We start from the raw sequence: 60948 nt of genomic DNA, 5'->3' as shown, positions 1-60948 counted from the left end.
GGTTTAAACATTGGCACCACTACATGTCATCTACTCTATGTGCTGTGTTCATCTCTCTCTCTCTTTCTCTCTCTCTCTCTCTCTCTCATAGAAACTAAATGAGTAAAAGTTTGGTTTTTTTTTTTTTGTATCCAGGGTGATCACTAGGGATCAATGCCTACACTACACATCCACTGCTCCTGGAGGTCATTATTTCCCAATTATTGTTGCCCTTCTTGTTGTGATTATTGTTATTGTTGTTATTGCAGTTGCTGTTGTTGGACAGGTCAGAGAGAAATCAGGAGAGGAGGGTAAGACATAGAAGGGGAGACAAACTCAAAGTTTTTCAAAACACAAACTGAATCTTTTTCATATATAGGCTGTGTATTTGATATGTGGACTCTCTCAAAAGCCTAGACCAAGTAGATCAGAAGCATCCAATAGCACAACAAGATACTGGGTACTGTACAGCAAACCCTAACAAAAGACTTTTCAAAGTTAACCCAATTACCAAATAATGTGATGATAACATTAACTTTCCATTGTCTTTTTGAACCCTAAGACAGCAGGAACCTCACATCTCCACTATAGAGTCCCTACTTCCCCCAGTCCTGGAACCCTTGGATAGGGCCCACTTTCCCGTATGCATCTCCCAATCCAAACCAAATAATATTGCATCCGCCGATCACAACCTAACCAACGCAACAATTGCCACCTCAACATGCTTCACTTCAGACTGTGTCCAGAGACTTCACGTGTGGAATGACAACCCTTCAGCTTCATTACTCGGGTGAGACCTTTCCTTTCATAGTATACTCTAATTTCATCTCAGGTGGTTCACTTTCTAACAAAGTCCCAAAACCTAGATATACACCAGTTTCTGTGAGAGAGAGAATATGTTTACACGTATCCATAAACTACTGCATAATATATACCTGAAAGCAGAAGTACACTAGAGTTTGCAGTGAGTACCTCCCTAACACTTCCTCTCCACTATTCCAAGCTTTGGGTCCATGATAGCTCAACAATTTGTTTGGCTTTGTATGTTAACTCTCTTTTCAGCCACCAGGTTCCAGATGCCATCAGGATGTTAGCCAGGCTTCCCTGGATTGAAGACCCCACCAATGTGTCCTGGAGCTCCGCTTCCCCAGAGACCCATCCTACTAGGGAAAGAGAGAGGCAGACTAGGAGTATGGACCGACCAGTCAATGCCCATGTTCAGCAGGAAAGCAATTACAGAAGCCAGACCTTCTACCTTCTGCAACCCACAATGACCCTGGGTCTATGCTCCCAGAGGGATAGAGAATGGGAAAGCTATCAGGGGAGGGGGTGGGATATGGAGATTAGGTGGTGGGAATTATGTGGAGTTGTACCCCTCCTACCCTATGGTTTGTTAATTAATCCTTTCTTAAATAAAATTTAAAAAAAAAGGAGAGACAAAGACAGACACTTGCAGACCTGATCACTGCAGGTAGGGAGCCGGGGGCTCGAACCAGGATCCTTATGCTGGTCCTTGTTCTTTGTGCCATGTGCACTTAACCCACTGAGATACTGCCCAGCACCCATAAATGACTTTTTTAAAGAAACTTGGAAGCTGAAGTTGTGACACAGAGAGATACAAGAAAACACAGAAGAATCAGATCTGGTGACACAAAAACATCTAAAGCCAACTTACAATAAATGATTTCTTTGAATGTTACAAAAAACATGTAGAAAGAACTTGAAAAAAAAAGTACCCAGACTGTCTCTAAGGTTTATCAGAGAATTGTGTTGGCTGTGGGGAAGCATGGGGGTAGTGGGGAGGAGACAGAGGGAGCAGAGAATTCTGGTGGTGGGTGTGGACCGGAGCTCTACACCTCATATCTACCTGTCTTGTATATCACTGAAAATATTTATTGTCAAATAGGACTAAAATTTTAATTTCTAAGGAAAAGAAAAACTCACAGTAAATTAACTCTCATTTATCTTAATATGATATATTAGAAGTCTTTCTAAAAATAGTTCCTGCCAAACCAATGATTGTGTAGTCTAAAGTATATAGTCACTGGCTCTCCAAACTTTTTTCCAGAAGTCCACCTATTGTGCAGAGTGATATGAGATACCTTTCTATAAATAGAAATTTAATGACTTGCTCAACATAACTCTCAGGACAGAAGTTTACTAATAAAATGCTTGGGAGATCATAATCCATTGTCAGGACTCAGGAATGGAGAAGGGCTGGGGGTAGAAAATGACCCATGAGAACCAGAGACACTGAGTCTACAGAGCTGGCATTTATTCAGTCACCTCACTTGTGTCCCACAACATCAACCCTCTCAGAAAACTAAAAGGACACTCAGAAGCCCATGGTAGCTGTCACAGGGACCATCTTCATTTCTGGGTTCTGTTCAAGGAGTCAAATCACCTCTCAGGCATTCTGGATACAGCTCCTACAAAACATGGTGGAATCCTCCTCCCAAATCAGGCTCCACACACAGTCCCCTCTCTTGGTTCGGCCTTAAGAAAAATGGGGTTTTTTGGTTGAATAAGTGCTTCATTTCCCAACTTGACAGGAATCTGTAACAGCACAAGAAGCACATGAGGACTGATTAATGAAGCATGGGCAAATAAGATCTGCTGAGCTGGGCACGGGAGATAGCAAAATGGTTATGCAAAAGATTCATACCTGATGCACCCTCATACTATACTATAAGCCAGAGCTGAGCAGTGCTCTGCAGCCAACCTCTCTCTGTGTGTGTGTGTGTGTGTGTGTGTGTGTGTGTGTGTATGAAAGAGAGAAACAGAAACAGAGAGAGATAAAATAAATAAAACATATAAAAGAGAGAGATTTCTGTACTTGACTGTAGGATAGAGAGAAAATCATATAGGCTACTGCCTCTTTATTACTTTGCTTTCAGGAAAAAGGATGAGCTTTCATTTGAAAACCAAATTTGTACTCATTAATACAAAATCCTGTGTAAAAGCAACAGAGTCTTAAATCTGTGTGTGCTAAAACTTGCTATGAGACCCTAAGTAGGTATCATTAACAGCTCAATTCTATGGACCATCCTGCATTTCTCTTCTACTTTTTAAAGATGATTTAATATATGTAAAATATGTAAATATGTATGTAATATTTACATTCATTATACTTTATTTACTTATTTATAAAGCTGCAGACTTAGCACCCCAGAGCTAAGGGATCTTTAAAGCTCATAGATATTTCCAAACAGATTTGCTGACCAACAGAATGAATTAATAAGGGATGGATGGACAGCCTATTATAGACTCTCCTCAGCAAAACACTCCCTAGGTGAATATTACTTCTGCAGGAAGTCAGCTGTCTGACCTGTGTCTCTCTGCAGGGCTTGAAGGTAAAGTTCTGCAGGACTCGCACCAGAGCAACCTTCATGTTCATGAGAGCAAACCTCATGCCAATGCAGTTCCGGGGGCCATTTCCAAAGGGCATGTAGACATAAGGGTTTATGCTCTCCTTGTTCTTCTTACTGAACCTGGGGGAAAGAGAGGTGATGAAATGGGTGAATGAAACAGAAGAAACACAAGCACTCCAAGGTGGAGGTTCTCGTGTAGACTCCACCAACAGGACACAGGACACTGCTGAGGGCTCCTCCTGAAATCTTGCTGTGTGATTCTGCTGTGAGGACAGCGAGTCACAGATCATGTCTCCACCATCCTAGACTCCACAGCAGTTTCTGCTCATATACAGGACATGAGCTGAGCACTGTTTGAAGAGAAATGCAGCTGGCAATGTTCCAGACACGGAGGGAGCTGATGGCTCTCACACTTGGGAGAGTCCGCAGGATGGACATGGGAGGGAGGTGGCAGGGCCTGCAGTTGTGATGTCACCAGGAGCCATGTTCTCTCTCTCCTACTGAGGAGACTCACACCTCAGTGATGAGGGGCATGCCGGGGCTCTTGCACAATCACAGGAGAGGACACAGCACCACTCTTAGGTAGAAATGTGGGCTGTTGATGATCAAATCAGAAAGATGAAGAGAACAGCACAGAAAAACAGACAGGGGAAAAGTCCACATTTCTATTGGAGCAAATCATGACTTTTGCACATAGTCACACAGCAAGCCCAGACATGTGTTTATACTCAGGTGTATAAAAGAGGGTTCTAATAGTAATAAATGCTGTGTTAAAGGATCAGTGGGGGAGTCGGGCTGTAGCACAGCGGGTTAAGCGCAGGTGGCACAGAGCACAAGGACCAGCATAAGGATCCCGGTTCGAACCCCGGCTCCCCACCTGCAGGGGAGTCACTTCACAAGCGGTGAAGCAGGTCTGCAGGTGTCTATCTTTCTCTCCTCCTCTCTGTCTTCCCCTCCTCTCTCCATTTCTCTCTGTCCTATCCAACAATGACAACAACAATAATAATAACTACAATAAAACAACAAGGGCAACAAAAGGGAATAAATAAAATAAAATAAAAAATAATAAATAAATAAACAAAAGGATCAATGGATCTAAATACATAAAACCTACACAGAGAATGGCAACAGCAGGAGCACAGGCTCGCCCCCAGAACACACTCCAGGCAGCCTGGAGCAGGGCAGCCCCTTCCCCACTGGCCTCTACCTTTCCGGACGGAACTCCTCAGGCTCTGTCCACAGTGACGGGTCTTTGTGGAGGACAAAGAGAGGCATCATCACCACCGTGCCCTTGGGAATAAGCACCCCACTGATCTCCACATCTTTCTTGCACACCCTCTCCAGTCTGCCAGCAATAGGGTAGAGTCTGAGGGTTTCATTCACCACCATGTCAAGATACTCCATCTGCATCACGGCGTCATAGGTGGGAGCAGCCTGGGGAGAGAGAAGCAGACTTTGACCCACTGGCACTCGGGCTCAACAGCTGGGACTGGTCACTAGGTGCTTATTCTTCTTCTAGCGTTTGCCCTTCTTCCGTAGCCAGTTAACAGCGTCAGGTTGAGCCTGATGTAAAGTTTCCAGACCTCCTTTGAATCTGGAGAGGTGGCAGTCGTTGACTATGTGGGTCATAGTCTGTCTGGGTGCTAATCATCCAGGACCCCATCACATGGCCACAGGGAGGTGTTTTCTACTCCTGTGAACAAGTGTTATTTAACGTCTCTGACCATTAGTCTATAGTGAAGTATGAAAGAACCCTGAGTTCATTTAGAGAAGATTTCCACCCCAACAATATGTCCTAGAGCCCTGCCCTGCTAGGGAAAGATAGAGACAGCCTGGGAGTATGGATTGACCTGTCAATGCCTTTGTTCAGTGGGGAAGCAATTACAGAAGCCAGAACGTCCATCTTCTGCATCCCATAGTGACCCTGGGTCCATACTCCCAGATGGCTAAACAATAGGTGCTATCAGGGGATGTGATGGGATACGGAGTTCTGGTGGTGGGAATTGTATGCAGTTATACCCCTCTTATCCCAAGGTTTTTGTCAGTGTTTCCTTTTTTATAAATAAAAATTTTAAAAATACATTTCACATGTCTATATCATGGAAGGAAGACACATAAAAGAGAAAAATCCTCTTTCCATACAAGACATTTTATTCTATAGGTAACATTTGGAGACAAACACTATAGTAACAAAAGTTCTATTAAGTAATTCAGGGACAAACTAGTTTACCTCTAAGCAAACAGTGATGTCACACTACAGCAATTCAAGGAAAGAGGATAAACACTAGAATCCCACACACAGCCCCATCCTCTATGTCTGGAACTAATTCTCAGTGTAGCATCAGGGCAGGACTGCAGGAGTCTCGATGCATCTAACTGGGCATTTACATCTTTGAGCTCTTGTGAATAAAGCAGTTATAATAAGCCCATGGGTTCATATATCTCCTTGATTTTGCTTCCACATGCTTTAGTAGCATATGCTACTAAAACAAAGGCATAAGAAATGAAAAAAACAAGAAGAAAGGAAGAGAGGGAGTATATGAAGAAAGGAGACAAAGAAGAAAAGAAAAAATAAATGTGGGAAAGAAAGGAAAAAGGAAGGGAAGAAAGGGAAAGGAAAGGAGGGAGGGAGAAGAAAGAGAGAGGTGAAGGAATTAAAGAGAAAGGAGGAAAGATAAAGAGACAGGAAATAAAGAGGGGAAGTAGGAGAGAGAGAGAGAGAGGGAGAGAGAACACCAGACCTTCTCTTGTAAAATGTGAGAATTAAGATGTTAATGGGGGCAGATGGTGGGGAGGAGGTGGTTGATTGAACGCAGAAAGTTGGCAGAGGATGTGGTGCCTTGCATGCACGAAGAGTGGGTATGAAAATACTCCAAAATGGGATGGTCTCACTATCAGGCAGAAGCTGAAAAACAAGATCAGAAGAAAAAAAACAAGTAGAACTAGAACTGGAATTGGCGTACTGCATCAAAGTAAAAGAATCTGGGGTGGGTGGGGAGGGGAGAACACAGGTCCAAAAAGGATGACAGAGGACCTAGTGGCGGTTGTATTGTTATATGGAAATGTGGGGAATGTTATGCATGTACAAACTATTGTATTTACTGTGGAATGTAAAACATTAACTCCCCAATAAAGAAATTTTTAAAAAATTATGATGTAGGGAACACAGCAGGTTAAGCACACATGGTACGAAGCACAAGGACTGGCATAAGGATCCCGGTTCGAGCCCCCGGCTCCCCACCTGCAGGGGAGTCGCTTCACAAGCAGTGAAGCAGGTCTGCAGGTGTCTATCTTTCTCTTCCCCTCTCTGTCTTCCCTTCCTTTCTCCATTTCTCTCTGTCCTATCCAAAAATAATGACATCAACAACAATAAAAACTACAACAATAGGGGGTAGGGCGGTGGCGCAGTGGGTTAAGCGCACATGGCACTAAGCACAGGGCCCAGAGTAAGGATCCTGGTTCGAGCCCCCGGCTCCCCACCTGCAGGGGAGTCGCTTCACAGGCGGTGAAGCAGGTCTGCAGGTGTCTATCTTTCTCTCCCCCTCTCTGTCTTCCCCTCCTCTCTCCATTTCTCTCTGTCCTATCCAACAACAAAGCAACGTCAACAATGGCAATAATAACTGCAACGAGGCTGCAACAACTAGGGCAACAAAAAAGGGGGGAAAATGGCCTCCAGGAGCGGTGGATTCCTGGTGCAGGCACCGAGCCCAGCAATAACCCTGGAGGAAAAAAAAAAAAAAACTACAACAATAAAAACTGCAACAATAAAACAAGGGCAAAAAAAAGAGAATCAGTAAATAAATATATTTTTTTTAATTTTAAAAAATTATGAAGTAATAATCACTAAAACCTCCATGGAGTCAGTTTCCTAACCCCACAAAGAATTCACGTGTGTTGCATGTGGTGCAAAGCACAAGAACCTGCATAAAGATCCTGGGTCAAGCCCTCAGCTCCCCATCTGCAGGGGAGTCGCTTCACAGGCAGTGAAGCAGGTCCGCAAGTGTCTATCTTTCTCTCCCCATCTCTGTCCTACCCTCCTCTCTCCATTTCTCTCTGTCTTATCTAACAACGACAATATCAATAACAACAATAATAACTACAATAATAAAAAACAAGGGCAACAAAAGGGAAAATAAATATTTAAAAATTTTTTAAAAAATGAATTCATGTGTGTTGGGGTCGAGTGAGAACAGTGTGCAGGAACATGGTAAGTTCTATTTCAGGACAGTACACAGAGATGAAGACATTGAGTCAGGGCCAGACACAGGCTGGTTTCACTCATGCTCGTCCTGTCATGTGTGCAGAGCAGCCACTGATCACCAGTCCCCAGGAGCCTAGCATAGCACAGTCATTGCTATTGATGACTGAACGGAAGGCCGATGGGTGAATAAATACAGAGGTCTGTTACACAGCCCTGTGGATAGCAGCAAATGGTCTCAAAATCACAAATCATAGCAGGATCAAGCTAGACAGTGAGCCTCTCCTTGGCTGGTATTGACTAGTAAGCAGCCAGAAAATGTGAAACAACGGAGCAATGAGGTCAGTGATGAAGAAACATGACCTAACAGTAAATCTGTTAGGCAACTTATTGAGTTAAAGGGGAGGGGGAAGGAAGGCAGTTTGCTGTAGAAAACAACATAGTTGCCCAAGTAAAATAAATTTACCGCCTCTGTGGTTTGAGTCTCCTGAGGTCTCTGTTATGTGGCTCTCCAGAGCCCCTGACTCCCAGCAGGATATGGGCTGAGGAGGCACAGGACCCTGGCTCTCACCCAGTCCCATGGACTTCAAGCCTGCCCACATCCTGCAGACATGTTCCCAACTCATAAGATGCTTCAGAAACCAGGAGTCTTTTTCTGAAATGCTGATTTTTTTTTACATCTATCATAGCAAATAGGGCATAGATTGGTAATCAAAATGGCACTATGATATAGAATTTGGAACATAAAATTACACCCACAGTGTCATAGGTCGATCATGAAAAGGGAAAAAGCTATAACTGACCAATTCTGAGTTGTTCAGGAGATAGTCACTTGGACCATTCCTTTGACAATGTAAGGACATCTTGGCAGGCAACTACTAGCCCATCCTGGAAAATATTTTTAACATTTGGGATTGACTAACAACAAGAAAATTGCTGTTAGGAATTTTTTACTAGGAATTGTGAAAACTTTAGTTGGGTGCATAGATGTTAATAACCATTAAGTCCTCGATTGACTGATCCTCTGAGCATTAAGTAATATTCATTCCTATTTTTTTTATTTTAAGATCTATTTTGTCAGGTATAAGAATAGCTTTTCCTGCCCATTTCTGTGGTCCTTTGGCTTGTATGATAGTTTTCCATCTTTTCACTTTAAGTCCATGGTTGTCTTGTTGAGTTAGGTGGGATCCCTGCAGACAACATATGGTTGGGTTGCCTTTTCTGATCCATCTTCCTATTCTGTGCCTTTTAATAGGTGAATTCAGGCCACTGACATTTAATAACATTATAGACTGAAGAAATTTTAATGCTGTTATTCTAAATTTTAGAGTGTTCTGATATACGGCATGTTTATGGTGATGTTGTGATTATTTATAGAAGACCTTTCAGAACTTCTTGCATGATAACAGTTCCTTCCTTCAACTGTTGCTTCTCAGAGAAGGTTTTTATACCATCACATAGTCTGAATGACAGTCTAGCAGTATACAGTGAGCTTGGTGAAAGGCTTTCTCACTGAGTGCTCAATATATATCTTGCCATTCTCTTCTGGACTTTAGTGCTTGTGTGGAGAAATCTGCTGCTAATCTCCTGGGTTTTCCTCTGTAAGTGACTCTTTGTTTTTTCTTACAGCCTTCAGGATCCTTTCTTCATCCTTATTCCTTTTGATTCTAAATATGTTGTGTCTTGGTGTTTACGTCTGGGTTAATTCTGTTTGGGACCCTCTGGGTTTCTTGAACCTTTATGTCTTTTATGTTGTCTAGAGTATGGAAGTCCTCAGCTATTATGTCCTGTAGAATGCTTTCTTCCCCTCCCTCCAACAATGCATCATCCCAAGTCATCCCATATGTCTACTATTGGTCTCAGTATCTCTTAATCTTTTTGAGATCTCTTACTTCTTAGTTTTCTCTAATTCATCCTCAGTCTTGCTAATTCTGTTCCCTGCCTTATTTATTCTGTTCCTCTCCCCTCTGTTGTTTTCTGTATCTCAGCTATTTTGTAGCCTATTCTGATACTGTATTAGCCTGTTCAACTAGTTGTGCTCTTAGCTCAGCTATTTCAGCTTTCAGCTCTCTAATTACCTCAAGATAATTAGTGTTTCCTTTCAGAATCTCATTTGTTATTTCCCTATTTCTGATATTACTTTTAAAAGCTTTCCTTGCACCTGCATCAGTGTTTGGATGCTGTCCTTGCTCTTATGTGCTTCTATCTTTTGAGGTCTTTTATTTTAGATTTTATCCTGGTTCAGTTCTCCAATGTTTCTTCTTGGTTTAACCATTGTATTTGGTATGTTATGAGGTCCCTCTCTCTGTATTTTTCAATCTACTAATCACACTTACCTGGATTAACTCGTGTCTAAGTAAGATACTAAAGAGTTCACAGTTGTGGAAATTAAGTTGTTTCAATGTTATCTCAATCCCTGAGGTGAAGCACAGTGGCTCTTAAACCCTCTTATTTTCTTTATCTTCTTTGCAGGCTATGGGATCCTGAGGACTTTTTAACTATAAGTAGATTTCTTTTTTTATTTCTTTATTGGGGGATTAATGTTTTACATTTGGCAGTAAATACAATAGTTTGTACATGTATAACATTTCTCAGTTTTCCACATAACAGTACAACCCCCACTAGATCCTCTGTCATCCTTTTTGAACCTGTACTCCCCCACCCACCCACCCCAGAGTCTTTTACTTTGGTGCAATACACCAACTCCAGTTCAGGTTATAAGTAGATTTATTTAGCTTAATCATTCACCCATGACCAAGTGATAAAACATGGTGGAGGATAGAGAGCACAGTGGTTATGCAAAGAGACTCCCATGCCCTGAGGGTCCAAAGTCCCAGGCCCAATCCCTGCTCCACCCCCAGCTAGAGCTGAGTCAAGCAGTGCTCTATGGCCCTGTGTTTCTGAATAAATCCTGATTTCTGAGGGAATTATCCACCCTTCTTCCTAATTTATCAGTAGAACAATGTGAAAGGGCTCCTACTATATAGCCACACCAGGAGTATAGATTTTCTCTTGAGTCACCTGGCCAGCTCTCTGACCCCCAATGTCAGTATAAGGCTTCCTTGCTGGTGTTTCAGCCCCTGATGGGCAATAGCAATGGAGACCCACAGTTGTAAACTTGTGATGCTTAAGTTCTTCTTCCTTCAGCAGTCTTTTTGTTGATAGAACTCAGACAGGAGATGGTACTTCAACTGGCAGACTGCCAGACTGGTACCAGCCACTCCCAAGTAGGTATGGACTTTTTAGCCCCAAGAATTTCTCCTTAAGCCATCTCTGTCCATGAGCCACACGTGTTCGCACTCACCCATGGCTTGGTGGGTTTCTGTAGTAATTTTGGTCTTATCTTGTGGTGTTCTCAGGTGATCCTCTTTGCTAATCTAGTTGATTGTGGAGAGCAAAATACAGCTGCAGCTACTCCTTAGTCATGCCTCTGGAAGTCCTGATACTGCCTCTGCTGACCTCAAATAAATCAATGCAGCCAGTGCCACCACTCCACATTTCACTAGGGACTGCATCCAGAGACACCAAGCCTGAGACATCAACCCTCCAACTCCAATAATCTAGTGAGACTTTTCCTAACACATTGGACTAACTAGTTTCATTTCAAATGCTACATTCCTTAACAAAGTTACAGATTCTAGATATAGACCATGGTCTAAGATACAGGATACATTTGCACATGTATCTATAATTTAGGTGAAAATATATACCTCAAAGTAAAACAATAGCTGCTGTGAGTAGACTTAGACTCAGTAAGTGCAGTAAGCAAGTAGAAAGGCCTAAAGAACTGGTCTTTCTAAAGAACTGTGGTTGGGCTTCACCAATCTGAATTGTCTTGTTCAGACAGACAGAGATAGAAGGATAGAGGAAGAAAGGGAAAAATATCACTGCACTGAAGCTTTAAGCAATGCAGTGGGGAATCTGCATCACTTATATGACAAAGCAGGCAAACTGTAGAAATTTTACTCAGTATCAGTTTTGTGGTTCTACCTCAGACCAATAACACCACATATTTGAATCATATTCCCGAGGATCAGATGGTCTAGTTGAGGAATGTTGATAATTAAGCATTGTTTAGATATGAGCCAGAATTTAGACCCTTTAATAGTGTATCATCCCAGTAGTCACAGTAGAGATTAAATTGACTTCGTTGTACTCCTATATACAGTAAGCAGTCATATATTCCATTGTGTCTAAAAGAAGAATACTGTAAATTTTTTTTTAATTCAACTTAGAATGGCAGAGACTATGAGACTAGAATTCTTAATGTCATGTTCCCTCATTTTATATGCTATTTACTTTATATAACAAAGTTGTTTTCTTTACTTTTCAATTGTTTATGATCTCCTAATTTTATTTACAATATGTGATTGTAGGTTTTCTTGAATTTTCTATTTAATGTACTAAGACTAAAAAGTATAATACTTAATGATTTTTATTACTTTGATACCGGCTAGATTTATTTTGCCCTCTATGCCCTAAGTTGTCTCTTTTTAAAAAATTTTTTAAGTATTTATTTATTCCCTTTTTGTTGCCCTTGTTTTATTGTTGTAGTTATTATTGTTTTCTGTCTTTGTTGTTGGACAGGACAGAGAGCAATGGAGAGAGGAGAGGAAGACAGACAAGGGGAGAAAAAGAGACAACTGCAGATCTGCCTCACCGCTTGTGAAGTGACTCCCCTGCAGGTGGGGGAGCCAAGGGCTCAAACCGGGATCCTTATGCCGGTCCTTGTGCTTTGCACCATGTGAGTTTAACCCACTGTGCCACTGCCTGACTCCCCGTAAGTTGTCTCTTATGCGCATTTTAAGTCTATTTATTTACTCTGAACTGTGTATTGTGGAAGAAATAAAGTGCTACAGGTGAAATCTAATCACAAATAATACAACAACTGCTGCTAATAAAAATAGGCAAATAAGCTTCAAGCAAAATAAGATCTACACCCAGCAAAAACAGGAGTTTAAAAAAATGCTAACATTAATAGGAAAAAACTGGTGTAATGTTATACAAAGAGAATAGCAAAGAATATTTCAAATATTTACCAAAGAATTACAAAGATGTAGAAACAAATTCTTCATTCAAGATTTATATTGAGCTTCTTTAAAAATTATTCAATAGAACCTGCTAAATAAATATTGCAATGTAGTTTACAAAATTCTTGCTCTGTTTGTACTTTTTCCAAGTTCACTAATATACACATAAATATATTTTTTAAAAACACCTAGAGAAGGCACCATAAAGTATTTAATCAAATAGAACTACTTAAACTGAGACACCCTCCTCTCCTACCTCCTACTTCACTTCTTTCAACCACTTTAAATCTAACACTGTCAAACGAAGTAAGGAATACAAAAGATGGATAAGGGCAGTGACTGGCAAACTTTATGATGGCCTTTTTGGTCACTACCAGGCCACCCCATCATCTAGGGCTCTAGTCAGGGAATCCTTGAATTTCCACATAGATATGATGGACCTAAACCTCTAATAGATCCCTATCTCCATGATCACTGGTCACTTCCATCAGGAACATCCTCATAGGCCCTTTTGTGGGCCTCTCCAGGACCTTGCCCTCACTGTAGAGCAGCTAAGGTAGGGACCGCCTCATTCTTTAAAGGGAGGTTGGGTCAACCTACTCTGCTACTCGAGAAAGACTAGTCCTGAAATGAGTGCAGCCTAGAACTTCCTAGCTGCAACCATGGACTGCCAGATCAGACTGACAGGGAATCAGAGGTTACACAGGCTCCTCAGCTGCCCTTGATCAGATCAATGAAGTTAATAGTTAATGACATTTATATACTTTCCTCATATTTGGGATCTACTCTCAGCCCTAATCCAGTTTTCTAGTCCTTTTCTCAGCTCTGACACCATCTTCCCAGACAATATTTTTAATACACCTGCATGTTAGCTATCAGATTCAGGAAAAAACTACTAAAGACATGGACCCCATGGAACACACCCAAAATAGACTTCCTAGCTTCTTCCCACATGAAGACCCTTAGTTCCATCTGTACTAGTCGGTTTTGTTGTTGTTGTTGCTGTTTTAGTGATTGAATAGTGGTTAAAAAGATTGTGGAATAAGAGAAGTACAATTCCCACCACCAGAGTTCCATATAACCTCCCCTCCATTGGAAGGTTCCCTAGTATTTATCCCCCTGGGAGTATCGGCCAAAGATTTTTATGAGATGCAGGAGGTGAGAGGTCTGGCTTCTGTAACTGCTTTTCCACTGGACATGGTGTTGACAGGTTGATCTATACCCCCAGCCTGTTTCTATCTTCCCCAAGTGGGGTAGGGCTCTGGGGAGGTGGGGTTCAGGACACACTGGTGAGGTCATCAGCCCAGGGAAGTCAGGTTGGTGTCATGGTAGCATCTGCAACTTGATGGCTGAAGCATCTGCTCTACTTTTTTTATCCGCCCCCCCCCCCAGGTTATTGCTGGGGCTTGGTGCCTGCACCGTGAATCCACTGCTCTTGGAGGACATCTTTTTCCATTTTTATTGCTATTGTTTTGTTGTTGTTATTATTGGATAGGACAGAGAGAAATTGATAAATGAGGGGAAAAGAGAGAGGAGAGAGAAAGATAAATACCTACAGATCTGCTTCACCACTTATGAAGCAACCCCCCCCACTATAGGCAGGGAGCTGGGGGGTTCGTACCAGGATCCTTGTGCCAGTATTATGCACACTTAGCCCAGTGTGCTACAGCATGGCCCCCACCTGCTCTATTCCTAATTTTAGGTTACTGGTTATTAAACAATTTATCCTGCTTTATATCTTACTGCTTTTCAACCATCAGGTTGCAGTTGGTACTATGACACTATCCTGACTTCACTGGGCAGACAACCTCACCTCTACAGAGCCCTACCCAATGAGGGAAAGACAAAAATGGGCTGGGGGTATGGAGTGACCTGCCAATGTCCACGTCCAGCACAGAAGCAATTGCAGAAGCTAGACCTTTTACCTTCTGCACCCCATAAAGAATTTTGGCTCATACTCCCAGAGGGATAAAGAATAGGGAAGCTTCCAAAGGTGGGGATGGGACACAGAACTCTAGTGGTAGAAACTTTATGGAATGTACCCCTGTTATATTATAGTATTTTTAATAACTAATAAATCACTAATAAAAAATAAGTAAATAATTAAATATACTAAAGGACTCTTGGGTGGGAAGAGTATTCAGGTCCTAGAACATGATGGCAGAGGAAGACCTGCTAAGAGTGCTATGTAGAAAACTGAGAAATGTTATACATGTACAAACTACTGTATATTTACTGTTGACTATAAATCATTAATTCCCCCAAAAAGAAATAATAATAATAAATTAAGTTTAAAAAATGCTGGAGAGTATGGTCTGGGAGGTGGCGCAGTGGATAAAGCATTGTATTCTCAACCATGAGGTCCTGAGTTTGATCCTTGGCAGCACATGTACCAGAGTGATGTCTGGTTCTTTCTTTCCTCCTATCTTTCTCACAAATAAATAAATTCTTTTTTAAAATAATGCTGGAGAGGTTGTGGGGGTTAAGAAACCCTCCTGCACTATTGGTGGGAATGTAACTTGGTCCAACTGCTGTGGAGAGCGGTTCTGGAGAACTCTCAGAAGGCTAGGAATGGACCATCCTTATGACCCAGCAATTCCTCTCCTGGGGATATATCCTAAGGAACCAAATGCACCCATCCAAAGAGATCTGTGTATTCCTATGATCATAGCAGGTCATGTTATAATAGTCAAAGCCTGGAAGCAACGTAGGTGTCCAACAACAGATGAATGGCTGAGAAACTGTGGTATATATAGGCAACCAAATACTACTCAGCTACTAAGAATGTTGAATTCACTTTCTTTGTTTATTTTATTTTTTATTTTATTTATAAAAAGGAAACACTGACAAAAACCATAGGATAAGAGGGGTACAACTCCACATAATTCCTACCACCAGAACTCCGTATCTCATCCCCTCCTTTGATAGCTTTCCTATTCTTTAACCCTCTGGGAGTATGGACCCAAGGTCATTGTGGGATGCAGAAGGTGGAAAGTCTGGCTTCTGTAATTGCTTCCCCGCTAAACATGGGCAATCTATACTTCCAGCCTGCCTCTCTCTTTGAATTCACTTTCTTCACCTCATCTTGGAAGAAGCCTAATGTAATCATATTAAGTGAGATAAGCCAGAAAGAGAAGAGTGAATATGAGATGATCTCACTCATAGACAGAAGTTGAGAAAGAAGAACAGAAAGGGAAACACAAAGCAGAACTTGGACTGAGTTTGGTGTAATACATCAAAGTAAAGGATACTGGGGCAGAGTGATAGATTTCAGGTTCCAGTGAAAGATGGTGTAGGAGGACCTAGGAGGGGCTAGAGTGTTTTGCAGACAGCTAAGAACTTTTAAACAAGTACCAAGAATTGTGTTTACTCTTGACTATAAACCATTCATCACCAAAGGAAGAAAGAGAGGAGCCAGGCAGTGGCACACCTGTTAAGAACACACACTATATTGCACAAGGACCCATATTCAAGCCCCTGGTCCCCACCTGCAAGGGGAAAGCTTCACAAGTAGTAAAGCAGAGCTGCTGCAGGTTTTTCTGTCTCTCTTCCTTTCTACCTCCTCCTCTCCTCTCAATTTCTCTCTGTCTATATCCAATAATAAAGAATTAAAAAGGAGAAAGGAAGGAAGGAAGAAAGAGAGAAAGAAAGAAAGGGAGAAAGAAAGAGAGAAAGAAAGAGAAAGAGGAAAAAAGAAGGTGAAGTCCTGGGAGATAGTTGAACAGATGGTAAAAACAGCAGTCCTGGTACCCAGGTTCAATCCCTGGTACAGCCATATACATCTGCTCTGCTCACTCTCTCTTCTAAGGTAGCTAAATAAATAAATATTTTTTAAAAAGAGTTAGGGGGTGATAAAAGGACACAGAAAAGTATGAGAAAACGTCTCCTGAACTCTGGAAACATCAAATCAGATGACATGAAAAAAAATTAAACCTTATAATAAGAGCCTGTCTGAGGTCTCATCAAAATCATGTGGAAACAGGAATTTCACAGTAACAGAAAAAAGTCACAGGATTAACAAATATTTTTGTTGTTGTTGTTATTTCATCATGAGTCAGACAAAGAGAAAGATAAATAGGGAGAGTGGGGCCGGGTGGTGGCGCAGTGGGTTAAGCACACATAGTGATAAAGAGGAAGAGCAAGAGGGGAGAGGGAGAAAGGGAGAGAGAGCAGAGCATTGCTCAGCTCTGGATATGATGCTGCTGGAGATTGGACCTGAGACCCATAGGCATGAGAGGACAGTCCTTTAACAAAACAACAAGGGCAACAAATGGGAAAATTAGCCTCCAGTAGCAGTGGCTTTGTAGTGCAGGCACTGGAGGCAAAAAAAGAAAAATAAAAGAAAAGAAAGAAAAAAAGAAAGAAAGAAAAAGAAAGTCCTTCACATAAGCATTTTGCTTTCTCCCCAGCTTGACACTCACTCATCATAATATGTCACATCACAGTTCTAAAATTGGCTCGACCTAAGAGTGCTTGTGGTGTCAAAGGGTTTAGTCATTGGCTCTATTGACTGAATTCCATAGGTTCCCCATGGCACGGAGACATGACATAACACTCTATAAAGAGCTTGTTTATTGACTTGCTAGACATAACTCTCAGGACAGAAGTTTGCTAATAAAGTGCTTGGGAGATCATAACCCATCATCAGGACTCAGGACTGGGGAAGAGCTGGGATTGGAGATGACCCATGAGAACCAGAGACACTGAGTCTACAGAGCTGGCATTTATTCAGTCACCTCACTTGTGTCCCACAACATCAACCCTCTCAGAAAACTAAAAGGACACTCAGAAGCCCATGGTAGCCGTCACGGGGACCATCTTCATTTCTGGGTTCTATTCAAGGAGTTAAATCACCTCTCAGGCATTCTGGATACAGCTCCTACAAAACATGGTGGAATCCTCCTCCCAAATCAGGCTCCATTCACAGTCCCCTCTCTTGGCTCAGCCTTTAGGACAATGGGTTTTTCTGGTTGAATAAGTCCTTGATTTCCCAGCTTCATAGGAATCTGTAACAGCACAGAAGCATGTGAGAACTGATTCATGAAGCATGAGCAACACCAAAGCACACCAGACAAGATACCTGAGGGACAAGAATGCTTTAGAAAAACATTTTAAACTATTTTTAGCATGATCCAGCTTTGATACATTAAGTATTGTCAAACCCTGAGAGAGAAAGCATTTATCCATCCATCCATCCATTCAGCAAAATGTTTAGTGAGCACCATTCCTGTACTTGATGGTAGGTGGACACAGAATTATATTGGTTACTATTTCTTTATTATTTTGTTTTTCAGAAAAAAATATAGTGCTTTGTTGGAAATCCAGATTTGTAGGCATTAATGCAAACTATTTCAAGAAAACATCAGTGTTTCATTTGTGAAACTTGCCATGAAACCCTAAGTGGATTCGCATCTAAGTTGTATGAGCCACCTTGGATTTCTTTTCTTTCTTTTTTTATATATTTTATTTATTTTTTTTCCCTTTTGTTGCCCTTGTCGTTTAACATTGTTGTGGTTATTATTGTTTTTATTGATGTCATTGTTGTTGGATAGGTCAAAGAGAAATGGAAAGAGGAGGAGAAGATAGAGAGGGGGAGAGAAAGACAGACACCTGCAGTCCTGCTTCACCGCCTGTGAAGCAGGTGAGGAGCTGGGGAGTTGAACTGAGATCCTTAAGCCACGTGTGCTTAACCTGCTGAGCCCAACTCCCTTTTACTTTCTTTTTTTTATCATTATTACCACTAGGGTCACAGCTGGGCCTTGGTGACAGCACTGAAACCACTATGAAACCCAGCAGCCATCTTTTCCCTTTTTTTTTCTAATTTTTTTAAAGATAGGACAGAAATAAATTGATAGAGGATAGAGAAAGAGAGAGAGAGAGAGAGATGGGCCTGGGAGGTAGAATAATGGCAAAAAGAGTTGCATACCAGAGGCTCCTATGTCCCAGGCTCAATCTCCAATCCTATCACAAGTCAGAGTTGAGAAGTGTTATGATTAAAAATAAAAGAGATAATATTTGGAGTTAGGCCATGGCAACCTGGTTGAATGCACATGTTACAATGTGCAGGACAAGGTTTGAGTCCCCAGTCCCCACCCGCAGGGGGAAAGCTTTGTGAGTAGTGAAGCAGTGCTGCAGGTGTCTGTCTCTCTTTCTCTAATGCCCTCTATATCCCCTACTTTCTCAATTTCTGGCTGTCTCCAGTATGTAAAGATGTAAAAAAAAAATTAAAAGAGAGTGAGACATTTGCATACCTGCTTCATCATTCATGAAAATGTACCCCTACAAGTGGGAAGTGAAGGATCAAGCCCAGGTCATTACTCTTGGTAACATGTGCACCACCACCAGGCCCCCTTGGATATCTTTTTACTTTTGAAAGATTCTTAGATATATACTTACATATGATTATAGTTTACAATTTACCTATTTATCAAGCTGCAAACTAAGCAAACCAGAACTCAGGGACATATTCGCTAATGAACAGAATGAGGTCAGAGGGGATGGATGAGCACACGGTTGAATACAGTCTTCAGTAAAAAACAAAACAAAAAAAAAAGAAAAAGAAAGAAAAAATGCACCGGAAATTCATTCTTTACAAAAGTGAGCTGTGTGACCTGTGTCTCTCTGCAGGGCTTGAAGGTGAAGTTCTGCAGGACTCGCACCAGAGCAACCTTCATGTTCATGAGAGCAAACCTCATGCCAATGCAGTTCCGGGGACCATTTCCAAAGGGCATGTAGGCATAAGGGTTTATGCTCTCCTTGTTCTTCTTACTGAACCTGGGGGAGAAAGAGGTGATGAAATGGATGAATAAAACAGAAGAAATGAAAGCACTCCAAGGTGGAGGTTCTCGTGTAGACTCCACCAACAGGATGCAGGACACTGCTGTGGGCTCCTCCTGAAATCTTGCTGTGTGATTCTGCTATGAGGATGACGAGTCACAGATCATGTCTCCACCATCCCAGACTCCACAGCAGCTTCTGCTCATATACAAGACAGGGGCTGAGCACTGTTTGAAGAGAAATGCAGCTGGCAATGTCCCAGACACGGAGGGAGCTGATGGCTCTCCCACTTGAGAGAGTCTGTCCGCAGGATGGACATGGAGGAAGGTGGCAGGGCCTGCAGCTGTGATGTCACCAGGAACCATGTTCTCATTCTCTCTCTCTCTCTCTCTCTCTCTCTTTCCTACTGAGGAGGCTCACACCTCATCAATGAGGGGCATGCCGGGGCTCTTGCACAATCACAGGAGAGGACACATAGCACCACTTTTAGATAGAGGAATGTGGGTGTGTTGATGATCAAATCAGAAAGATGAAGAGAACAGCACAGAAAAACAGACAGGGGGAAAGTCACATTTCTACTGGAGACAATTACGACTTATGCATATAGTCACATAGCAAGCAAGTCACGTATATATAAAGAGGGTTCTAATAATAATAAATGCTGGGAGTTGGGCACAGCGGGTTAAGCATATGTGGTACAAAGCACAAGGACCAAAGTAAGGATCCTGGTTCGAGCCTCCAGCTCCCCACCTGGAGGGGAGTCCCTTCGCAGGTGGTGAAGTAGGTGTCTACCTTTCTCTCCCCGTCTCTGTCTTCCCCTCCTCTCTTCATTTCTCTCTGTCCTATCCAGCAATGACGACAACAAGAATAATTACAATAAGACAACAACGGCAACAAAAGGTAATAGATAAATAAATATTTAAAAAATAAAAAATAAAGGCTCAATTAAATTAAATACACAAAACCTACACAGAGAATGGCAACAGCAGAAGCACAAGCTCGCCCCCAGAACACACTCCAGGCAGCCTGGAGCAGGGCAGCCCCTTCCCCACTGGCCTCTACCTTTCTGGATGGAACTCCTCAGGCTCTGTCCACAGTGATGGGTCTTTGTGGAGGACAAAGAGGGGCATCATCACCACTGTGCCCTTGGGAATAAGCACCCCACTGATCTCCACATCTTTCTTGCACACCCTCTCCAGTCTGCCAGCAATCGGATAGAGTCTGAGGGTTTCATTCACCACCATGTCAAGATACTCCATCTGCATCACGGCGTCATAGGTGGGAGCAGCCTGGGGAGAAAGAAGCAGACTTTGACCCACTGGCACTTGGGCTCAACAGCTGGGATTGGGGGGCAGTGAGTCACTAGGTGCTAAACAGCCAAGACCCCATCACATGGCCACAGGGAGGTGTTTTCTACTCCTGTAAACAAGTGTGATTTAAAGTCTCTGATTTAAAGTCTTTAGTGAAGTATGCAAGAACCCAAAGTTCATTTAAAAATAATTTCGCTTGTCTATATCATGGAAGAAAGACACAAAAAAGAGAAAAGTCCTCTTTCCATACAAGATATTTTATTCTATAGATAACATTTGGAGAGAAACACTATATTAACAATAGTTCTATTAAGTAATTCAGGGAGAAACTAGTTTATATCTAAGCAAACAGTGACGTCACATGATGGCAGTTCAAGGAAACACTAGAATCCCACACACAGCACCCATCCTCTGTGTCTGGAACTAATCCTTTTTTTTTTTTAATAAAAAGGAAACACTGACAAAACCATAGGATAAGAATGGTACAAATTCACACAAAACTCCACCACTAAAACTCCGTATCCCATCCCCTCCCGACCTGTCAACGCCCATGTTCAATGGGGAAGCAATAACAGAAGCCAGACCTTCCAACTTCTGCATCCCACAATAACCTTGGGTCCACACTCCCAGAGAGTTAAAGAACTGGAACTAATTCTCAGTGTAGCATCAGGGAAGGACTGCCAGAGTCTCAGTGCATTTAACTGGGCATTTACATTCTTTCCGTACTTGAACTTTTGTGAATAAAGCAGTTGTAATAAGTCCATGGGTACATGTATCTCTTAGATTTTGTTTCCACATCATCTAGTAGCATAGGATACTAAAACAAAGGAATAATAAGGGAAGAAAAAGAAGAAGTGGGAGGTAAGATGGCGGCGGCCTGAGAAATCGCTGACAGCGAGTGCTCTGATAGCATCGTCGGCAACGGTAGGATTTTCTGCCTTTAGCAGGCCAGTCAATAAGGGGGGGGGCACCAAAGAAGTGATTACAGTTTAATTTGGGTTAACAATTAGAGCAAAGGTGACACGGACTAGCGGGGCTCCAGAATTCCCAGGCGGCGCCAGGCAAGGCGAGTGCGCCGGGCATTGTCCTCCGCCCGCCCGGGAAGGCGGCTCCTCCGCCTGTTGCAGAGCATGGCGGGCAGAGGACCCAGAGAGAGCACTTTAGCTCGGGGGCTGCCTCTTGGGAGTCGCCAGGGTCCACCGCGACCCTGAGGGTGGATCCAAAGACTTCTTGAGTATAGCTCTCATTGGATCAAAGGACTTGGAGCTAGTTTTCATTTTTGAGAAATCCTTTAAAAAAGTCTGGAGGGCGGGGTTTCCCGGAAGATGGCGCCCGGAGAAGCGGCCAGCCTTTGAGCTCCGGACACATCTCGTGTAAACAATAGGATTTTCTGCCTTTAGCAGGCCAGCCTTATAATAAGGGGCCATAACGGTCATACCAAGGATGTGTCTATAACTTAATTTGGGTTAAGAATTAGAGTAGGGGAAAAAATTCTTTTTTCTTCCTTTTAATTTTCAAGCATACATCCCTCCCGCCGCCCCCCCCCCCCCCATAAGCAGTGCCTGGGACCAGCTACTAGCAGGATACCCCATACCACCAAACAGGGTTTTTTTTTTTCTTTTTTTCTTTTTTTTTTTTTAATTCACTGATACACATTTGGGAAGTTCCTCGCACTGCTCTTTAATTACAACTCTTCTTCTTATCTTCTCCCTTTTCTCTCTCTTATCTCTCTCTATCTCTCTCTCTTTTTTTTTTTTTTTTAATCTTGTCATACACTTCTTTCTTCTTTGCCTTTCTGAATTTGTGAATTACTTTGGGGAAGAAATCTGACCCAGAGTGGACTCTCTATGTGTGTATCTCTGCTCTAGTTCCCTTTACACTCTTGTTACCCTTAGAATATACACTGGATAGTAGATTTGCATAACTGTCTATTCTTGCTATCCTCTCTTCCTTTTCTCTTTCTTCACTGGGATTTGGTTACTATTTTTTCACGGACTGGAGAAATTGTTTGGCTAACTGGTAACGATTAAACTCCTTCAATACTTACTTCAGTTGCTACTGTTATTCCAGAGGTTGGTGAGTGCAATTGTCATAAAGGTATTTAGTACAGTGTTACTTGTGCTCAAAACACAACAACTGAGGAACAACAGAGCATTAAAAAAAAAAAAGAGAGAAACACATAAATTTAAAAAAAAAATGGGTAGATTAAAAACAAATAAAACTGCTACCCCAATGAATGAAGACAAGAGCCCAGAAGAAACCACAAATCAGTCAGAAGTAACCATAGATAAGAAAAGTATGCAAGCAATAATAAACTTATTAATCACAGAAATGAAAACAACATTGGAGGAAAGAAATGGCAGTATTAGGGAAACAACAGTTGAGACCCCCAAGGAAAATACTGATTATCTTGAGACAATTAGAGAACTGAAAGCTGAAATAGCTGTAATGAAGAAAGAAGCTGAGGCAAGGGAAAGCAGACTAACAGAAGCAGAAAACAGAATTAGTCAGACAGAGGATGAGTTAGAGAAAACTAAGAAAGAGGTGAAAGAGCTTAAAAAGAGATTGAGAGACACTGAAAACAACAACAGAGACATATGGGATGATCTCAAAAGAAGTAACATCCGTATAATTGGCCTGCCAGAGGAAGAAAGAGAGGAAGGGGAAGCAAACATCCTAGAGGAAATAATACAAGAAAATTTCCCAGACCTGAATAACAGAAAGGATATCAAGGTGCAAGAGGCCCAGAGAGTACCAAACAGAATCAACCCAGACCTGAAAACACCAAGACACATCATAGTCACAATGAGAAGAAGTAAGGATAAAGAAAGGATCCTAAAGGCTGCAAGAGAGAAACAAAAAGTCACATACAGGGGAAAACCCATAAGACTTTCTGCAGATTTTTCAACTCAAACTCTAAAAGCCAGAAGGGAGTGGCAAGATATCTATCGAGCCCTGAATGAAAAAGGGTTTCAACCAAGGATTATGTATCCTGCTAGACTTTCATTCAAGCTAGATGGAGGGATCAAAACCTTCTTAGACAAACAACAGTTAAAGGAGGCAACTATCACCAAGCCGGCCCTGAAAGAGGTACTAAAAGACCTCTTATAAACAAGAACACCACTATAATACTTGTAATATATCAGAGTAAACAAATTGTTTTTTAGAACAATGGCACTACAATACATTAAATCCATAATATCAATAAATGTCAATGGCTTAAACTCACCCATCAAAAGGCACAGGGTGGGGGGATGGATCAGAAAACATAACCCAACCATATGCTGCTTGCAAGAATCACATCTGTCACAACAAGATAAACACAGACTTAAAGTGAAAGGATGGAAAACTATCATACAGGCTAACGGTCCACAAAAAAGGGCAGGAACAGCCATTCTCATCTCAGACACGATAGATTTTAAATTAAATAAAGTAATAAAAGATAGGCAAGGACATTACATAATGATTAGAGGATCAATCAGCCAAGAAGACTTAACAATTATTAACATCTATGCACCCAATGAGGGACCATCTAAATACATTAAACACCTATTGAAAGAATTTCAAAAATACATCAATAGTAATACAATAATAGTGGGAGACTTCAATACCCCACTCTCACACTTAGACAGATCAACAAAGCAGAGAACCAATAAAGATACAAGAGAATTGAATGAAGAGATTGACAGACTAGACCTCTTGGACATTTTCAGACTCCTCCACCCCCAAAAACTGGAATACACCTTCTTTTCAAATCCACACAACACATACTCAAGGATAGACCACATGTTAGGCCACAAAGACAGCATCAATAAATTCAAGAGCATTGAAATCATCCCAAGTATCTTCTCAGACCACAGTGGAGTAAAACTAACTTTTAACAACAAACGGAAAATTATTAAAAGACATAGAATTTGGAAACTAAACAACATGCTCCTTAAGAACCACTGGGTCAGACACTCACTCAAACAGGAAATTCAAATGTTCCGGGAAACTAATGAAAATGAAGACACAACCTATCAAAATATTTGGGACACAGCTAAAGCAGTACTGAGAGGGAAACTTATAGATATACAATCACATATTAAACACCAAGAAGAAGCCCAAATGAACGAACTTACTACACACCTCAAGGACTTAGAGGAAGAGGAACAAAGGAACCCTAAGGCAACCAGAAGGACAGAAATCACTAAAGTTAGAGCAGAAATAAACAACATCGAAAATAAAAGAACCATACAAAAGATCAATGAAGCAAAATGTTGGTTCTTTGAAAGATTAAACAAAATTGACAAACCCCTAGCCAGACTCACCAAACAAAAAAGAGAGAAGACTCAAATTAATAGAATTGTAAACGATACAGGAGATATCACAACTGACACCACAGAAATCCAGAGAATTCTGCGAAACTTCTATAAAGAACTATATGCCACCAAGCTAGAGAATCTGGAAGAAATGGAACAATTCCTAGAAACCTATGCACTTCCAAAACTGAACCAAGAAGAACTACAAAATCTAAATGCACCAATCACAGACAAAGAAATTGAAACCGTTATTAAGAATCTCCCCAACAACAAAAGTCCTGGACCAGATGGCTTCACAAACGAATTCTACAAAACTTTCAGGAAACAGTTAATACCCATACTTCTTAAGCTATTCCATAAGATTGAAGAAACAGGAATAATCCCTTCCACCTTTTATGAAGCCAACATCACCCTGATACCAAAAGCTGATAGGGACAGAACAAAAAAGGAAAACTACAGACCAATATCTCTGATGAACATAGATGCCAAAATATTAAACAAGATCTTGGCCAACAGGATACAGCAACACATCAAAAAGATTGTTCATCATGACCAAGTGGGATTCATCCCAGGAATGCAAGGCTGGTTCAACATCCGTAAATCAATCAATGTCATTCATCACATCAATAAAAGCAAAGCCAAAAACCACATGATTATCTCAATAGATGCAGAGAAAGCCTTTGACAAAATCCAACACCCATTCATGCTCAAAACTCTACAAAAAATGGGAATAGATGGGAAATTCCTCAAGATAGTGGAGTCTATATATAGCAAACCTACAGCCAACATCATACTCAATGGAGAGAAGCTGAAAGCATTCCCCCTCAGATCAGGGACTAGACAGGGCTGCCCACTGTCACCGTTACTCTTCAACATAGTATTGGAAGTTCTTGCCATAGCAATCAGGCAAGAGAAAGAAATCAAAGGGATACAGATTGGAAGGGAAGAAGTCAAGCTCTCACTATTTGCAGATGATATGATAGTATACATAGAAAGACCTAAAGAATCCAGTAGAAAATTACTGGAAGTTGTTAGGCAATATAGCAAGGTATCAGGCTACAAAATCAATGTACAAAAATCAGTGGCATTTCTTTATGCAAACACTAAATCTGAAGAAGAAGACATCCAGAAATCACTCCCATTTACTGTTTCAGCAAAATCAATCAAATACCTAGGAATAAAGTTGACCAAAGAAGTGAAAGACTTGTATGCTGAAAACTATGAGTCGCTACTCAAGGAGATAGAAACTGATACCAAGAAATGGAAAGATATCCCATGCTCATGGATTGGAAGAATAAATATCATCAAAATGAACATTCTCCCCAGAGCCATATACAAATTTAATGCAATACCCATCAAAGTTCCACCAAGCTTCTTTAAGAGAATAGAACAAACACTACAATCATTTATCTGGAACCAGAAAACACCTAGAATTGCCAAAACCATCCTAAGGAAAAGAAACAGACATGGAGGCATCACACTCCCAGACCTTAAACTATATTATAAAGCCATCATCATCAAAACAGCATGGTACTGGAACAAAAATAGGCACACAGACCAGTGGAACAGAATTGAAAGCCCAGAAGTAAATCCCAACACCTATGGGCATCTAATCTTTGATAAGGGGGCCCAAAGGATTAAACGGAAGAAGGAGGCTCTCTTCAATAAATGGTGCTGGGAAAACTGGGTTGAAACATGCAGAAGAATGAAATTGAACCACTTTATCTCACCAGAAACAAAAATCAACTCCAAATGGATCAAAGACCTAGATGTCAGACCAGAAACAATCAAATACTTAGAGGAAAACATTGGTAAAACACTTTCCCATCTACACCTCAAGGATATCTTTGATGAATCAAACCCAATTGCAAGGAAGACCAAAGCAGAAACAAACCAATGGGACTACATCAAATTGAAAAGCTTCTGCACATCCAAAGAAACTATTAAACAAACAGAGAGACCCCTCACAGAATGGGAGAAGATCTTCACATGCCAGACATCAGACAAGAAACTAATCACCAAAATATATAAAGAGCTCAGCAAACTCAGCCGCAAAAAAGCAAATGACCCCATCCAAAAATGGGCAGAGGAAATGAACAAAACATTCACCACAGAGGAGATCCAAAAGGCTAACAAACATATGAAAAACTGCTCTAGGTCACTGATTGTCAGAGAAATGCAAATTAAGACAACACTAAGATACCACCTCACTCCTGTAAGAATGGCATACATCAAAAAGGACAGCAGCAACAAATGCTGGAGAGGATGTGGGGACAGAGGAACTCTTTTACATTGCTGGTGGGAATGTAAATTGGTACAGCCTCTGTGGAGAGCAGTCTGGAAAACTCTCAGAAGGCTAGACATGGACCTTCCATATGACCCAATAATTCCTCTCCTGGGGTTATACCCCAAGGACTCCATAACACCCAACCAAAAAGAGGTGTGTACTCCTATGTTCATAGCAGCACAATTCATAATAGCTAAAACCTGGAAGCAACCCAGGTGCCCAACAACAGATGAATGGCTGAGAAAGCTGTGGTATATATACACAATGGAATACTATGCAGCTATCAAGAACAATGAACCCACCTTCTCTGACCCAGCTTGGACAGAGCTAGAAGGAATCATGTTAAGTGGACTAAGTCAGAAAGTTAAAGATGAGTATGGGATGATCCCACTCATCAACAGAAGCTGACTTAGAAGATCTGAAAGGGAAACTAAAAGCAGGACCTGATCAAATTGTAAGTAGGGCACCAAAGTAAAAACCCAGTGGTGAGGGGTAGACATGTAGCTTCCTGGGCCAGTGGGGGGTGGGAATGGGCGGGAGGGATGGGTCACGGTCCTTTGGTGATGGGAATGGTGTTTATGTACACTCCTAGCAAAATGTAGACATATAAATCAGTAGTTAATTAATATGAGAGGGGGAAATCAATTGTATGTCGCAAAGGTTCTCAAAAGACAAACTGAATCTTTTTAATAGATAGGCTACGTATTTGATATGCGGACTCTCTCAAAAGCCTAGACCAAGTAGATTAGAAGCTTCCAATAGCACAGCTATATACAAGATACTGGGTACTGTACAGCAAACCATAACAAAGGGACTTTTCAAAGTTAACCCAATTAACAAATAATGTGATGATAATATTAACTATTGATTGTCTTTTTGAACCCTAAGACAGCAGGAACCTCACATCTTCACTATAGAGCCCCTACTTCCCCCAGTCCTGGCACCCTTGGATAGGGCTCACTTTCCCGTATGCTTCTCCCAATCCATACCAAATAATATTGCATCCGCCGATCACAACCTAACCAAAGCAACGATTGCCATCTCAACATGCTTCACCTCAGTGTGTATCCAGAGACTTCACGTGTGGAATGACAACCCTTCAGCTTCATTACTCGGGTGAGACCTTTCTTTTTATAGTACACTCTAATTTCATCTCAGGTAGTTCACTTTCTAACAAAGTCCCATAACCTAGACATACACCAGTTTCTGTGAGAGAGAGCATATGTGCACACGTATCCATAAACTACTGCAAAATATATACCTGAAAGCAGGATTACACTAGAGTTTGCAGTGAGTACCTCCCTAACACTTCCTCTCCACTATTCCAATCTTGGGATCCATGATTGCTCAACAAATTGTTTGGCTTTGTATATTAACTCTCTTTTCAATCACCAGGTTCCAGATGCCACCAGGATGCTGGCTAGGCTTCCCTGGATTGAAGACCCCACCAATGTGTCCTGGAGCTCAGCTTCCCCAGAGACACACCTTACTAGGGAAAGAGAGAGGCAGACTGGGAGTATGGACCGACCAGTCAACGCCCATGTTCAGCGGGGAAGCAATTACAGAAGCCAGACCCTCTACCTTCTGCAACCCTCAACGACCCTGGGTCCATGCTCCCAGAGGGCTAGAGAATGGGAAGGCTATCATGGGAGAGGGTGGTTTATGGGGATTGGGTGGTGGGAATTGTGTGGAGTTGTACCCCTCCTACCTTATGCTTTTGTTCACTAATCCTTTCTTAAATTAAAAATTTAAATATAAAAAAAAAGAAAAAAAGAAAAAGAAGAAGTAAGGAGAAGAGGTAAAGTATGAAGGAAGGGGAAAAAGAAGGAAAGAAAAAGAAAGGGAGCAGAGAAAGGAAAAAGGAAGGAAAGGAAAGAAGAGGAGAGGAGAGGAGAGGAAAAGAAAAGGAAGGAAGGAAGAGAGATAAGTGAAGGAATTGAGGAAGGAGGGAAAGAAAGAGGGAAAGAAAAAGAGAAAGAAAATGAAAGATGGAGTTGAGCGGTAGCACAGCAGGTTAAGTGCACATGGCGCAAAGCGGAAGGACTAGCTGAAGGATCCCAGTTCGAGCCCCCAGCTCCCCACCTTCAGAGAAGTTGCTTCACAAACGGTGAAGCAGGTCTGCAGGTGTCTATCTTTCTCTTCCCCCTCTCTGTCTTCCCCTCCTCTCTCCATTTCTCACTGTCCTATCTAACAATGATGACATCAATAACAAAAACAATAGTAACTGCAACAACAGTAAAAAAACAAAAAGGGCAACAAGAGGGAAAATAAATATAAAAAAAAATTTTAAAGAAAATAAAAAGGTGATGAGAAGAGAGAGAGAGAATGAGAGAGAACACCAGACTTTCTCTTGTAAAATGTGAGAACTAAGATATTAATGGGGCCAAATGATGAGGAGGGGTGGTTGATTGAATCCAGAATGTTGGTGGAGGATGTGGTGACTTGTATGTACCAAGACTGGGTATGAAAATTCTCTAAAACATAATAATTATGTAAAAACAAAGGAAAAGCAAGATAATGAAGTAATACAAATTAAAACCTCCGTGGATTCAGTTTCCTAACTCCACAAAGAATTCATGTGTGTTGGGGTCGAGTGAGAACAGTGTGCAGGAACATGGTAAGTTCTATTTCAGGACAGTACACAGAGATGAAGACATTGAGTCAGGGCCAGACACAGGCTGGTTTCACTCATGCTCGTCCTGTCATGTGTGCAGAGCAGCCACTGATCACCTAGTCCCCAAGGAGCCTCCATTTTCTGCTCACTAGTCAGGGGAGACCAGCTCTGAATGGACATGAGGTCATGGGGGCCCCATGGGGGCAAATATTTTGTTCCTCAGCCAATTTATAGCCCATCCTGTTCCTGGTACTGGGATTTCATACCAATATTTCTGATTCTTTATTTTAGAGACAGCAGAGAAAGTCAGGAGAAGAGACGACAGCACTTCTCCACTGTCCATTAGCTCCCATGTAGTGCTGGTGCTCAAACCCTGAACTTATACATGATCACATGTGTGCTCTAACCACTGCCCAATCTCCCAGCCACGTGCAGCCTTCTTACTCTTGTCCTCGGCTGTTGCCCTGAGAAGAAGATGCACTTGCTGGTTTCAAGGAATGTGAGAGACTTGTGGAATGGAGCAGAATCCATGCAGACAGGCTAGCCAAGGATAAAATGAAGAATCCATATCTACAAAATGTGCAGAGACATCACTGGAGAAACATTAGGAGAGACAGCTGTCTAAATACTTGAGCAGGAAGTACTTGCTGTTAAGTGCCACTGGGGCTGTGTGACTCAGGTAACTGATACTCCACAGCCAGCACATTTTCCCAAGTTCTTTGATTTCTGTAAGCAGCACATATCACCTATATCTCTCCCTTTAAGTATCCTTTAGTCATCTTAAATAGCTCTTTTGGAGGACCTGAAGCCTCTGCTTTGTGCAAAGCTTCTCCAAGTGCAGAGGAGGCTCCACACTGAGGCCTGACCTGCTCCTCCTTCCCCAGGCACCACTCACTCACCTGGTTGGGGAAAGTTGTGTCAATCTCCTCCTGCAGTTTCTTCTGGACATCAGGGTGAGTGGCCAGAAAATACAGAATGAAAGACAGGGAGCTGCTTGTGGTCTCATAGCCACCAAAAATAAAGATCACAGATTGGGCCACAATCTCCATGTCAGTCAGAGCTGAGAGGGGAGAAAAGCCAGCTGAGTGAGCAGGTCCTAACAAACACCTGCACTTCCATGATGGCAAAATAAATGGAACTTCTGTGTCCCAGTGGGGGTGGGGTACAGAAGTGGCCGCACTCACATGTCCACCATACAGACTCAGAAAAAAGCTAAACTTGTCTTTGTCTAGTTCCTCCCAGGGCCTACTCTCTACTCTTTAAGAGTATATGGTGCAGGAATCCATGCAAAACCTCTGCATTTTCCACTCACTTTAGCTGTGAACCTAAAATGATATAAATAATAATAATAATAAAGTCAAGAGGGTCAGATGGTGGCACACCTGGTGACACACACTGATTGGAGCTCCTATTCCCTACCTGCAGGAAGGAAATTTCATGGGCAATGAAGCAGGTCTGCAGGTATCTTTTATCCTCTCCCATTCCTACCCACCCCTCTCAATTTCTCTGTGTCCTGTCAAAAAAAAAAAAAATAGGGAAAAATGGCTGCTGAGAGCAGTGAATCATTAGTGCTGATACCAAACCCCAAAATAACCTCCATGGTAATAAAAATAAATAAATAAATAAAGTCAGAATGTGGAATCACTTGAAGATATTGGCAGAGGAGGACCTTGTAGAGGTTGTAATATTATGTGGAAAACTGGGAAATGTTATGCATGTACAAATTAATGTATTTTACTGTCAATCATAAACCATTAACCCCCAATAAAGAAATTTAAAAACTCCAGTCAAAATGTGGAATCAACTGAAATATCCATCAATAATGACTGGATAAAGAGCTGGTGATCTATACTCAGTGGGGAATGACCCACCATTAAATTGTTGACACTCTTTTGAGACTAAATGGATAGAGTCACTGGTGGCTATGCTGACTCAAAGACATCTGTGAGGTGTTTGGATTCAAAAATTAAATATAAATAACTAGAAATAAATTTCAAAATTATTACATTCAATCTTAAACTTAAATCTGTAGTGATCACTAGAGAGAGAGGGAATGAATGAGGAATAAAGATGGAGACATACTTTTGAAACTGTATTGGGTAATGTTGAAAATAACAAAAAAAAAAATGTCAACGTATAACTAAAACTGAGGGAGAATTACAGTGGTAATCTATGGCTATAAGAATGGGCACACAAAACTTTGGTTACAGGAGTGGTGAGAAAAAAGAAAAGTCTATACTGTAAACCACTAATCCCTCAATAAAAATAAATAAATAAATAATAAAAAATAACATTGAATTAAAATCAGTTGTGAGGACAAAAGATATGGAGTTGAAGCAAGGCACTCATTCTTTGGCCAAAGGGTGTGTAGCTGACAGACAGCACTCAGGCAGCACAGCACTCTGGCAGCACAGCACTCCACACCCTCCTGACTATTATGCCTGAGGCAACACTGGCCCCTCCAACCCTGGGCCAGGATTGGGACTCACAGTTTCTCACTGGTAAACAGGGAAAGGGAGAGAGTCTGAGGGTCTTTATTGGAGGGCAAGCAAGCACTGCCACTATTATCTGACCCTAAAAGAATTCACAACGACTGGGTACAGGTGTCTATGACTGATGACAATGCCTAACAATTATTGTATTAAACAATGGTTCTATTTATGCTACTTTGAACAGAAGAACTAACCATCTCTTACAGGTGTCCTGAGGATAGAATGTGTTTGTGTATGAAACTGCATTCCTAATATAGTACCATAAGCTGAACTTAGATCCATAAATTTATAATTAATGAAATAAATAAATGGATAAAGTCCATTGAAAAATGAAGAAGAAAGAAAGGAACACAGGATCCCATCTGAAAAGAGTTACAGACCATTTAAACATCAAAGAAAACACAAGAGAATAATTAGTATTATTGACCTCTTGCTGATACAACCGCACGGGCAGGCAGGGAGAGCTCTGCCTTGCAGTGGAACATCCACTGTTAACAGAATAGCTGGCAGTGCTGGCTCATCATGTGTGAGGGTGTGATCAAGCCCATGGCCCCATGGCCCCACAGGATCAGTGCAGCAGGGCTGAAGGTTTCATCTGGGCTCCCTCTCTGTCTCTCCCACTCCTCACCACAACCCCAAAGAGAAAGAAAACTGACCACTGGGAAAGATGGTAAAGTCATGCTTGGCACCAACACCCATCAGTAACCCTGGTGGCAACATCAGTGAGCAGATAAAAGTAAAAAATATTAAAAACTGAAAAACATTCCTATTTAGAAAGTCTTCCATCTCAACACCATAATAACTGGATTCAGTCACAAATTGCCCAGGGGTGGAGGAAAAGAGATGAAAGTTGGAAAAGGACCAGAATTTCAATACAAAGACAGATGCATCCATGACAAGTTATCTAAAATTACAAGGAAAAAATATAACAAGGGGAAAATAAAACCTTTAGAGAAAATTGTGAAGAGAGCAAACTCACTGAAGGCCACCAACATGGAGTAAGCAATGCACATCCTGATGACAGGGAGGCCTGGATTCAAGTGTCTGAACAGGGACTTGAGTCTTTGGTTTGGGTCAGGTCTCAGAATAACCTTGGAAAAAGCCCCGTCACTAACAGATGTGGAGATCTCAGTCAGAACACTGAGCAGCTCTGGGACATGGAATACATTGGGTCCTGTGGTAATTCAAGCTGTGAAAAATGTTCTGCCTGCTCACTTCAAAAAAATGCTTTCAGAACTCCCATCGGCATGTGAAGCTGGACTCTGTTTGATGTGGCAGTAACTCTCATCTTCCCAGTAATCTTCTACCCACTTTCAGAAACAGCCCCAGTCCCCAGCCTCCCCATCATGGGAGGAGGCTCCTTGGTTACCTTTATGATGGGCCACCTCTTTGGAATTCTGGGAGTTGATCATCAGCTGGAGGAAGTCCACTCGATGCTGGAAGCAGAAAGAGAGACTTCAGTGCCAGAAAGTCACTTGTGGAGTCAGAAGTCATTGTGGGGTACAGGACTGAACCTCCATCCTCAAACCTGGGCTCCTGAAGTCCAGGTGCCTGGCCGGAGTCATCTAAGAGCCAAAGCATCCAGCCTCAAACCATGGGGAACGAGATGGTACTTCCTGACACAAATGTACACCTGCTGTGGTCTCACTCTCCCTCATCCTCGCCTGCTCAGACCTTAACTGCCTGTTCTCCTACCGGTCAGTCATTCCTGTCTGTTCAGGTAATGCACAAGAACCCAGCTTCAAGTCCCTGGACCTGGGGGAAAGTTTCATGAGCAGACAAGCAAGACTGTAGGTGCCTCTTTCTCTCCCTACACACTCACCTCCCTCTGTCCTCTCAATTTCTCACTTGTCTCTATGCAAAATTAGCTAACTAATTAGTAAATAAGTCTGGGGTACAATTTCACACCCAGTATGGTGAGTTCAGTGAACTGGCATGCAACCAAGTATCCTGACATTGGCAGAGTGCAGCAGCAGCAGCACTTGTGTGAGAATCTCCAGAAGCACCACAGTCCCAGGATTTCTGATCATCTTCAGTGACATTCTGAGGCCCAGCCCTGATGCCCAGCCCTGAGCCTCTGACCTGCACATCTCTTGGCAGTTGCCTCCAGCCCCAAGAGACAAACTTGAATGAACAGACTGCAGACTCAAAGCCCAGAGAAAACTCCTGCTGGCTCTAGACCAAGAGAACTGGGATTGAACACGGGCTGCAGGCCACCACTTCACCAGCTGGAGACCTCCACTGGACAGTGTGTGAAATAAGAGATTGGAAACTGAGATGTTTCTTGCCAATCTCTAATATGAAGAAGATTTATCAGTAGCAATTCATTAATAGTAATGCTTATGGGGGCCAGTGGTGGAGCACCGTGTTGAGTACACATGCTACAGTGTGCAAGGACCTGGGTTTGTGCCCCAGCCTCCACCTACCTGCAGGGGGAAAGCATTGCAAGGGATGACGTGTGCTGCAGGTCTCTCTTTCCCTCTCTTTTTTGCCTCCAGGGTTATCACTGGGGCTCCATGTCAGCACTACAGATCCACTGCTTCTGGTGGCCTTTTTATCCATTTTATTGGATAAGACAGAGAGAAATTGAGAAAGGAGGAGGAGACAGAGAATAAGAGAGAGAAAGAGAGAGAGAGAGACAGAGGTGCCTGCAGGTCTGCTTCAGCACTTGTGAAACTCTCCCATGCAGGCATGGAGCTGGGAGATTGAACTCTGACCCTAGCACAAGTCCTTAACACTTCCGCACTATGTGCTTAACCTGGTGCACCACTACCTAGCCCCCCCTCCTTCTCTATCTCCCCTACAATCTCAACTTCTGGCTGTCTCTTCCAATAAATAAAGGTAATAAAAAAGTTAAAAACAAAAGATATTAAAAACAGTAACATTTATTCCTTGACAGTGGATTAAAGAGAAGTGGTAAGTCTCTTATCTGCTGGTTCTCACAAACCTCTTTCTTAATTATTTGCTTATTGGTGAGAGAGAGAGAATGAGAGGGAAACAGAGAACCACCCTGGAATATTTGGTGCCACGGATCAGACTTGGAAGCCATTGACTGAGAGGCCAATCCTTCGGTCACTGCCCCACTCCCAAGCTGTAGTGCTAAGAGTTTCATCTCAATGACATATGCAGACATATACCAATCATCCAGCCTAGGATTCAATATTGTCTCAATGACACATTTTTGTTTTCCTCTACAAATCCTATGGTCTTTCCTCCTTCTCCCCCAAAATATTAGCATTCTGCTGTCCTAAAGCCTAGATTCCTTATCTCTCCGTTATAGCAACACAGAGAACTGAATGAGTCATTTGTTAACAGCTCAAGAACTTGCAAAAATGCTCAAGTACCCACCACCAAAGCTTACCTTCTGTGGATCTTTGAGGCGACTTTCTTTCATTCTCTGAACGGTTCTTATGAAAAACTCAGTCACACTTTTTGGAAACAGAGAGATACTGAGTAATTCATAAATGGGTGTAAGGAATGGGAAGAGAACTGAAGGGGAAATAAAGAAGAGACAAAGAACAAAATTCAACAGGAGCAATTGTAATCCCACAATGCAATCAGCAGAGTCACAGGGAAAACACAGAGTTCTCAGCCAGGAGCCCTGCCTCACCCCCTCCTACCCCCATGAGCTTCCAAAGCAAGACTTGGGGAGGCAGGAATAGGCTATCCACAGCAGTGAGCCCTTTCCTCACTTTGGAGCAAACAAAAACAGAACTAAACTCCTTTACTTCTTAATCTGGTATACACTAATGAATTTGTTTGGATAAACACATTATAGTTCGCTTCTTATTAGTTCTTCTGTGAGATGGATCAGGGCCTGGTTCATTCCCAGGATCCCATAAAATGGTAGAGCAGATCAGATCTTTCTCCTGCTCAATAAAATAACAACAAAGAAATAATGGAATATGGGGGATGGAGCCAATATGACAACTCAAAAGCAGCTGCCAGCATGAGGTCTGACAACAACTGCTAGAAAGCCTTACTTAGAGATCCTGGCCTTCAGCGGGACAAGGTTGGGATGCATTGGATCGACCTTCCCGTGGTGCATCCTGTGAGTACCCATTCATTGGGGAAACTAACGATCCTTCCTAGCCGACTGAATCCACATGGATCCCAGTCACTTTCAAAGCCAGCAACAAGCAGCTCCTGACAGCTTTTAAGCTGTTGGTCCTGCTCTTCGAGTCCTCCAACTTAATGTTGAGGGGCTGTCCTTTGCCAAACGCGTTATCTTTGCCCACCCTGTTCAATGCTTGACGTCTCGTCATCCAATCTGGTCTCCTACGCCTACACTGAACTTCTCTGTTCCAGACTCTTGGAAACAGAGTTGGCAGTCAGCTGAGGTAAAGAACAAACACCTCATCACAGACCCCTGCAAGCGTCAACCCAGCTTTGACCTAGCACGTTATGATTGGGACCTCCTCAATCGCTATCGAACAGGCCATGACCAGTGCGCCGCTATGTTCCATCGCTGGGGAGCCAGAGACTGACCCGAACTGCCCCTGCAGCTCCAGACAGACTATGACCCACATAGTCAAAGACTGCCACCTCTCCAGATTCAAAGGAGGTCTCGAAACTTTACATCAGGCTCAACCTGACGCTGTTGACTGGCTACGGAAGAAGGGTAAACGCTAGAAGAAGAAGCGGGACAAGGAAGGAGGCATTCTAAAGGTGAGACCAAAGAAGTGACTATAGTTCTATTTGGGTTAAAAATTAGAGCAAAAAGAAAGGAAATTTTTTAATTATTTCTCTCTGCCCCCCTCTCCCCATAATCAGACAATAGGGGCAGGGAGCTGCTGCTAGCAGGCTCCCCGCTGAGCTCCTTTATTTACCAAGATTCCTGGCTCACCAGGGGTGCCGTTCCAAATCTGCTTCTTTCTAAATACCTAGGCTATTTTTTTTTTCTCTGAGTAAGGGATTTAGGCCCAATTGGAGTGACAATTAGCTGATCAAGCAGGCCTCACCCAGCCTGGGAAAGACTGCTTGGAAGTTTTTTGTTTGTTTGTTTGTTTTGTTTTTTTCTTTCTCAGTCAGTTGTCTAGACTCAATAGGCATGTGTTAATTAGGAGCTGTCCAAGCTGCAGGCCCACTACTTGGGCTTTTTACTCTGTTCTATTTTATTATTATTATTATATATACATGCATATCCCTTTGCCCCCCCCCCACCTCAGGTTAACCAAAATTAACTCTTAGTATACTTTCCATTGCAAGGCGACGAGGTGTCTTACTCATTATGAGAGAAACTTGTTTCACTCTTCATACTTCCTCTATCCACTCCTGCCTCCAATCCAATTTAAAAAAAAACCAAACTCCCCTTTCATTGCTTTTTTTTTACTGTTTTCTTCTTTTCTTTTTTCTTTTCTCTCTTTTTTCCCCTGTTTTCCTTTCTTCCTTCCTCCTCCCTCTGCTTTCTGAATTCACTGATACTCATTTGTGAACTATTTCAGGGACAAAATCTGACTCTCTTTGAGTGAGTCTCTGCTCTACTTCCCTTTCTCCTCTTACTACCCCTAGAATTTACAGTGGACAGTAGATTTGCATAATTATTTTATCCTGATATCCCTTTTTTCCTTCCTCTTTCTTTTTTATTTGGATTTGGTTGCTACTTTTTCTTGAACTGGAGACATTGTGGGGCTAACTGGTATTGGGTAAACTGCTTCAGTCATTGCTTTAGTTACTATTGTAACTTCCGAGGGTGTTGATTGCATTTGTCATAAAGGTATTTAGTATAGTGTGGCTTGTACACAAAACATAACAACTGAGGAACAACAGAATATAAAAATAAAAAACACATTTAAAAAAATGGGTAGATAAAGAGCAAAAAAAATTGCTACTACAATGAATGAAGACAAGAGCCCAGAAGATACTACAGATCAGCCAGAAGTAACCATAGATAAGAAAAGTATGCAAGCAATAATAAATTTATTAATGACAGAAATGAAAACAACTTTGGAGGAAAGGGCTAGCAGTATTAGGGAAACAACAGATAAGACCCTCAAGGAAAATACTATCTACCTTGAGGCAATTAGAGAACTGAAAGCTGAAATGAAGAAAGCAGCTGATGGAAGGGAAAGCAGACTAGCAGAAGCAGAAAACAGAATTAGCCAGACAGAGGATGAGCTAGATAAAACTAAGAAAGATGTGAAAGAGCTCAAAAAGAGATTGAGAGACACTGAAAACAACAGCAGAGACATATGGGATGATCTCAAAAGAAGTAACATTTGTATAATTGGCCTGCCAGAGGAAGAAAGAGAGGAAGGGGAATCAAACATTTTAGAGGAAATTATAGAAGAAAACTTCCCAGACCCGAACAACAGAAAGGACATTAAGATTCAAGAGGCTCAGAGAGTCCCAAACAGAATCAATCCAGACCTGAAGATACGAAGACACATCATGGTTACAATGAAAAGAAGTAAGGATAAAGAAAGGATCCTACAGGCTGCAAGAGAAAAACAAAAAAAATCACATACAGGGGAAACCCCATACAACTATCAGCAGACTTCTCCACTCAATCTCTAAAAGCCAGAAGAGAATGGCAAGATATCTATAGGGCCATGAATGAAAAAGGGTTTCAACCAAGGATAATATATTCTGCTAGACTTTCATTTAAACTAGATGGAGGGATCAGAACCTTCTTAGAAAAACAACAGTTAAAAGAGGCAACCATCACCAAACCAGGCCTGAAAGAGGTCCTAAAAGACCTCTTATAAACAAGAACATAAATATAATACTTGCAACATATCAGAACAAATAAAAACTTGTTGAACAATGGCACTACAGTACATTAAATCCATAATATCAATAAACGTCAATGGCTTAAACTCACTCATCAAAAGGCAAAGAGTGGGAGGATGGATCAGAAAACATAACCCAACCATATGCTGCTTGCAAGAATCCCACTTGACCCAACAAGATAAACACAGACTTAAAGTGACATGATGGAAAACTATCCTACAGGCTAATTGACCACAAAAAAGGGCAGGAACAGCCATTCTCATCACTGACACAATAGATTTTTAATTAAATAAAGGAATGAAAGATAGGCAAGGTCATTACATAATGATTAGAGGATCAATCAGCCAAGAAGACTTAACAATTATTAACATATGCACCCAATGAGGGACCATCTAAATACATCAAGCACCTACTCAAAGAACTTCAAAAATACATCAATAGTAATACAATAATAGTGGGAGACTTTACCACCCCACTCTCACACTTAGACAGATCAGCAAAGCACAGAATCAACAAAGAAACAAGAGAGTTAAATGAAGAGATGGACAGACAAGACCTCTTGGACATTTTCAGAGTTCTTCACCCCCAAAAATTGGAATACATATTGTTTTCAAATCCACAAAACACGTACTCAAGGATAGAACACATGTTAGGACACAAAGACAGCATCAACAAATTCAAGAGCATTGAAATCATCCCAAGTATATCTCAGACCACAGTGGAGTAAAGCTAACATTTAACAACAAACAGAAAATTATTAAAAGTCACAGAATTTGGAAACTAAACAACATACTGCTTAAGAACCACTGGGTCAGAGAGTCACTGAAGCAAGAAATTCAAATGTTCCCAGAAACAAATGAAAATGAAGACACAAGCTATCAAAATACATGCGACACAGCTAAAGCAGTATTGAGAGGGAAACTCATAGCAACACAATCACATATTAAACAAGAAAAAGCTCAAATAAATTACCTTACTGCACACCTTAAGGACCTAGAGGAAAAGGAACAAAGGAACCCTAAAGCAACCAGAAGGACAGAAATCACTAAAATTAGAGCAGAAATAAACAACATCAAAAATAAGAGAACCATACAAAAGATCAATGAAGCCAAATGTTGATTCATTGCAGAAATAATGGAATATAAGTAATAATAGGTATGATCTTTCAAGACAATGAAATTAGAAATCATAACAAAAATTCAGAAACATAAAATATGTGCAAATTAAATACTATACTCCAAATTAAAGACGAATGAGTCAAACAAAGCATCAAAAAAATATCAGAAATCCCTCCAAGACTAATGAAAAAATGAAGGTATGGAAAACCAAGAAAGAAAAAAGTAAAATAATAGTAGCAGATTAAATACCTAATGAAAGAAAAAATGGATCAAAGAATTTAAATCTCAACAGCTTCTTGGTCTGCTCCACAAAAGGATCCTGAGGGTTGTTGAGAGAGTCGACTTTCACTCCAAATGACGTGCTTGTGATGACATCCATGCTGTAGGCTCCAAATACACTGAGGAGAAGGAGAAAGACATGCACAGTAACACCCCCACCTCCTTGCCTTCCACTCACAGCAGATGCTGCAGGAAGTGCTGGGAAAGCATCAGCCCAGGCAACACAGGGAACACCACACACTCAGAGCCAGAGACAGAGCCCTGCAGCCTCTGCTGCCCTCTCACTCACTCATGAGGGGATTCTCAGGTGGCACAGTGCTGGGAACACTAAGGCAGGTGAGGGTCACCTCTGACCTGCAGGAGCCCAATCATGGGAGGAAAGAGCCCCAGCATCAATGACTCTGCTGTGCTCTGAGTACAGGCAGCTACAGTAGGACAAGCCCTGAGCTAGAGCAGGCAGAAGCCATCAGCAGACTCTTCCAACAGGCAGCCAGAAAGGTAGCACTGACCTGGGTGGGTCTGGTGTCCCCACCGGGTCTCTGTTTAGAGTTACTTCCCTACACACATAACAAGCAGTCCCCCTGACCTGGGGTTTGCAGGAACAACATCCCTCCTGAACCCACAACACTGCTTCCTCCCCTCCATTCTTCCTCAGCCCCAGAGGCCTCAGCCCCCACAACTGCACTGCAACTTACCTTTTCAAGTCCACAGGCTTGTCTTTCCCTGCCTCCTTCCTCAGGTTCCTCACCAACACATCTCCATACTGAACAATGATGGGGAACATCTGTGCACACAACACAAGACCACCGCAAGTGACTGCACACAATCAGCTTCTGCAACCCAGACATGCAGTCAGTCCTATGGCAAACGCTAGAAGAAGAAGTCAGTCCTACCATGTCTCTTCTAGGTCATAGACACAAAGGGCCTTTCCAGGACTTCCAGATTCAGTAGATTGCCCCTTGGAGAGGGGCATGAGGCTATAATCTATCTGTCTCACTTTTATTATTTCAGATTCCGAAGGAAAGTCTTATTTTCCTACCTCCTTGAGCTTCCCACTGGTGAAGGTTGGAGACAGCAGTGATCGAATCCTCTTCCATTCTTCGTCCTCAGATAAAGATATGGCAGATTTCATAAATCCCACTGGACCTAGCATCTGTACTCAAAAGCAAAAAAGCAAAAGTCATTCTGCCCTGCATGAATTTTGGAGACCTCACCCTTTGTAATTTTTGTTAAACAATCATCTATTCTGCAACAAAACATAGTGAGTGTCTGTTTGTTAGCAGATCAGGTGCAAGGTCAAGGGTGGGGAAACTCTTCTGCTAGTGCTCACATTCTCAGGTCATGAAAAATTCTCAACTTAACAATGAGCACTGAATGTTGCTATGGAAAAGGCCCTAGATTTATTGAATTCCAAGTCCTGCCTGTGGTTCCTTGGCAGTGCCTGACCAGATGGTTCTGTGTGCTGCACACAGCCTGCAGGCTGGATACTCCCCAGGCTCTGCTAGATGCTCTTATAGGGCCCAGCAGGTGGCGCGCTGATGGGGCCCAGCACTTCTGATGGAGCAGAACATTCAGACTTTGTTCCTCTGCATCCCATGTGCCAAAGGGAAGCTCAGCTCCTCTCTCTCTCTTTCTCTTTCTCTCTCTCTCTATCTTTCTCTCCCCCTCATTCAAGACAAGTAAATGTGTTTTTTATTTTATCACAAATGTTCATTCATAAAGTGAAAAGCTGGCTTTTTTAAATAAAAGGATAGTCACAGTGCTCATCTGCTAATGAGACATAACTCGTGGTTGTAGTGGCAGAGAATTACTCAGAAAGTAGATTCCCATGGAATAACAGAGAGGAGAGAGAGAGAGAGAGAAAGAGAGAGAGAGAAGTAGACACACCAGTGAGTCTCAGTATAAGCCCTCTGGACAAATGTCAGCTTCCTGCTATGAGATTGCACAGGGATTCTCATTGAGGAGAAAGAGATGAGAAATGGAATTTCCCCCCATTCATTCTTGTAATTTCCTGGAAATCTGTGCCTATATCAAAATAGCTGTAGTTGATTTAATATTAAAACAGTTTTAACAAGAAACAAATGAGTGCCTACCCGCCGGTTTGTGAAGATAGAGTAGCATTCTTTCACCAGAACAGTTTTGATCATATCTGGGTCTGTGATAGCCAGCACAGGCAACTGACCATCATAAAACCTGTTAGGGAAACAGAGCTGATGACATTTCACCAGGTCTGGCTCAGGCTCAGATGCAGCCTAGGATTCCATCCTGGTGGGTCATGTCTCTGCGTCCAGCCATCATGTTGAACTAGCACTGGGACTTCCCCAGAGTGACACTAGAAACCCCAGGGCATCACCAGTGCGGGCAAAGTCACAGCCTCCAAGTCTCCAGGCCTGACTTACACTGTAGCCCTGGACACCGGGGACACCTGGGGCCCTGGGAAGACATGACTCCAACAGGTTTGCATCCATGGAGACAGCCCCAGAAGCCTTGTACTGAGACGATCTTAGCTTTTTAGTTTCTTTCATCTGTCCTTCAGGGTTATCACTGAGAATCAGTGTCTGTACTATGGATCCACCTCTCCATCAGGGCTTTTTTCTTTTGAGAGAAATAGAAATTTAGGTGGGTGCAGGAGAAAAGGGGGGGGGGGAGAAACACCTGCAGCACTGCTTTACCACTCCTGAAGCTTCCTTCTACAAGAAGAGAACTGGGGATTGAACCAGGGTCCTTGAACTTAATACCTGTAGACATGACTTATGTACATTGACTGGGGTGGGGGGCTCTACTTGAGAAGTATATGAAGTGAAATAATCCAGATACTCACCCCCACATTCTCCCATATTTTTTGAAGCATTTCATATCAAAATCCCAGAAACCCTGAAGTGAGACAAAAAATGATATCATTGGACTAACTGCATTAATCTGTAGCAAAAAGTAAATTAAAAACACTCAAGTCATATGAAATCAGGCTAGAATCCAGCTGAAGAAGGGATGAAAGGAACCAAAGCTCTGTTACTCAAAACTATTTGAATAACATTCAGATACATTAAAGAAGTCACAGAAGGGCGGAGGACACTTGACAATCTGATTCCACTTCCTGCTTCCTAGCTCCAACTGGAAGGATGGGAGTTCCCACCATTCCACCAAGGTGAAAGCAAACAGGCTCAACTTGTCACAAGAAACAATAACAAAACTATGCCTATTGCTATCGGGTATTGTGTTTGATGTTTTAACTCTCCTGAGGTGGGGCACGGGATATGATCTAATGGAAAGATTAATCTGGGATTAAAAGGGAGAAAAAAAATGGCTGTTTTTTTCCAAGAAGAGCTTTCAGGCTGAAAAGAAGCAATCAGGTCCTCCTGGGTGATTTGGGTTCTGAGAAACTGGCCTCATGTCTGTGGACAACCAATAAGAGTCAAATAGCAGTCTTTTCAAATTCTATAGATTGGATTCTACAAACTAGCTAGCCATCTTACATCAGTTGACCCCAGGCCCTGATCAAGGTACCAAGGTAGGCTCAACCAAATTTCAACTGGGTGTAGCCCAGTAAGTGCCATCAATGAATTACATTGCCAAGAACTCTGTCAAATCCTCTCCTTTCCACCCTTTGTTCAAAAGAAAAAAAAAATCACTGACTGCCTTAGTCCAGGAATCTATAGACACCCATTATGGGCCTCAGTAATGCCCTCTCCCTACTGTGACCAAGTGACTACAACCAGAGGGGGCCTCCCTGCATGAGAAAGAATTAAAGCAGAGACCTATTCTTCCATATATCATGTCTGCATGCAGGAAACAACATGGGCCAAAAACGGGGGAGGGTGACTGTGGACATTACTATACCCAGTCAGCATCTGGAAAGAACACGAGTGACCTCCACAATGGTGTCTACCTGGACTGGCTAAGTAACTGAACGTCCAAAGAATCGCAGGAGGAAGAGAAAAAAAAATCATAACATACTGCACACTCTAAACAGGAAATTGACACTATTGTGTCAGTCTCACAAGCTGTGACTCGGCTCAGCCTCAAGAGTCTCTCCTAATGCGAAGTATCATGACCTTCTCTAGAAATGCGCACCTGCAAGAAGAAGGTATCCAGAAGCCAGATAGTGATACACCTGGTAAAGTGCACATATTACCATACACAAGGACCCAGGTTCAAACACCCAGTCCCTACCTACAGGGGGCAAAGCTTCACAAGTGGGCAAGCAGGGCTGCCAGTTTGTCTCTGTCCTATCAAATTAAATTACTAAAGGTTTTTTTTTTTTTTAAAAAAAAAAGGATCTGCCTTTTGCACTTTCATATTTAAAAGAAAGAGGAGGAGGAGGAGGAGGAGGAGGAGGAGGAGGAGAAAGTAGCCTCTTCTAAAAGGTCACAGTTACAACATTAAGCCCACTCCAGAGTCAGACAGGCTACAGCCTCATCTAAGTGAGGTGAAACACAGAAAATACTAGCTGGCAGGAAAACCTGGTCAGGTGCTGGGAGGAACTTGAGACAAGCTCTGGAATGTGGGGAAAACACAGAACTTCCTGCAGAGGAGGCACATTTTCCCTCTGTGACCAACCTGCTCCTGACAACCACGGGGGAAAATAAAAGGGCTTCCAACACTACTCACATGACGGTAGCTCAGAACTGCTCCAAAAAATGGCAGAGGTCTCGGGCCTGGAATCCCCAGCTTCTTAAAACGTCCATGGGAATAGGTCCCATACCTGCAAAGTGAAGGAGAAAGCACATCACACGGGCTGTGGAGCGCACGCGCTGACGGCAGGCACCAGCTGGGAAACTGGAACACTCAGCTGAGAGGCAACATGGAGGAGAAGAAACTGCAGCAACTCCGACAGCAGCTATCACACTCACTCAGCATGTCCTTCTCACTTCACTGTGACATCTGCAAGACCAATGACAACACAGATCTCTTTGGATGGTGTTTATTTTCTTACAACATATAAACACACACACACCTAAGAGATCTGTCAGAAGATCATCCTAGGAGAGCAATGTCCCCACACCTTGTAGCCACACAAACTGGGGAGCAGGAGTGAGGGCTTAACCCCTTCAACACATCTACATTAGATCAGCAATCACCCAATATGATCTTGAAGGACCATATTTAAGCTCAGATTATCTTCTCTTCAACACTCAAGTAACTGCATAACCATTTGATGTTAAAAGCAAGAAAGGGATTGGGTGAGATAAGCACTGATTATGGAAAATATCCTTCATGCCTGAGGCACCAAATATCCATATCCAATAATCAGATCACCATAATCTGGAGAACAGTAGTAGTTTAGCAAAAACAAATTATTAAAACATAAAGGGCAGGGAGTTGGGCAGTGGTGCAGAGGGTTAAGCACATGTGGTGCAAAGCACAAGAACTGGCATAAGGATCCCAGTTTGAGCCTCCAGCTCCCCACCTGCAGGGGAGTCGCTTCACACGTAGTGAAGCAGGTCTGCAGGTGTCTGTCCTTCTCTCCCCCTCTCTGTCTTCCCCTCCTCTCTCCATTTCTCTCTGTCCTATTCAACAACAATGACATCAATAACCATAACAATGTTAAACAACAAGGGCAACAAAAAGGGAAAATAAATAAATATCAAAAAATTTTTTAATGAATCATTTAAAAAAAATAAAATAATAAAATAAATAAATAAAGGGCAAAGGTCTGCATATACCCCCAAGTTCCAGGTTACAGAGCCACAAGCCCAAACACACACTCACAGATAAAGGAGCACCAGGCTGATGACCAGGAGAGGCCAGGTTTCCACAGAAAAGTGTGGGATAAGGTCCATGGCCATGGTCTTTCCCGGTTTCTCTCTGGGTTTTCTTTCCCGGCTCCAGCTGGTTTTGTCTTGCTGTGTGTGCCAGGAGAGCTGCTCCTCCAGCCCAGCAGAGACTCAGCCAGTCCAGCAAGTTTATGAGATGGGAAGAGGGCAGGGCTGGTGATGCAGCCAATGGCAGGTTTAGGGCACTCCTCTGCACCTTCTTCTCTGGCAAAGCAAAATTCGTTCTTCATTAAAGATATACTGAAAATCAGGTCAGTGTTGTTATCAGTAAGCTATAAACTTACAGAAAATCAAGCAAAGCCCCTGGATTAAAGTCTCCTCTAACCAAGCCCTCACAGCAAGTTTGCCTGTACCATAATATCCTAAACTCTCCACACAAACTCTGGCTACTGAACTTGACCAAGGCAGCTTCCTCTCTCTGGATTATCTACATGACCCCTACAAGCTGCCTCCTCTCCTCAGCTCCCAGCTCCAAGATGAGCCCTTCTGAGACTCTGCCCCATCAACCCATCAGGCAGGGACAGCCACTTCACTTCCTCCTCTGGGCTGGCTCTACCCCCAACTCCCTTCTCTTCCTCAGTCCAATAAGGCTCCTCTGCTGGCTTCCCACCAGCTCCTCCCCTGATGGGAACCTCTTCAGGGCATAGGTGATAGCAGTCCCCACTATATCCCAAGCACCTAGCAGAGTGTTCTATGCACAGCAGGAGTGCAAAGGGGATGGTGGAACAGGAAGTGCAGGTGAGAATGCTGGGAGCCAGCTGGGCCTGCCCAGGTGTCTGTGGTGACCAGCCTGTCTTCTCCCTGGATACCAGGACAATGAAAGGGCCTGCCTGCCCTGGGCCTCCACCACTGCCTGCCCAGATCGCTCCCTGAGGATCTGTCTCATGTTCTTAAAGCTCAACTGAAAGGCAAGACAGGAAAGTTGTGTGAACACTTCCCCCCCTTGATCCCCTCTGCAGTACTCAGTCCCTGCCCTGTGCCAGTCTTTCCATCCCCCTGGCCTGAGAGCCCCCAGGACTGCAGCTGAGCAGCTGAGAGGAGGAGGAAAGCATCAGCTTGACCAAGAAAAGAAAACAACAACACAACTGAACCCCTTCTCCTCCAGACACAGCAGCAGGCAGTCAGGAATGAGGCCCCCAGAGCCCTGGGCCACACAGCCTGCATCTCCTCCCTGCCCAGGAAGTGGGCCTGGCTGACTCTGAGCAACTCACCCAAACACTGCCTGGCATAGCACGGTCACTGCTATTGATGACTGAACGGAAGGCCGATGGGTGAATAAATACAGAGGTCTGTTACAGAGCCCTGTGGATATCAGCGAATGGTCTCAAAATCACAAATCATAGCAGGGTCAAGCCAGACAGTGAGCCTCTCCTCGGCTGGTATTGACTAGTAAGCAGCAATAAACCTGAAACTGTCAAGCAATGAGGTCAGAGACAAAGAAAGTGATCATATGAAGCAGCTATTGATTTAACACTAAAATCATTGCAGGTACCAATCAGGGAAAACTGTCGATTTAAGGAGGAAGGGTGTGAGGGTGGAGGCTTCAAGACTTCAGAGTTGGTTTGTTTTCAACAACAAGTAAAATAAATTTATCACCACTGTGATTTGAGTCTCCTGAGGTCTCTGTCACAAGGCTCTCCAGAGCCCCTGACTCCCACAGGAAATGGGCTGAGGAGGCACAGGACCCAGACTCTCACCCATCCTCAGGGACATCAATCTGCCCACACCATGGAGACATGTTCCCAGCTCAGAAGATGCTTCAGAAACCAGCAGTCTCTTGTCTGAAATACTGATACTCTTAATGCCAACATAGCAACCAGCACTTCTGTGAGAATCTCCAGAAGCATCACAGTCCCAGGATTTCTGATCTTCTTCAGTGACATTCTGAGGCCCAGCCCTGATGCCCAGCCCTGAGCCTCTGACCTGCACATCTCTTGGCAGTTGCCTCCAGCCCCAAGAGACAAACTTGAATGAACAGACTGCAGACTCAAAGCCCAGAGAAAACTCCTGCTGGCTCTAAACCAAGAAGACTGGGATTGAACACGGGCTGCAGGCCACCACTTCACCAGCTGGAGACCTCCACTGGACAGTGTGTGAAATAAGAGATTGGAAACTGAGATGTTTCTTGCCAATCTCTAATATGAAGAAAATATGTCAATTCATTAGCAATTCATTAATAGTAATGGTTATGGGGGCCAGTGATGGAGCACCGTGTTGAGCACACATGCTACAGTGTGCAAGGACCTGGGTTTGCGCCCCCAGTCCCCACCTACCTGCAGGGGGAAAGCATTGCAAGGGATGAAATGTGCTGCAGGTGTCTCTTTCTCTCACTCCCTCTCTCTTTTTTGCCTACAGGGTTATCGCTGGGGCTCGGTGCCAGCACTACAGATCCACTGCTCCTAGTGGCTTTTTTATTTTTCATTTTATTGGGTAAGACAGAGAGAAATTGAGAAAGGAGGAGGAGACAGAATAAGAGAGAGAGTTTCACCACTTGTTAAACTCCCCCATGCAGGCATGGAGCTGGGAGATTGAACCCTGACCTTAGCACAGGTCTTTGCACTTTGCACTATGTGCTTAACCTGGTGCATCAATGCCCAGAACCCCCCTCCTTCTCTATCTCCCCTACAATCTCAACTTCTGGCTGTCTCTTCCAATAAATAAAGGTAATAAAAAAGTTAAAAACAAAATATATTAAAAACAGTAACATTTATTCCTTGACAGTGGATTAAAGAGAAGTGGTAAGTCTCTTATCTGCTGGTTCTCACAAACCTCTTTCTTAATTATTTGCTTATTGGTGAGAGAGAGAGAATGAGAGGGAAACAGAGAACCACCCTGGAATATTTGGTGCCACGGATCAGACTTGGAAGCCATTGACTGAGAGGCCAATCCTTCGGTCACTGCCCCACTCCCAAACTGTAGTGCTAAGAGTTTCATCTCAATGACATATGCAGACATATACCAATCATCCAGCCTAGGATTCAATATTGTCTCAATGACACATTTTTGTTTTCCTCTACAAATCCTATGGTCTTTCCTCCTTCTCCCCCAAAATATTAGCATTCTGCTGTCCTAAAGCCTAGATTCCTTATCTCTCTGTTATAGCAACACAGAGAACTGAATGAGTCATTTGTTAACAGCTCAAGAACTTGCAAAAATGCTCAAGTGCCCACCACCAAAGCTTACCTTCTGTGGATCTTTGAGGTGACTTTCTTTCATTCTCTGAACGGTTCTTATGAAAAACTCAGTCACACTTTTTGGAAACAGAGAGATACTGAGTAATTCATAAATGGGCGTAAGGAATGGGAGGAGAACTGAAGGGGAAATAAAGAAGAGACAAAGTACAAAATTCAACAGGAGCAATTGTAATCTGTAGAGAGGTTATGGAGATGTGGTGAAGCCTGGCAGGGCCTGACCTGATAGGTGAGTCCACCATGGTAAGTCTCTCTCTCTACAGAGGGCTTGAGCAAAAAGGGGGACACATGAACCTCAAAAGTATGGAGGCCCTGTAAGTCTTCCCTCCCCCACAAAAACATCCTTCATCTTCCAGCCTGAGCCCAGCATTCCTTAAAAAACATTAAGTCTGCTCTAGCCTACTTTCCCTGATACTGTGGCCTGTCCTTTTATTATCTACATATCATTCTTCTGCTTTGTTTTACAAATGACCTAAGGTCTCCTTCCTAATTCCTCTCAGGGTATTACTAATCCTGTCAGTTGAAACCCTAGCAACAGTTACTGGAGAGGTCCCTACCATTCCCAGCCCCCTTTGCATTTCCCCACCCCTTTCCTAACCATGTATGGTATTGTCAAGCTACTTCCTTTTCTGTTTTATCTCTTCCTTGTCCCACCCTGGGGGAGGGTGAGCTTGCAGACTGGGAGGCTGACGCTGGTCATTGCAGTTTGCACTGCAGGTTCCATGGCTGCCAGTTCTTAGCAACATCGCTCCACCAGATATTCGTTGGGATGCGGCATCATCTAAGTTCATTTCCCACGTCTACGCTCGACCGGACCTGCCAATATACGCGGATTATCTTCGCCCACCCTGTTCAATGCTTGACGTCTCGTCACCCAATCTGGTCCCCTACGCCTACATTGAACTTCTCTGTTCCAGTCTCTTGGAAACAGAGCTGGCAGTCAGCTGAGGTAAAGAACAAACACCTCATCACAGACCCCTGCGAGCGTCAACCCGGCTTTGACCTAGCACGTTATGATTGGGCTCTCCTCAATCGGTATCGAACAGGCCATGGCCAGTGCGCCGCTATGTTCCATCGCTGGGGAGCCAGAGACTGACCCGAACTGCCCCTGTGGCTCCAGACAGACTATGACCCACATAGTCAACGACTGCCACCTCTCCAGATTCAAAGGTCTCGAAACTTTACATCAGGCTCAACCTGATGCTGTTGACTGGCTACGGAAGAAGGGCAAACGCTAGAAGAAGAAGAAGAAGAAGAAGAAGAAGAAGAAGAAGAAGAAGAAGAAGAAGAAGAAGAAGAAGGAGAAGGAGAAGGAGAAGGAGAAGGAGAAGGAGAAGGAGAAGGAGAAGGAGAAGGAGAAGGAGAAGATGAAGAAGAAGTTTGCACCACTTGGCTTAACCAGGTGTGCTACCGCCCAACTCTCAGGTACTCAGATGAATAAAGACTTATGTTGCTTTGCCGCCATAAGCTTAGTTCCTGGGTCATCTCTCCCTCTCTTGACACTAGCCCGAAAGCAATCCCCCAAAGCAATCAGCAGAGTCACAGGGAAAGCACAGAGTTTTCAGCCAGGAGTCCTGCCTCACCCCCTCCAACTCCCATGAGATTCCAAGGCAAGAGTTGGGAAGGCCAAGAGCAGGAATGGGCTGTCCTACAGCAGCGAGCCCTTTCCCCACTTTGGAGCAAACAAAAACAGAACTAAACTCCTTTACTTCTTAGTCTGGTATCCACTAATGAATTTGTTTGAATAAACACATTATAGTTTGCTTCTTAATAATTCTGCTGTGAGATTAATCAAGGCCTAGTTCATCCCAGGATCCCATAAAATGGCAGAGCAGATCAGATCTTTCTCCTGCTCAATAAAATAACAACAAAGAAATAATGGAATATAAGTAATAATGGATATGGTCTTTTAGCACAATTAAATGAAATTAGAAATCATAACAAAAATTCAGAAACATAAAATATGTGCAAATTAAATACTATACTCCAAATTAAAGACTAATGAGTCAAACAAAGCATCAAAAAATATCAGAAATTCCTTCAAGATTAATGAGATAATGAAGACATGGCAAACCAAGAAAGAAAAAAGCTAAATAAAAAAATAATAGCAGATTACATACTTAATGAAAGAAAAAATGGATCAAGGAAATTAAATCTCAACAGTTTCTTGGTCTGCTCCACAAAAGGATCCTGAGGGTTGTTGAGAGAGTCGACTTTCACTCCAAATGACGTGCTTGTGATGACATCCATGCTGTAGGCTCCAAATACACTGAGGAGAAGGAGAAAGGCATGCACAGTAATACCCCCACCTCCTTGCCTTCCACTCACAGCAGATGCTGCAGGAAGTGCTGGGAAAGCATCAGCCCAGGCAACACAGGGAACACCACACACTCAGAGCCAGAGACAGAGCCCTGCAGCCTCTGCTGCCCTCTCACTCACTCATGAGGGGATTCTCAGGTGGCACAGTGCTGGGAACACTAAGGCAGGTGAGGGTCGCCTCTGACCTGCAGGAGCCCAATCATGGGAGGAAAGAGCCCCAGCATCAATGACTCTGCTGTGCTCTGAGTACAGGCAGCTACAGTAGGACAAGCACTGAGCTAGAGCAGGAAGAGGCCATCAGCAGACTCTTCCAACAGGCAGCCAGAAAGGTAGCACTGACCTGGGTCTGGCCTCCCCACAGGGTCTCTGTTTAGAGTTACTTCCCTACACACATAACAAGCAGTCCCCCTGACCTGGGGTTTGCAGGAACAACATCCCTCCTGAACCCACAACACTGCTTCCTCCCCTCCATTTTTCCTCAGCCCCAGAGGCCTCAGCCCCCACAACTGCACTGCGACTTACCTTTTCAAGTCCACAGGCTTGTCTTTCTCTGTCTCCTTCCTCAGGTTCCTCACCAACACATCTCCATACTGAACAATGATGGGGAACATCTGTGCACACAACACAAGACCACCGCAAGTGACTGCACACACTCAGCTTCTGCAACCCACATGTGCAGTCAATCCTACCATGTCTCTTCTAGGTCATAGACACAAAGGGCCTTTCCAGGACTTCCAGATCCAGTAGATTGCCTCTTGGAGAGGGGCATGATGCTATAATCTGTCTCACTGTCACCATTTCATATTCTTAAAGAAAGACTTACTTTCCTACCTCCTTGAGCTTCCTACTGGTGCAGGCTGGAGACAGCAGTGATTGAACACTCTTCCATTCTTCGTCCTCAGATAAAGATATGGCAGATTTCATAAATCCCACTGGACCTAGCATCTGTACTCAAAAGCAAAAAAGCAAAAGTCATTCTGGCCTGCATGAATTTTGGAGAACTCACGCATGGTAACTTTTGTTAAATGGTTATTTATTCTGCAACAAAACAAAGCCAGTATCTATTTGTGTGGTCACATGAATATTTAGAACACCATTCTCAGGCCATGTAAAATTCAATTTAACAAAAAGCACTGAATTTTGCTATGGAAAAGGCCCCTAGATTTATTGAATTCCAAGTCCTGCCTGTGGTTCCTTGGCAGAGCCTGACCAGATGGTTTTGTGCGCTGCACACAGCCTACAGGCTGGATACTCCCCAGGCTCTGCTAGATGCTCTCACAGGGCCCAGCAGGTGGCACGCTGAAGAGGCCCAGCACTGCTGATGGAGCAGGACATTCAGACTTTGTTCCTCTGCATCCCATGTGCCAGAGGTAAGCTCAGCTCCTCTCTCTCTCCCTCTTTCATGACAATTAAATGTGTTTTTTATTATATCACAAATGTTCATTCATAAAGTAAAAACTGGCTTCATTCAAATAATAAGTATTTGCTCTGCCAGTGACCTTGTTAGGAGGAGAGAGCAAACTCCACACAGTGACAAAATAACATCAGAGGGAAATGAAAGGGTAGAGCAGCCACCGAGGACCCAGTGCGCACTGGTGAGAAAAAACTTATATGGGAGGTAGGAGTGGTGTGGGGACACCTATCACAGGGAGATGAGCGACTGTATGGAGGGTCAAAAACTTCCCTGTAATCCATTACATCTCCCCTCAAAAAAATTGGGTTTTCTCTTTTATAATGAAAGGATAGTCACAGTGTTCTTCTACTAATGAGACATGAATCATGGTTGCAGTGGCAGAGAATTACTCAGAATAGATTTTCATGGAACAACACACATACATACACACAGAGAGAGAGAGAGAGAGAGAGAGAGACGAGTACATGCACCAGTGAGTCACACTATAAACCCTGAGAGAGGGAGAGAGATGAGGACACTCACCAGTGAGTCACAATATAAGCGCTGTAGATAAATGTCAGCCTCCTGCTGTGAGATTTCACAGGGTTCCTCATAGAGGAGAAAAAGATGAGAAATGAACTTCGCCATTCACTCTTGCAATTTCCTGGAAATCTGTGACTATATCAAAATAGCTGTAGTTGATTTAATCTTAAAGCAGTTTTAACAAGAAACAAATGAGTGCCTACCTGCTGGTTTGTGAAGACAGAGTAGCATTCTTTCACCAGGACAGTTTTGATCATATCTGGGTCTGTGATGGCCAGCACAGGCAACTGACCATCACAAAACCTGTCAGGGAAACAGAGCTGATGACACTGTGCCAGGCCCAGCTCAGGCTCAGATGGAGCTTGGGATTCCATCCTGGTGGGACATGTCTCTGCTTCCTACTATCATGTTGAACTCATGTGGGAGGTAGGAGTGGTGTGGGGACACTTATCATACCTGGAACTTCCCCAGGGTGATACTAGAAACCCCAGGGTATCACAAGAAGGAGTAAAGTCACAGCTCCAAATCTCCAGGCCTGACTTACACTGTAGCCCTGGACACCGGGGACACCTGGGGCCCTGGGAAGACATGACTCCAACAGTTTTGCATCCATGGAGACAGCCCCAGAAGCCTTGTACTGAGACGATCTGAGCTTTTTAGTTTCTTTCATCTGTCCTTCAGGGTTATCACTGAGAATCAGTGTCTGCACTATGGATCCACCTCTCCAGCAGGGCTTTGTTTCCTGCCTTTTTTCTTTTGAGAGAGATAGATAGAAATTAAGGTGGATGCAGGAGATAAAGAAATAAGAGAGAGAGAGAGAGAGACCTGCAGCACTGCTTCACCACTCCTGAAGCTTCCCTCTACAGGAAGACATCTAGGGCTTGAACCAGGGTCCTTGAACTTAATACCTGTAGACATGACTTATGTGCATTGACTGGGCTGGGGGGCTCTCCTTGAGAAGTATATGCAGTGAAATAATCCAGATACTCACCCCCACATTCTCCCATATTTTTGAAGCATTTCATATCAAAATCCCAGAAACCCTGAAGTGAGACAAAAAAATGATATCATTGGACTAACTGCATTAATCTGTAGCAAAAAGTAAATTAAAAACACTCAAGTCATATGAAATCAGGCTAGAATCCAGCTGAAGAAGGGATGAAAGGAACCAAAGCTCTGTTACTCAAAACTATTTGAATAACATTCAGATACATTAAAGAAGTCACAGAAGGGCGGAGGACACTTGACAATCTGATTCCACTTCCTGTTTCCTAGCTCCAACTGGAAGGATGGGAGTTCCCACCATTCCACCAAGGTGAAAGCAAACAGGCTCAACTTGTCACAAGAAACAATAACAAAACTATGCCTATTGCTATCGGGTATTGTGTTTGATGTTTTAACTCTCCTGAGGTGGGGCACGGGATATGATTTAATGGAAAGATTAATCTGGGGTTAAAAGGGAGAAAAGAAATGGCTGTTTTTTTCCAAGAAGAGCTTTCAGGCTGAAAAGAAGCAATCAGGTCCTCCTGGGTGATTTGGGTTCTGAGAAACTGGCCTCATGTCTGTGGACAACCAATAAGAGCCAAATAGCAGTCTTTTCAAATTCTATAGATTGGATTCTACAAACTAACTAGCCATCTTATGTTGGCTGACCCCAGGCCCTGATCAAGATACCAAGTAGGCTCAAAAAAAATTCAACTGAGTGTAGCCTAGCAAATGCCTTTAATGAATTACATTGTCAAGAACTCTGAGGGTAGATGTTCAGCTTCACTTAGGGGTGGGGGGAGGACATAGACCTTTGGTGGTAGGAGTGGTGTTGATGTACACTCCTATTAACTTTAAGTCTCATAAATCACTATATAATTAATATGAGAGGGGGAAATTGAGTGTCTCAAAATGTTTGATGCATAGAACATATGCTGAGTATTCAAATTGGTAATCAGATTGAATTTTAACAGTGGGCTCAAATTGTTAATACAGCTCTAATGATGAGTTTTTCTTTGAAATGTTGACTCCCCTCAAATCTTAGACCAGGGAGAACAGAAGCAACTGGGGGGGTGTTACTTTATAAGATACAGCTACTATATAAATAACATCAAAGGACATAAATTATAGCTAGGTTATGTATGATACAGCAATTCCTAACAATTGGATTTAACAAGTTAAGCCAATTGCCAAATAATTTGATTATAGTAATAACTATTTATTGCATTCTTAAAACCTAAGACAGCAGGAACCTCCCATTTCCTCTATAAAGCCCATTATTTCTCCCAGTCCTGGAACCTCTAGGGTGGGGCTCACTTTCCTGCACGTTTCTGTCAGTTCATACCAATTGATACTGTATCACTGACCCCAACCTAATCAATGCAACCAGAACCACGTCGGCAGGCTTCACTTCAGAGACATCAGGTGTGGAATGTCAGCCCTTCAGCATCATTATTCGGGTGAGACCTTTCCTTTCTCATAGGACTCCATAAGTCCATTTCAGGTAGTTCACTTCCTAGCAAAGCCCAAAAGCCCATATATAGAACAGATCCCATGAGACAGGGCATATGTACACATGTATCCATAAATTAGGGCAAAATATATACCTTAAAGCAAAAGTGCACAATAGTTTGCAGTGAGTCAATAAATGCAGCAATCAAGTAGAAAGACCTAAAAAAGACACCATAAAGTGTTGGGACCATGTGTAAGCCTGATAGAGCTTAGGGAGAACCACCCCCATCCTTGGATGGAGGTCTGAGAAGACAACCTCTTGTAAGTCTCTCTCAACCGAGGTGAGCATAAGGGGGGAAACTCAGACTTGGTTCTTTCCTTCTTGACTCTCAGGCCCACAGAAACTCCAATACTTCCCTCCATTAACTGCAGGCCACATGGCCGCAGATTCACTTATTCAAAGTCACCTTCTGATCACAGAAGAACACACCTTATCACATACTTCATCACACACCTCAGACCCCAGACAAGAGAAATTCCAAACTATATGGCCTTTTGATATCCATCTTCTTTCTGTCTCACCCTACAGGTTTAACCCCTATGCTTCTCTCAGATACCTCTGGATAATTAAGTTGCTTGTGTTATGGAAAATAACTGTCTTGTATCTCATCAATTCCTGTCATACCAGCCCCCTACCTTAGGGGCATGCTGACTGTTAAGAAACCTGTAATTTCTGTCATATTTCAACAATAATTAACTTCATTGCTTTTCTATTTAACTCATGTCCACTTTGCTAATAAACAGACTCTAGGATTCTGGGATTCTAGGACTCAGATTCTAGGCACGCTAAGAGTCCCCTGGTGTCTTTTACTTCGTGTCACCCCTGTCGTGAGCGAGAAAGAACCAGTCCGTTACCTTTCCCCTGGAGACCACCCCACCGGAGAGGGAGAGAGATACCCCGAAAATAAAGTACCTAATGAAATAGTTTCTACTTAGACCTAGACACCCTCCTCACCTACTTCCTACTATACTTCCCTCAATCACTCAAAAGCTAACCTTGTCAAAGTAAGGATTACAAAAGCTGAATAAGGGCAAGAGACAGGCATACTTTAATGATGACCCTGCAGTCACTATCAGGCCTCCCCACCACCTGGGTCCTAGTCGAGGGAGTCCAGAGATTCCAAAACAGACATGACAGGCCTAGACCTCGAATAGATCCCTCTCTCTATTGTCATTGGTCATCTCCATCAGGAACAACATGATGGACCCCTTTGTGGGCCCCCATAGGATCTTGCCCTCAATGTGGATAAACAATGGGATAGACTGTTCCATCCTCCAAAGGGAGGTTGGATAACATCCTCTAACTACCACCTCAGGAAGATGAGCCCTGAAATAGTTACAACTTGCAACATTCCTACTCCTGATCACAGAATGTGAGCTTGGACCTATAGGGATGCAAAGGTTACATAGTCTCCTGTGCTAAATATGGGCCCCAGATCAGATCAATGAGGTTTACAGTCAACAATATTTATACACTTTTCCTATATTTGGGAGCTACTCTCTTCCCTGATCCAGCTTTCTAGCCCTTTTTCCAGCCATGACATCATCTCCCCAGACAATGACCTGGCTCCACCCGCATATCAGAAGTGAAGCTCAGGCAAAAACTGGTAAAGTCATGGGACCCTTGGAATATAACTAAAATAGACCTACTAGGTTTTTCCAAAATGGAGACCCCCAAATCTTCATCCACAATATTACAGCTTTTAGGTTCATGATTAGTCAACAATTTGTATGGCTTCATATGTTAACTCTTCTTTTTTTCATCCACCAGGTTCCAGATGCTACCATGATGCCAACCTGACTTCCCTGGGCAGATGACACCACCAATGTGTCCTAGAAACACCACATCCCCAGAGCCCTAGCCCACTGGGGACAGGTAGGGACAGGCTGGGGGTATAAATCCTGCCAATGCCATGTCCAGTGGAGAAGCAATTACAGAAGCCAGACCTCCAGCCTTCTATACCCCATAGAGATCTTTGTTCCAAGGGAGTTAGGCGGTAGTGCAGCGAGATAAGCACATGCGGCACAAAGTGCAAGGACCAGCATAAGGATCTCGGTTTGGTCCCCCAGCTCCCCACCTGCCGGGAAGTCGCTTCACAGGCAGTGAACAGGTCTCCAGGTGTCTGTATTTCTCTCCCCCTCTCTGTCTTACCGCTCCTCTCTCCAATTCTCTGCACCCTATCCAACAATGACAACATGAATTAACAATAACAATAATAACTACATCAATAAAACAACAAGGGCAACAAAAGGGAAATAAATAAATACTAAAAAAATTTAAAAAGAGATATTTGGCCCATACTCTCAGAGGGATAAAGAATGGAGAAGCCTCCAGTGGAGGAAATGGCATATGGTACACTGATGGTGGGAGTTGTGTGAATTGTGCTGCTTTTATCCCAAAAGCTTGCCTATCAGTAGCAAATCACTAATACTAAAAAAAAAAAAAAAAAAAAAGCTACCTATGGGCATCTAATCTTTGATAAGGGGGCCCAAAGGATTAAATGGAAAAAGGAGGCTCTCTTCAATAAATGGTGCTGGGGAAACTGGGTTGTAACATGCAGAAGAATGAAATTGAACCACTTTATCTCACCAGAAACAAAATCAACTCCAAATGGATCAAAGACCTAGATGTCAGACCAGAAACAATCAAATACTTAGAGGAAAAAATTGGTAAAACACTTTCCCACCTACACCTCAAGGACATCTTTGATGAATCAAACCCAATTGCAAGGAAGACTAAAGCAGAAACAAACCAATGGGACTACATCAAATTGTAAAGCTTCTGCACATCCAAAGAAACTATCACACAAACAAAGAGACCCCTCACAGAATGGGAGAAGATCTTCACATGCCAGACATCAGACAAGAAACTAATCACCAAAATATATAAAGAGCTCAGCAAACTTAGCACCAAAAAAGCAAATGAGCCCATCCAAAAATGGGCAGAGGATATGAACAAACATTAACTACAGAGGAGATCCAAAAGGCTAACAAACATATGAAAAACTGCTCTAGGTCACTGATTGTCAGAGAAATGCAAATTAAGACAACACTAAGATACCACCTCACTCCTGTAAGAATGGCATACATCAAAAAGGACAGCAGCAACAAATGCTGGGGAGGTTGTGGGGACAGAGGAACCCTTTTACATTGCTGGTGGGAATGTAAATTGGTCCATCCTCTGTGGAGAGCAGTCTGGGAAACTCTCAGAAGGCTAGACATGGACCTTCCATATGATCCAGTAATTCCTCTCCTGGGGTTATACCCCAAGGACTCCATAACACCCAACCAAAAAGAGGTGTGTACTCCTATGTTCATAGCAGCACAATTCATAATAGCTAAAACCTGGAAGCAACCCAGGTGCCCAACAACAGATGAGTGGCTGAGAAAGCTGTGGTGTATATATACACAGTGGAATACTATGCAGCTATCAAGAACAATGAACCCACCTTCTCTGACCCATCTTGGACAGAGCTAGAAGGAATTATGTTAAGTGAACTAAGTCAGAAAGATAAAGATGAGTATGGGATGATCCCACTCATCAACAGAAATTGAGTAAGAAGATCTGAAAGGGAAACTAAAAGCAGGACCTGACCAAATTATAAGTAGGGCACCAAAGTAAAAACCCTGTGGTGAGGGGTAGACATGCAGCTTCCTGGGCCAGTGGGGGGTGGGAGTGGGTGGGAGGGATGGGTCACAGTCTTTTGGTGGTGGGAATGGTGTTTATGTACACTCCTAGTAAAATGTAGTCATATAAATCACTAGTTAATTAATACGAGAGGGGGAAAATTAATTGTATGTCTCAAAGTTTTTCAAAACACAAACTGAATCTTTTTAATATATAGGCTGTGTAATTGATATGCAGACTCTCTCAAAAACCTAGACCAAGTAGATCAGAAGCAACCAATAGCACAGCTATATACAAGATACTGGGTACTGTACAGCAAACCCTAACAAAAGAACTTTTCAAAGTTAACCCAATTAACAATTAATGTGATGATAACATTAACTATCAATTTAATTTTTGAACCCTAAGACAGCAGGAGCCTCACATCTCCACTATAGAGCCTCTACTTCCCCCAGTCCTGGAACCCTTGGATAGGGCCCACTTTCCTGTATGCCTCTCCCAATCCATATCAAATAATATTGCATCCGCCGATCACAACCTAACCAACACAACGATTGCCACCTCAACATGCTTCACTTCAGACTGTGTCCAGAGACTTCACGTGTGGAATGACAACCCTTCAGCTTCATTACTTGGGTGAGACCTTTCCTTTTATAGTATACTCTAATTCCATCTCAGGTGGTTCACTTTCTAACAAAGTCACAAAACCTAGATATACACCAGTTTCTGTGAGAGAGAGCATATGTTCACACGTATCCATAAACTACTGCAAAATATATACCTGAAAGCAGAAGTACACTAGAATTTGCGGTGAGTACCTCCCTAACACTTCCTCTCCACTATTCCAAGCTTTGGGTCCATGATTGCTCAACAATTTGTTTGGCTTTGTATGTTAACTGTCTTTTCAGTCACCAGGTTCCAGATGTCATCAGGATGCTGGCCAGGCTTGCCTGGATTGAAGACCCCACCAATGTGTCCTGGAGCTCAGCTTCCCCAGAGACCCATCCTACTAGGGAAAGAGAAAGGCAGACTGGGAGTATGGACCGACCAGTCAACGCCCATGTTCAGCAGGGAAGCAACTACAGAAGCCAGACCTTCCTACCTTCTGCAACCCAC

General features: G+C 42.9%; 2 protein-coding genes across 4 annotated transcripts; both read right to left on the bottom strand.

Moving 5' to 3' along the window:
• Nucleotides 1-2239: 2239 nt before the first annotated feature.
• Nucleotides 2240-46348, bottom strand: LOC132533133 (cytochrome P450 3A12-like). Of its 3 annotated transcripts, none has more exons than XM_060173354.1 (13): nt 46198-46348; nt 45097-45190; nt 43310-43362; nt 42582-42681; nt 41528-41641; nt 41184-41272; nt 40459-40607; nt 35721-35848; nt 33729-33795; nt 30767-30927; nt 20418-20644; nt 19190-19352; nt 2240-2535 (listed from the first exon to the last, which is right to left on the bottom strand). In XM_060173354.1, the coding sequence occupies exons 1-13, from the start codon at nt 46272-46274 to the stop codon at nt 2440-2442; spliced, it is 1518 nt and encodes a 505-aa protein (XP_060029337.1). In that variant the 5' UTR covers nt 46275-46348; the 3' UTR covers nt 2240-2439. The 3 variants fall into 3 exon arrangements, with proteins under 3 accessions (XP_060029337.1, XP_060029336.1, XP_060029338.1); XM_060173353.1 differs by lacking the exon at nt 2240-2535 and adding an exon at nt 17289-17584; XM_060173355.1 differs by lacking the exon at nt 2240-2535 and adding an exon at nt 17289-17584 and having other exon boundaries at nt 41528-41593.
• A 2842-nt stretch (nt 46349-49190) lies between these two features.
• On the bottom strand, nt 49191-54755 carry LOC132533135 (cytochrome P450 3A12-like). Its single transcript, XM_060173377.1, has 6 exons — nt 54700-54755; nt 53912-54011; nt 52604-52717; nt 52295-52383; nt 51574-51722; nt 49191-49573 (listed from the first exon to the last, which is right to left on the bottom strand). Exons 1-6 carry the CDS (start codon nt 54726-54728, stop codon nt 49401-49403), a joined length of 654 nt encoding a protein of 217 aa, XP_060029360.1. The 5' UTR covers nt 54729-54755; the 3' UTR covers nt 49191-49400.
• Between the last annotated feature and the right edge of the window lie 6193 nt (nt 54756-60948).

This window comes from Erinaceus europaeus, chromosome 15 (genome assembly GCF_950295315.1).
Source record: "Erinaceus europaeus chromosome 15, mEriEur2.1, whole genome shotgun sequence".
Lineage (NCBI taxonomy): Eukaryota > Metazoa > Chordata > Mammalia > Eulipotyphla > Erinaceidae > Erinaceus > Erinaceus europaeus.
This window is presented reverse-complemented; position numbering and strand designations above follow the sequence as displayed.

Excerpts from the sequence above, each read along its gene's own strand:
- LOC132533133 (XM_060173354.1), bottom strand. The coding sequence starts at position 46,274 with ATGGCCATGGACCTTATCCCACACTTTTCTGTGGAAACCTGGCCTCTC. Across the intron at positions 30,928-33,728 it reads AGAGGTGGCCCATCATAAAG|CTCTGACTGACATGGAGATT; the intron begins GTAACCAAGGAG and ends CTCCCCTCTCAG. Across the intron at positions 20,645-30,766 it reads ACACAACTTTCCCCAACCAG|GCTGCTCCCACCTATGACGC; the intron begins GTGAGTGAGTGG and ends CTTTCTCCCCAG.
- LOC132533135 (XM_060173377.1), bottom strand. The coding sequence starts at position 54,728 with ATGCTTCAAAAATATGGGAGAATGTGGGG. Across the intron at positions 52,384-52,603 it reads CCAGTAGGAAGCTCAAGGAG|ATGTTCCCCATCATTGTTCA; the intron begins GTAGGAAAGTAA and ends TTGTGTGCACAG. Across the intron at positions 51,723-52,294 it reads AAGCCTGTGGACTTGAAAAG|TGTATTTGGAGCCTACAGCA; the intron begins GTAAGTCGCAGT and ends CCTTCTCCTCAG.